The sequence below is a fragment of the Hakea prostrata genome, chromosome 9 (genome assembly GCF_041222555.1).
Source record: "Hakea prostrata isolate BN-2017 chromosome 9, UWA_Hpros_2, whole genome shotgun sequence".
Classification (NCBI taxonomy): Eukaryota; Viridiplantae; Streptophyta; class Magnoliopsida; order Proteales; family Proteaceae; genus Hakea; species Hakea prostrata.
In genome coordinates, this window is record NC_142608.1 from 53534422 (window position 1) to 53606510 (window position 72089).

The following is a 72089-nucleotide window of genomic DNA, read 5'->3' on the forward strand; positions in this document are numbered from 1 at the left end:
TTAATAGTAATGCGAGAGTGGAATGATTCAATTTTTGTTAACTAATTACTTAAACTAAACCAACGATCCTAATCCATACATCTAATGCAATCGAATTGAAACGAAAAAAATAAAGCAAACATAACTAATGCATAAATAAAAGACAGGAAAAAAAATGCAGATGCAACACCACCCGTCACCAGAAACAGAGGCACGACTGTAGGCTTGCTCCGGTTATGTGGTCCGAGATAATGAATGAACAGGCATAAAGTAAATAACATAAAGTAAATAACAAAGCAATAAAAGGAAAAGCAAGCCTTAACCAAAGAGAGGCACGACTGTAGGCATCTCTGATCAAGGATTCAAGGGAAGGGAGAACAGTAAGTAAATGCTGAAATTTAAATCCTAAGTTAAGAATATGGAGGGGTAGATAGAAGCGGGAATGGAGGGGGGAGAAAAGACTATTGAAGAATCTTACTTACTTGCATCTTCTAAACAAAACTTGAATAAATGATTCGAATCTCAACCAACCCTAACAACCAGATCTAGAATAAACTAGATCTGCAATTGCTAGACCCAGAGAGAAAGCAAATCCTCTTGAAACTTGAACTTGAACTTGAACTTGAAATTGCATTGATAAAACTAAAGGAATTACACTTGCATAAAAGAAAAATTACACAACTTCAATCTTCCTAAACATTCAATCTAAAAACTAGAACTAGAGCCCAAAAATTAATCAAAGAACTAGAGAAAACTAGAGCAAAGTAAAGAGAATAGAAAGTGCAAGACTAAAGTAAAACTAAAGAGAAAGTAAAGTGTAAAACTAAAGAGAAAATCAAGTGTGTTAGACCTAAGAGGGAGGTAATATTTATAGAAGAATGAGAATAATTTACAAACAAGGAAAAATAATGATAATAATAATAATAAGAGTAAAATAGAAAAAGAAAAAACAAATAAAGAAGGAGCAAAAAAAATTCGTTAGAAAGAAAGAGAGAAAGAAAGAGAGAGAGAGAGAGAATAAGTGGAGAAATAAAATAAAATAAAATAAAAATAAAAACTTGCTTTTGAAGTTCACGTGGAGACAAGGTGGTAGAAAGAAAGAAAAGTGGAAGAAGGAAAGAGAAAGAAAATAAAATAAAACAAAAAATATATATATTTTGTTAACAAAAATAAAGGTGGGTTGGTTACTAAGGAAATAAGAAAGTAAAGAAAATAGAAAGTGGGAAGAAAGAGAAAAAACTAATTAGAGAAATAAATAAAATATTCTAAAAAAATAGAAAATCCTAGTCTTTGACTACTTGTGGGCCCCCATACAATTCTCAATTACAATAAACAAAAAATAAAATAAAAATCCTAATCTAATTTTACAAGATATTCTGGAGTTGGCCCATAATTACATCTCTAGCCCATCATGCTCCAAATCAGGCCCACTTTCGCACTTGAGAATTTGAACGGACCTCTTGATGTGTAAAACCGCATGTTTAATACCCAAAACTCCAGATATTCGCTAAAGTCCTAGAAATTCATAAAATCTGCAAAAACAACATAAAACCCAAGGTAGCTCCACTCAAAGTGTAAAAAATGCATGATTTATGCCCTAAGATTTCACACATAAATGTGCTCATCAGATTCCCCCACACTTAAACTAAGCTTGTCCTCAAGCAAAAAGAAAAATACAAATGAAGGTAAAAAAAACTAATGCAACAAAATAAACCCTAACTCACTTTCGTAGGAATCACGGTTACACTTAGCATGTGTAACAAGCCTTTAAACCACTAGGTTACCCCTAGAGGACGAGTTTTGTCTCGTGGATGTTTGCAGAGAATATACATCCAAAATTCCAATTCAGCTCAAAATAAAATATTGCAAATTTCAACTCTAACAATTGGTAAGTACTTATACAGAATCAATAGCTATGACAACTTTCCTCACCATTGATTTAAGAACCCCCACACTTGAACTTTATTACCCCATATCGATTATTGAGACTAAGCATATATCTCAATCAAAGACTCACCTTATATCCTTCAAGTACACCTCTCCTTTAAGCAAAACCACTAATAGAGTAAGAGGACCAAGGACTAAGGTTTTGAAGTATTTTTGACCAAACATTTCTACCAAGGCATTGATGACAGTTGCACTTATTTCTCTTTTTTTTTTTTCTTCTTCTTTCTTTTGAGTAGTGAACTCTACTTTACTCCACTACGGTTGGCTTGAATGACATGGTGGAACAAACACCAGAAACCCAAGTTATTTTGTAGCTTTGCTTTGTATATGCCCACATAGACAGTGATACGAGAGTTCTTTTCAATAATATCATTCCTAAGAGTTTCGACCAAGTCACCTCGATTCCTGAGTCGGAGTGCCCTGTCTAGTTCTAAGAAATTCAACTTTTACTTTCTACTCTTTCTTTTCTTTTCTTTTCTTTTCACTTCTTTTTGAACTTTTGTCATGCCATACAAAAAAAATTGATCTCAACCTCTAGCCAAAGAAACAAGGACCCACAAAACCCATAGATGGTCCAACGCCTCAAGTTAAGGGTCTCTTATTTTTCTAAGGAAATTCTCATCTCAACATACATACAAGTTACCTACCTCTCAACAGGGTTTTTATGTGTTCACAATGGGTACCAAAATCACTCTCATTTCACACATCATAGCAATTGAAATAGTATGTACACTAACCAAAAGCCAAAGTTAAAATTTACAAAGAAGGTATTCCCCCACACTTAAGTAATGCAATGTCCTCAATGCATGCATGAAAGATAAACAAGGACAAGGCAAAGAGGGGTATACCTTTCAATCAAGATGTTCTTATCATTGGAAGCTTTAGCCTTATCTTCAATATCAATGTATGATGGGAAGACACTCCAAATAAGAAAAACCATGAATAGAAAAGTCATCCCTAAAGACTTTAAGAAAAACCTTCACAATGTCAGACAAAATATGCATACGGTGAGGTTTTCTAAAATGTTTGGCATCCTGCAGAAGATGAATATGAGATTGTATAATGGAAGAGCTTACACCTTTGATATTAGTCATAGACCAACCCAATGCTTCTCTATTATCATTCAACAGTATGATAAACTCTTCTGCTTTGTCAGAAGTTAAATCAGAGACAACAATGATAGGAAAAGAATTATCTTGTCCTAAGAAGCAAACTGCAAATTAGAAGCAACTCTTTCAATTCTAGCTTGGGAGGTTCAATTATTGAGGGTTTAGGAATGGAGATGGAGATGGATGGGGTTTAATAGGCTCCAAAGGTATGTGAAAACTTGAGACTTGAAAGAGGTTTCACTATCATCTTCCAACATATCCATACTTTTTTAAATTCCTGATCAAAATCAATCTCAAAGTTGGTAATCAAATCATTAGGAAAATCCAAAGACTCTTCAAGCATATTGATTTCTTCCTCAATTTGTGGTTGTTTTCCTATCCTGAACATATTAAACTCCACAGTTCTATTTCCAAAAGACAACCGTAGAGGCCATTTCGACAATTGATTAAAGCATTACTAGTAGCCAAAAACGGTCTTCCTAGAATTATTGGGATTTCATCTTGGATTGAAAAAGGTTTAGTATCTAACACAATGAAATCAACTGGGAAAATAAATTCTCCCACCTTTATAAAACATCTTCAACCATCCCTTTAGGAATCTTAATTGACCTATCCGCCAACTGAAGAGTAGTTTTAGTTGCTTTTAATTCTCCCAATCCATCAAGTAAAGCATGTTCAATGTGTGTTTTGCCTATGACACAAGCTATGGTGGGGCTCCTGGATCCTTATGCTTGGTGCTACGAGGTTGAGTAATTATGAACCGATGTTACCTGCAAGAACGCCTTTTTGGGAGGCTAGTGATTCTTTTATGAGTGCATAGATCTTTCAAAACTTTCGCATAAGCGGGGATCTGGGATATGGCATCTAAAAGAGGATATTCACTTCTACCTTTTTGAAGACATCAAAAATTTTCTCCATAGTTGCAGTTTTCTTCTTATTAACTAGACAGCTGGGAAAAGGAGCCTTAGGAACATAACTCTCAGTTGAAATTTGATCTTTTCTCATTGTTTCAGCTAATGGTTCAACAAACTTAGGTACTGCTATAGTAGTTGGCTCATCTTCAACTTCTATGGGTTTCTCAGACAAAACCTCTTTAGGAGGTACTTGAACATTCTCCTCATCACAATGGTCACTATTCTTGCTCTTTTCATTAATATGTGACTCACCTGTTAAATACCCTTTCCCACTTCGCAATGCGGGACGATTTATTGAAGCTAAAGAGAGGGGAGGATTCAACTTGGTTGACTTGATTTGGTAAATTTGATGGTCTTTGTTGAATCAATCCTAGGATTTAACTCGGGTTGGCTAGGCATTTTACCCTTTTCTCGCTCGGACAAAGTACTTGCAAGAGTGGAAATTTGTCTTTCCATATTGTGCATAGAGTCATGAAGGTGCTGGAAGTACTTCCATATTCTTCTCTAAGGAGAGAGACGAAAACTCGGATTATTACCTCTATTGAAACCAAGTGTTGATTGATTTTGTGCGGTGAGAGGCATATGAGGCACAACGGGTGGATTGACAGGCCTAGCTAGATTGACATTTTGAAAATTTGGGGCTTGAGGGAACTGGACATTTTGATTATGAAAAAATTGTGCACTTTGTTTTTGAGGAGCACCAAATTGATTTTGTGTGGAATAATTGCTTAATCCATTTTGGTTTTGCCCTTGAGACCATGAGAAGTTAAGATGACTCTTCCACCGGATTGTCGTGTTCTTTGTGGGTTTGGGAACATCGACCGACATTTTCACGTTGGCCTCCAAAATAGCTAGGGCATTCCTCAATTACATGTGTAGGAGACTGACACCATGCACATATAGCAACAGATTTGTCAACAAAAAGTGATTGATTTGGTTGTGGTGGTGCAGCTTTTACTACCAAAGTCTCTAGCTTTTTCAAAAGACTATCTATTTGTGCATCCTTATGAACTTCGCTATCAACAAAATATCCCCTACTAGTCCTTTCAGATTCTTGAGTTGACTCCCATTCTCTAGTTCTATCTGCTAGGTCTAAAAGAAATTCCCAAGCTTTGGAATCATCAGTGAACGATGTAAATCCTGTGGGGCACATAGATTCCAAAAGTTGCTTAGTTTGATAATCAATACTCTCATAAATTATTTGGCATAAATGCCACAATTCTAAACCATGGTGAGGGCATTCTTGGAGGAGGCTTTGGAACCTCTCCATTACCTTAGCAAAAGACTCATTGGGTTTTTGACGAAATTGAAGAATGTCATTTCTTATCTTATTCGTCTTGGAGAAAGGAAAGAATTTTTTCAAGAATAGGACAGTGAATTGTTCCCATGTGGTAATGCTATCCAAAGGTAGGCTATAAAGCCACTTTTTTGCTTGGTCCTTTAATGCAAAGGTAATAAACCGAAGTCTTACGGCATCATCTGTGAGTTGTTGTACCTTCATAAGGACACAAACCTCCTCAAACTCCCTAAGAAACATATATGCATCTTGATCAGGCAACCCCATGAAATTGGGGTAACATAGACAAATAATTAGGTTTAAGTTCAAAGTTGTTACCCCTTACGTCAGGTAAACGTATACAGGAGGGTTGTGCAGACCGAGTTGGGTAAAATCTATCCCTAAGACTCTTAGGTGGAGATATGTCGCCCATGGTCAAAGTAGATATTCGAACAAGTTGGTTGGTGGAATCACGAGTCCAAACAAGCATGCACTCGTTTTTATTTTTTATTTTTTATTTTATTTTTTATTTTTTTTAATAAAGAAACTAAAGAAGAAAAGAAAAGAAAATAAAACGGAAAACAAAAGGGAAAGTAATGGATTTCCCCACCACAAAGATTGAAACAATGATTCCAAAGCCGTAAGGTTGCCGTATAGCTGAGCGCTGTATAGGTTTGACAGCAAGGGAATCCGTATAGTCTTCGGAACCACTTACAATCGAATCCTGGGGATTCTGCAGTAGAGTGGTGACTACTATACGTTTTTGTTTCTACTCAAGTTAAGAGTAATATCTTTGATTTTTTTTTTTTTTTAACACTTCGATTTACCTAAGAATGAGAAAAATAAGATGAACAAATATCTCCTCGGCAATGGCGCCAAAAACTTGTTTGCAAAATAAAATAACCGCAAGCGCACAGTATCGTGTAGCTAACGGGTCGATCTCAGGGAGATATGCCACCTAGAATTCAACTTCTTAATAGTAATGCGAGAGTGGAATGATTCAATTTTTGTTAACTAATTACTTAAACTAAACCAACGATCCTAATCCATACATCTAATGCAATCGAATTGAAACGAAAAAAATAAAGCAAACATAACTAATGCATAAATAAAAGACAGAAAAAAATGCGGATGCAACACCACCCGTCACCGAAACGAGAGGCACGTCGTAGGCTTGCTCCGGTTATGTGGTCCGAGATAATGAATGAACAGGCATAAAGTAAATAACGAAAGTAAATAACAAAGCAATAAAAGGAAAAGGAAGCCTTAACCAAAGAGAGGCACGACTGTAGGCATCTCTGATCAAGGATTCAAGGGAAGGGAGACAGTAAGTAAATGCTGAAATTTAAATCCTAAATTAAGAATATGGAGGGGTAGATAGAAGCGGGAATGGAGGGGGGAGAGAAGACTATTGAAGAATCTTACTTACTTGCATCTTCTAAACAAAACTTGAATAAATGATTCGAATCTCAACCAACCCTAACAACAAGATCTAGAATAAACTAGATCTCGCAATTGCTAGACCCGGAGAAAGCAAACCTCTTGAAACTTGAACTTGAACTTGAACTTGAAATTGCATTGATAAAACTAAAGGAATTACACTTGCATAAAAGAAAAATTACACAACTTCAATCTTCCTAAACATTCAATCTAAAAACCAGAACTAGAGCCCAAAAATTAATCAAAGAACTAGAGAAAACTAGAGCAAAGTAAAGAGAATAGAAAGTGCAAGACTAAAGTAAAACTAAAGAGAAGTAAAGTGTAAAACTAAAGAGAAATCAAGTGTGTTAGACCTAAGAGGGAGGTAATATTTATAGAAGAATGAGAATAATTTACAAACAAGGAAAAATAATGATAATAATAATAATAAGAGTAAAATAGAAAAAGAAAAAACAAATAAAGAAGGAGCAAAAAAAATTCGTTAGAAAGAAAGAGAGAAAGAAAGAGAGAAGGAAAGAGAGAGAGAGAGAGAGAGAGAGAGAGAATAAGTGGAGAAATAAAATAAAATAAAAATAAAAACTTGCTTTTGAAGTTCACGTGGAGACAAGGTGGTAGAAAGAAAGAAAAGTGGAAGAAGGAAAGAGAAAGAAAATAAAATAAAACAAAAAATATATATATTTTGTTAACAAAAATAAAGGTGGGTTGGTTACTAAGGAAATAAGAAAGTAAAGAAAATAGAAAGTGAGACGAAAGAGAAAAAACTAATTAGAGAAATAAATAAAATATTCCAAAAAAATAGAAAATCCTAGTCTTTGACTACTTGTGAGCCCCCATACAATTCTCAATTACAATAAACAAAAAATAAAATAAAAATCCTAATCTAATTTTACAAGATATTCTGGAGTTGGCCCATAATTACATCTCTAGCCCATCATGCTCCAAATCAGGCCCACTTTCGCACTTGAGAATTTGAACGGACCTCTTGATGTGTAAAACCGCATGTTTAATACCCAAAACTCCAGATATTCGCTAAAGTCCTAGAAATTCATAAAATCTGCAAAAACAACATAAAACCCAAGGTAGCTCCACTCAAAGTGTTAAAAATGCATGATTTATGCCCTAAGATTTCACACATAAATGTGCTCATCACGAGGCTTACAGCTTACTTGGAACTCGCTGAGTTTGACCGACCAAGCTACCATTCTTCCAGACAAATCAGGTTTACGAAGAACTTTACAAAGGGGAAAAGTAGTAAATACCTCGATTGGATGAGCCTGAAAGTATGGCCGTAGTTTTCTAGCTGCTATCATAAGAGTTAAAGCCTGGCTTTTGATCTGAGAGTATCATGTCTCTGCGTCGAGTAATACTTGGCTGACATAATAGATTGGCCTCTGCTTTTTGTCTTTTTCCCGAACAAGTACTGCGCTAACTGCCGAAGGGGATGCTGCTAAATATAGCTGTAAAACTTCTCCCTTTTTGGGTCGGGACAATAGCGGTGGTCTTCCTAGGGTTTACTTCAAATCTTCGAAAGCCTTCTGACACTCCTCAGTCCATTTGGCCTCCGTATTGTCCCTTAAATCTTTGAGTGCTTTGAAAAAAGGTAGGCACTTTTCTCCCGACTGTGAGATAAAACGATTCAACACGGCTACTCTCTTCGTTAAGTATTGCACATCCTGAACAGTCTTGGGGGCTTCCATATCAATCAAAGCCTGTATTTTGGCCGGGTTAGCCTCAATACCTCTTTGTGATAGCATAAAGCCTAAGAACTTGCCCGACGACACTCCGAAGGCACATTTTTCCGGATTCAACTTCATTTGATATTTCCGCAGTACTGAAATACCTCTGCTAAATCTTCAATGTGTTTTGTTCTCGCAGTGCTTTTTATCAGCATATCATCAACATACGCTTCCACGTTCTTCCCGATCAGGTCTTTAGAAATTTTGTTGACAACCCTCTTATAAATAGCCCTTGCATTTTTCAGGCCAAACGGCATGACTTTGTAATAAAAACTCTCACGATCAGTCATGAAAGCCGTAAACTTTTCGTCCTCTTTGTTCATGAGGATCTGGTTGTATCCTAGATATGCATCCATGAAACTCAATGTTTCATATCCTGTCATTGCATCTATCAATCCTGGGCAACAGATAACAGTCTTTTGGGCAAACCTTGTTGAGATCTGTGTAATCTGTACACATCCTCCACTTTCCATTTGCCTTTTTGACCATTACCACGTTGGCCAACCAGATCGGGCATTCAATGGGTTCAATGAAACCAGAGTTCTTAAATTTTTCAACCTCGCCCCGAACGGCTTCATACTTTTCTATGGAGAACTTTCTCCTCTTTTGAATTACTGGTTTCACCTTCGGATCTATCCAAAGTTTGTGCTCTGCAACTTTCCGATCAATTCTTGGTATATCATCTACAGACCACGCGAACACATCGCTGTTTTGTTGAAGAAAAGACTTCAACTCCTTTTTGAATTCTTCCAGCTGCTCAGACCCGATATAAGTAATTCTTTTTTCATCATCGGGATACAATTGGATTTGTTCCAACCTTTCTACCGGCTAAGGCCTTTGCATTTCTGCCTCGTCCCGATCATCTCGTACTTCTATTGGTAACGCAGTTACCTTTCTTGGGCCCTCCTTATCCTTTAAATATGCTACATAACATTGTTGAGAGATTCTCTGGTCAGATGAGACTTGACCGATCCCCATTTTGTTGGGAATTTTACTTTCAGGGGTTTTGTTGAAACGATAGCACCTAACTTTGATAAGGATGGCCTTTCGAGGATGACATTATAAGTTGGAAGCTCTCGAACCACCAAGAAGTTTACCCGAACAATAACCTCTTTGGGGAAGCTTCCAATTGACAGATCTAACTGTACTGATCCATCCGCTATTGCGGACTATCCCGCAAAGCCATATAGATGCGTGGATGACAGCTCCATCAAGTCTTCATCCACTTTAAGCTTTTGATAAGCTGCATAAGATAAAAGGTCTGCAGCAAACCCGATGTCAACTAACACCCTATGCACTTCACGGCGCACAATTTCTACCTTGATGACTATGGCATCATCATGAGGTAAATAGATTCCTCTTTCATGTTCTTCGCCGAAGGTGATGGAACCCTCACCATTCGGCTTTTTACGCTTCTGCGTTTCTCCGGTCCCAACAAACTTGGATTTGGCTTTCAGCTTCCGGAGTGACTCAGGTTCGGGACCTCCAAATATTGTTAGTATGGGTGACCGAGTGGCATCGATCACTTCCTTACCTTTCTTAGATTTAGGAGCCTCCGTTGGTTGTTCTGGACTAACTGAACGGTCCCTTTTGCCACACCTATGTCTCGCGGTTCCGCTCGTCTTCCTCTAACGAAATTGGACAAGTGCCCTTGAGATATCAATCTCTCAATATCCGCCTTTAAATGTCTACAATCATTGGTATAGTGACTGTAATCCTTTTGGAAACGACAATAACTTTCTTGATCCTGCTCCCCAAGTTTGGTGGGAAGCTTTGGAGGCCACTTCAAGATATTTTGTTTCTTGATAATATTTAAAATATCAGCCCGAGGAGTATTTAATGGAGTATACTCACTTTTACTGGGAGATCTTTGTCGCCACCCCTGGTGAGGCTTTCTGACCCAATCATGAACACTCTATTTTGGCTTCTGCTTGTTCTCAGGGGCCTTCTGTTCTCTTGTAGAGGCTTTATTATCCCCCTGGCGTGCGTCTAGGATCTCTTGTCACCTCTGGCCGCTTGTGACATCTGCACTAGTTCAGCATAAGTGGTAGGCATATCTTGAAGTAATAACTCCAAAAGTCATCGGTTAGTGAGCCTAGTGAACAGAGTAGTTTTAGCCACTTGTTCATCTAGATTCTCTATCTCCCTTGTGACCCTATTGAATCTTTTCAGGTACTCTTGAATCAATTCACTTTTCCCTTGTCTGATAGTGAACAAGGTCTCCTTGGTCTTTTTTATCTGGATTCCGCTTTGGAATCGTCCTACGAATTTGCGCGCCAATTCTTCAAAATCCACGATCCTTCCCAACGGGAGATTTGAAAACCACTTATGAGTTGCTCCAGTCAAGGATGAACTGAAAACCCTGCAAAGGATTTCATCGAAATTACTCGCAACAGCCATAGTCTATTGATAATAACTAATGTGAGTGGTGGGATCTCTAGAACCATCGAACGAGGAAAAAGTCGGTAAACAAAAATTGTGAGGAAACTGATATCCGGCTATGGGTCCGGCAAACGGAGTTTTTCGAATAACCGAATAAATATCATTGGTTTTCTCCCTTTCGCCAATTGTCTGAGTTTTTGATTGATATTGGCCAATTCTTGACCAATATGTGCGGATCGATCTCCGACGACACAATCATTCTCTCGAGCAGCACGTCTGATGGTTGGTGGGTGAGTTCGTACTCTTGCACCCAACCTTGTATTTGAATCAAATGTACTCCCTTTCTTCTCCCGTTCTCCTAGGTTCGCCTTCTCGCCACCGGTCGCCTTCCTAGAAATTTTGACCGACATTCTGCTCATCGATCAGTCTTTGCTCCTGTTGTAATGTGCGCCTTCCCGCATTACGGTGATCAAGTGCTTGTGGTGCCACCACTTGTCTGGTCAGCGTATGAAGCGTCTGACTCACCTCCAACAACTGGATTTTCAATTGATCCAGTTGATACTAGAGTGGATCCGGAGGATTATTACCTCCTTGTCCGCCATCTTCCTATACCTCAAGAGATCGACTCCCCTCAGGGATATCTGGATTATTTGCTCCGGGAATTTGGATGCTAGCATCTCACTGGGCTTCAGCAGCCGCTGTTGTCGATGATCTAGTCACCACCATGGCTTACTAAAGCATTTCCCACAGACGACACCAAATGATGCATCCAAAATCTGCTCAGCCCTTAGATCTCCTGTGGATGACTTGAAACAAATGTTAGATGTGGCCCAACCGCTGGGGTCGGGAGTCCACCTCCGAAGGCTAAGTCAATTGATGAACTTAGTCACGAATGGCTCCGCTGGAGCACATAGCTAAAGAATGAATAATGAGAATATGATTCAGATTGTATCCGTTCTCTACCTTGTGAGTAGGTGATGTCTTATGTAGAGTGTACCTTCGAATCTCCTTCGTTGGATGTATTTGAGCCTTCTTCGGATAGTCGTCAGATCCTAACGGATAGATCCGTTGAGTGATAGATCCCTACTAGGTTAGACTAGTTGATGACTCCTTTGATGATACGATCGTTATATGGTAGTTATCCATATAATAGCGATAAGTAACAGCCGCCAAATGCTGCTATCTATCTCTTTGACGATTAGTCCATTCCAATAGTAGCGGATTAGGGCATGCTTGTGACTGAGTTAGTTTTCTTCCTCAGCAAGCTATCTCCTGGACCCGGCTCGCTTGGAAGCGAGTCGATTCATTTCGTCCCTACCGAGGTCAAGGATCGAAGCAAGGTTGAACCAGGTTCGGTCATATTTTCTCCATATCAAGTATTAAAGGTGTTTTGGTTTGGTTGGTTATAGGAATTTTGAGATCTTGGAGGGCCATTTGATGAATTTCGGAAGTCAGATCTAGGTGGGTTTCGGTTGTTGGGTGGATAGGATTTAATATTATTATTAGGCCGATTAAATTTAGGCTGATCTGTAACAAGTAAATGCAGTAGGGGAATGGGAATCAATTAAGATTGATTTGATGTTCCCATAGCCACGGCGTAACCATTGCTCATGAGTAAGTAGTTTGGCTCTTAGGTTGGTAAAGGTAACGGGTGGGGTAATATTTTCCACAGTGATGATGAAAGTGAGATAATCCGAACCAAAACCATCTAATGTATATGCTACCAAGTCAGAATCATTTACCTTGTCATTGATTGCTGCTAAGGAATTAGCAATGGACCAGATTAGATAATTTGCTCCATCAAGCTTGATAGAAACAAGGTTGGAGAGGTGGCTATTGAAAATATAGTGTTTTGGAAAGAAAAAAAAATCTCAAAACCTTAGCTCTAATACCATGAAAGAATGCAAACAAAAACTCTAATTTTGATAAGTAGTTTGCTTACCTTGATGGGTAAGTCTTATGTATTTATAAATAAACATGACTGTTGTACAAGATTCTTCAAATTTGAATTCAAAATTAAAAACTTGAATTCAAAACTTGAATCCAAAAACTGAATTCAAAAACTTGAATTCAAAATCAAATTCAAACCATAACAGATCCGTTATGGTCTTTCAAAGACCTTGGGCCCATGAAATATTTTCTTGGTCTTGAACTGGCTCGCTCACAAAAAAGTATTTCCTCAATCAACGAAAATACACTTTGGATATATTATCGGATGTCGGCCTCACCGGTGCTCACCCAACTTCATTTCCAATGGAACAAAATCTCAAGCTTACGGACTCCTATGGTGATATCGTTCCTGAACCTACATCTTATCGTTGTTTGATTAGACGGCTGATTTATCTCACCATCACTCGTCCTGATATTGTGCACAATGTCAACATTCTTAGCCAATTTATGCACCAACCTCGCAAACCACATATGGACGTTGCAACTCGCCTTCTCCGATACCTTCACAACTCACCTGGCTAGGGTATTTTACTTCCAGCTAATAGTACCTTATCACTTCGCACTTTTTGCGACTCTGATTGGGCCAGTTGTCCCATGACTCGCCGCTCCACCACTGGTTATTGTGTTTTTCTTGGTTCTAGCCCTATCTCATGGAAGACCAAGAAACAACATACAATTTCTCGATCCTCTACCGAGGCGGAATATCGAGCCATGGCAATGGCCACTTGAGAGCTAATTTGGTTAACTTCGTCCTTCAAGATTTTGGTGTTCATTTTAAGCAGCCAATCCCTCTTTTCTGTGACAATCAAGCGTCCATCCACATTGCCACCAATCCTGTGTTTCATGAGCGCACCAAACATATTGAAATTGATTGTCATGTCATCTGTGATAAGATACGCTCTGGCCTCATCCGCACCGTCCACACTTTTAGTTCTACCAAAATTGCTGACATCTTCACCAAATCCCTTGGCAAAGATTCTATTCTATTCCTTAAGGACAAGTTGGGAGTTCTTGATATTCACTCTCTAACTTGATGGGGAGTATTAGCCATAATATGACCATTGGAGATCTTTGGAGAATATGACCATTGGAGATCTTTGGAGGATATGACCATTGGAGATCTTGGATAATATGACCGTTGCAAATAATTTCTTTCCTCATGTACAACATGCCACATTTATTTTATTCTTTACTTGATTCTATTATATATACACATAAAGAGGTAATACAAAATCACTTCTACACAAAATCTTCTTTACACTTTAGCATCTCTAGGTCTTTGTAGCCATAAGTTGCAAAGTTCACTTCACCCACTAAAAATTGAAGAAACACTAATGTGTAAATCTTTGCGTTCATGAGCTGAAAGAGTTCTACTTTTCCTTAGAAAAACAACTCTTTTTGGCTTCCAGACATCCAAAGCCATCCGTTAGTGATAAGAAGAGGAAAACCCTATGGTCAAGTTTTAAAACTATCAAAACGTCTCAACTAGTTCGATCATAATGTATATATCATACAAGTGGATGAAAACTTGTTGATTGCCTAATGGGCACTTCACCAAACACTTTTGTGGGTCAACTCAATAGCATGGGACCATCACAAACACAATTTGTCAAACATATGGTGGGCTCTGGTCAGAGTCTTAGAATGCCCAAATCAAACTTTGATCTTACGTTATCGTCATTCCAACTCTAAGGCTGCGTTTGTTTGCTGGAATAAAGGTGGGGTGGGAAAATTCTTGAAAAAAATGTAGATTTCTTACTTTTCCTAAATCCCAAAATGATACATTGTTTGGTTGCTTGCAAGGAAACTTGTTTGCTGATGTGGCAGCCCAACTTTCCCACCCCATGCCATTTTAAAACCCCACATATTTGGTGGGACTTTGTGGAAATGTTGGAAAAAGTAAAAAGTGGGACCCACCCTATCACTTTTCCACAAAACCCTTTCCTTTCATTTTCTTCTCTCTCACCCCACTACACATGGGACCCACATGTTTTTTTTCCCCACCCCACCTTTGCAAACAAATGCAGCCTAAGAGAATTCACAAACTTGAGGAACACGTAGTAACGCCCAATGTGAACCGATGTTGCACGAAACCATTAGTAAACGCATGCTTTTGTCAACACTAAATCTTGGGGAAAGGGAAACCCATTGACCCGAGGGAATGTGTTGGTTTCCTTTCCATATCAGAGGTGTAAAAAAGACGGCGTAGATTAGCCAATAGAATAACCTTAGATTCTTAAAAATGTTTAAATATGTTTAGTGTTCGATATTGACGCTTGAACTAAGCTTTGTTTCCAAGTTCCAACACGCAATCACGTTAGGTTTTCTCTCTGTTGCAGCAAAATCCTGTCCGACAGCTCGATCAAATATACCTCAAGAACGTGCTTGATTTGATTGGTCGAATAATACCTTTGACGTCCAAGATAGTTGAATATCAGACCTTTGGATAAAGAGCAGGTTGTCACAAGAAAAATAGCTAATTGGAGTGATTCTTCTGAAAAAGTACTTGATTACTGGCAAGAGTATGAGTATTTATAGTTGAAGTTACCTTGGTAATGTAGTGGTTGAGTTCGACCAAACTCTACGATTGGATTTTATCTGTTGAAAGGGTGTTTTACTTATAGAATGATAGTTGAGTCCAATCCGAACTGTAAGATTAATCTAATCTCCCAATTTGGTTTCGATACTTACTCCTAACTTCAAAGTCGGATCACAGGCATTATTGGTTGCTTCTTAATTAATTTGTGGTCTGATTATAACATGGTTGGACCATCTTGGACCTCGTCGGTCTTTATCATTCGGTCAATTGGCATTTGCCCATATCACAAGCCCCTTAGTCTCTTGGTCGGAGCATATTGACGCTCGGGCTTAGGGACTTAATTCTTTTGACCTAGATTAGGCCAAAAAAGGACTTGATATAACATTTTCAAAATCTGATGTTCGAGCTGACACATTTGGAACATTTATCGTGAGTGTCCGTTGTGCAGGAGAAAAAGGCTGAGCACATTCTTCGATCCGTTCATTTTCTGCCACGTGGTGGCATCTCTAGAGATGACATGAGACGGTTTAAACTTTGGAACACTTTAATCTCCTTCATTCAAATGGAGCGTTTTCAAGCCTTTGGATCTAGAATCCAATGGGAAGTAAACTCCACCCCTGATTATTGAGCCATCAGATTGATGCATTATCATTTTTACCAGACGATAATGTTTTTGAAGGTTATTTTTTTCTTTTCTTTTTTTTTTCTTCCCCGGTATAAAGGCGCTTTTATATATATGGAAATTGGGGATGGAGATATTACATTTTCTGTCGGCAAGGATTAAACCCACGCCCCCTCCACTGAGAAGTCAGGTTTCTAACCATCCTACTATCCCAATTATCATGTAGATCGCTTGTCGAAGCCTTTAGATTAGGATCTTTGTAGAAGTCACAAAGTCACTTTGTTTGACTCATTGGATCAAATTAATTTTTAACCCTTAGATGGGGATTTGTAGGGGGCGTATATAAAAGCTCATTTCTTCTACGCAAACAGTATCATCTTCCTCACAAAGCTTTTTGCCCTTCATGTCTGCTAGACCTCTCTTCTTCTTTACAAAGGATGGTCTTCTCTCTGCAACATCTGTTGCTTATTTGGGATAAGTGAGTCCTTCTACTTCAAGCATTATTTTGAAAGGATTAAAGCTTCTGTTTCTCTGCGAAACAAGTGAGTTCTTCTCTTCTTTCCTTCTTCCTTCGATGAGTCTTTACTTTAAGTGGTATATTTTTAATTTCTAGTGATTTTGCTTTTTGTTTTGTTCGTATCTGTTGTGGTGCTCTGTTGCAAACTCTCTCTTTCTTTCACCTGGGTGTTTTTTGATTTTAGGGTCCATTAGCTTTCAATAGTTCATCCTTGTTCATCTTCTGGTTGGAAGGAAAACCGTAGCTAGGAAGCCCCGTTGATCCTTAGTTGAAATGCCTGAGTCTTCCTCTACCGATTCTGATAGAGTAGGGCAATCTGAACAAGCTCTTAGTAGCCAATCTCATCCCCCTTCTGCTTCAAAGTTCGTTCGGAGTTATCCGAAAATGATGGTGACGATTCCGAGCATGACTCTCAACCATCTGTTATTCCTTGTAGTGGTCGAGGAAAGTCGATCCTCAGTTACTCGAGCTAAGTTCAAAGCTCAAAGACGAGAATGGATTGACAGTCTGACACCCAAGCAATATAAGTTTGAGCATAATAAGGACCCTTACCTGACCATATAGAGTTCTACCCTAATAAGTCTAGTCCAGAGTTTAGGGTATCTGAAATTTCTAGTGAGAAGCTAGAGGTCATCCGAGCCAAATACGATATTCCTTCGAAATACATCCTTCGAGCACCTGAGAAAACCGATTGGGCTGATAAGTGTTGGCCAGGGGAGTTTCTTTTGTACAAGAATTCCCTTAAGAGTGGTTTAGGCTTCCCGTCCACCAAATATTCGCTAACATCCTTTGTCATTTGGAGATGTGTTCGGGGATGTTAGCTCCAAACAGTTTGAGGTACTTAATATGCTTTAGGGGTTTCTGTCAACAAAAAGATGTCAACGTCCGACCTTCCCTTGCTCTCTTTTTGCATTTCTTCATGGCAAAGAAGATAGAGCAATCCGGGTGGTTCTACCTATCTAAGAGATCGTTTAGTAAGTCGGGCTGGGATGACAACTTCGTGGGGAACAGGACCTTCCCTTTGAACACCAAGGGTTGGCGTCCCAAATTTTTCTATGTCCAACCCCCTTGAACACCACACTTCTTGACCTAATGGAGTCGGGCCCTCCTAAGAAGTCCAATGATCTTCCAATTCTCTAGCCTCTGAGGAATGGGTGAAAGAGTAGATCCTCAAGATTCCAACCAAGGACAAAAACTTTCGAGCAGTGAATAGCTATTGCCCTAATCACCAGAGATCTTAAGTTTCTGGGGGGTTTTCCCGATAAGTTAGTGTTTGTACTCATGAATTTTTTAATGAAGAACTTCTGTAGTTGGTCAGAATCTAACCTTTGATTTTCTTTCTGTGCAACATTGTTGAGTCCGGCTGCTTGTGCCATGGCAGGGCGTCAAAATAAAAGAGGTCGAGGATAAGCATCAGACAAAGGCGGAAAAGATCAAGAGTTCGAGGTCAAAGTCTGGGGTACCCTTTGGTCCTCCTCCTTGAGCACCAAAAAGGTCCAGCTCATCCAAGCTAGTGGTTGAGCCTCCCACCCATCCAGAGAAGCGTCCTAGGGTAGAAGAATTAGTGCCTGAAAATCCTCGAACACAACAGAGTGTTCCTGCTCGGGTAGTTCCCAGCAGTTTGAAGCCTGCTGGCTCTTCCGTCACTTCACCACCTCTACTTCTTCCAAATTGGTCGTTGATGGCTGAGTCAAGCATCCTTTGCAACAATCAAGGGGGGACTCTTGTGGCAAAGGAATGGCTCTTGAACATTCTGCTTCCCATGGACCAAAAGTTCTTGGAAAGTACCAAGTAAGTGTCATTTCAAGCCTTAATACTTTAACTCTTTTCCTCTTTTTCTATTTGGTCTTACTTTGATGATTTGTTTCTTTAGGATGCTTTGCAACCTTACCCAAGCTCTGGGTTTGTGATTGGAGATAGCTCGACATGACCATTTGTCTATACACAACTTCCAAGACAATTTGAAGAAAAAGGAGGTCGAAGTGTCAAGTCTCAAGTCACAAGTCATGGATAGTGAGCTTGGTCGAGAAGGAAGCTTCTTTCTCACAAGAGTGGCAGAGCTAGAAGGATCCAAACAAGCATCTGTCGAGCGCGTCAAGTCATTGGAGCAGCAATTGAGAGAGAAGGACAAGTTTCTATTGGAGAGATCGAGCCAGCTCAAAGTTGTTACAAAGGATCGAGCATCTATTCGAGAAGAGGTAGAAGAAATCTAGTCTTTGCTTGCTCGATCCTCCCTAGCTACTTTTGATGATTTAACTAACAAAGTTCGGCATGTGGTAATCTGTCACTGGGTCCGAACCAAGAAGTGTCGAGATTTTATGGCAGAAATTGTTGGACATGGTTTCAACTATGGTCGGAGATATGCATATAAAGATGTCTTGACTCAATATCAGACCATTGATGTTTCTGGGTTCAAGGACTTCATTGACTAAGGCCTTTTTGAGCAGCTGAAGATCTCTCGACCTTCATGGGCGATCAGCAAGGATCCTTTTCTAGGGGGTGTTCCAGTCGAAGTAAATGATTTTTTAGATTCAAATTGGGAACTAGCCCCAGAGGAAAAAAAAGTTGGTGCTGACCAAGGATGAACAAAGTGGTTCGGGAAGCAATGAAGAGGACTCGGAAGAAAATGAGGAGCACACTACTAAAGATGCTTGATTTTTTTTATGTTTTTTTGGGTATCTTATCCTTCTCGGACTTTTGATGTTTATTCGACTTTTTGTAACCCTTTCGTATTTTATAACTTGGTTGTGATGAAAATACACTTTTTGTATGGAACATGTGAATTGATTGTTGTTTCAATTTTTGCCATGTTTATTCTCTATTGCTCAATCTTAATTCTTGTTATGTTTTTATTTTGTGTGATTAGACGATGTTTGCCTCTTTCCCCCGAGCATGAAAGTTTTGACACGAGCATGGGGAGTTTTCTTTCTTGAGATATATTTTCTTATTGTACTCAAGCATGGGAAATTCTCTTTTCAAACTACCATGCTCTATGTGGTCGAGAAATATTTGTTGTTTTTTGTGAGCATAGTAAGTTTGCTATGTATTCTCATTCCCAAGCATTTATGGATAAAGTTGCTTAATGAAGCGAAAGTATATATTGCTTTAATAAAGAGAAAGTGTTGCTCAAGAAATACTTAAGGAAGATAGCTTTTAATACATCTTACTGATAATATTTTCTGAGATTGCTCGAATTCCATGATCAAGGAATCTGTTGTCCAGTCTCTTGATCTCGTAGGTGATATGCTCCGGAAGCGACTTGTTAGATCACTATGGATGGGACCTTCCTAGTTTAGAGCTAATTTTTACTTAGTTGGTTGGGTCTTATGCTGCTTTTCAGTGAAGGACTTAATCCCTAGGGATTATTGCCTCATTCTTACCTTGGCGTTGTAGTAAGTTGCAATTCGTCTTTGATATTCTTTTAGGTGATATTGTGCTTTATCTCTTACTTCATCAATAAGATCAATATTGGCCTTCAAACCTTCAATGTTTGCTTCTTCTTTGAATTCTTCTTCTTTGAGGGTTCCAACCTGTACCTCAACTGGTACTTGTGCTTCAAGCCCGTAAGCAAGTCTAAACGGTGTTTCTTTTGTGGTCGAGCTTGGGGTTGTTCGGTATGACTATAGGACACTAGGGAGTTTGTCGACCCACCTTCCTTTGAGTTGGTCGAGCCTCTTTTTTAACCCATCGAGCACAGTTCGATTATTGACGTCGACCTGGTCATTGCTCTAAGGATATGCTACCAAGGATAAATGATGCTCAATCCCTTGATCTTTGCAAAATCTTTCGAATTATGGGTTCTTGAACTACTTCTTGTTGTCGGACACTATTATCCACGAAACTCCATATCTGTAAATGATGTTGTGAAAGATGAACTTCTTCATCTGGTCGGTATTGATCGAAGCAAGGGGTTCTGCTTCTATCCATTTCATAAAGTAGTCGACTACAACCACCATATATTCTCGGCCTCCTGAGGCTTTTGGTAGCTTTCCTACCAAGTCTTTCCCCCATCTTGCGAAGGGAGTGTGTGATAAGACTGATGTTAGTGGTACAACAGGGGTGTGAGGTACATTAGCATGAGCCTGACATTTGTTGCACCTCCGAACATAATTTTTTGCGTCTTCCTGTATATCGAGCCAAAAATACCCTTGCCTTAATACTTTATCTGCAAGCACTCGAGCACTTATGTGTGCTACAAAAATTCCTTCATGTATCTCCCTCAGAACTTTAATAGCTTCTGGTGATCCTAAGCATCGCAATAATGGTCGAGTTATATATTTTTTGTATGGTAGGCCTTCTCTGATAGTATATCGAACAACTCTTAGTTGAATTGCTCGAGTTTCTTTTTGATCTTCTGGAAGCTGATCATGTTTTAGATAGCAAATAATCCAATCCATCTAGCCTTTTTTAGCGTGTATCTGCATATGGTAGACTCATAGATGCTCAGACTTAGTAGTTCTTCTAAATAAATCACTAGCTTTGTAACATCCAGATTTTCTGTGGCTAAGCAAGAGAGTACATCCACCTGGTCATTCTCATCTCTAGGTTCTTGCTTGACTAGCAAGTCTATGAATGTTGCCTATATTGGCCAACCAGGCTCAGATACTTTCTCATCCTATTTTCTTTTGCTTCATACACCCCGTTTACTTGACTTACGATCAGTTGTGAATCACTTTTGACTTCCAAGTTCTGGACCCCTAGAGTTGTTGCTAGCTTGAGATCGGCTAGTAATGCCTTGTACTCTACTTCATTATTAGAAGCTCTGAATTTGAAGTGGAGTGCATACTTTATTTCAAAACCTCCGGCGTTTCGTCGAAGTAACGATCCATCAACAGATAAAATCCATATTTTGACTTGCTCGGTGAAATATTTTGTGCTCTTCTTGTTCTTTCAGAGAAGATTGGGCTTCAAAAAAAAAGTTTGCCATCATCCGTGGATAGAACTCAATTTGGTGGTCGCTAAATTCAACCGTCCAAGCAACAAGACAACTTGCCAAATCAAGTCGGTGCAATATCTTCTTCAAAGGGAAGTTAGTCAACACAACGATAGGGTGTGACAATATGGTCAGAGTTTTTGAGTAGCAGTCACCAAAGCCAACGCTTGTTCTTCCACTTGGGATACCTAGTTTCAACATCAATCAACATGTGCCTAATGTAATAAATTGGATTTTGAATGTTACCTTCCTCTTGAACGAGCTCAACACTGACTACATTTCAAGATGTGGCTAAATATAGAAGTAATTCTTTCTTAGGTGTCGGACAAGCGAGCAAAGGTGGATGTGATAGTTTCTCTTTGATCGTGTCGCTAACCAATCAAAAATAAAATCCTATACTAATCTAGCAAACAGAAAGTACGGGGTCGAACTATGGGGAACTAAAAGGCTAAGTTACTAAGATTGAATTTAACAAAACTAAATTTAAACTAAATCTATTAATTAATGCAAAAACTTAAACTATGAATATGTGAAGATCTTTGGGATTTCGAATCCCCAATGCTTTTCCCTAACCGATTGAACTCTACACTTCAAAGTAAATTAAGGATGGTCTTCCTAGGTATGCCCTATCTTCGTAAGACTATCGTCCTTCGCGGAAGCTTGGCACGCTTAGTTCCCTGAGCTATAGAACATCTTTGGCCAAACTCAAACACAATCAATTAGAAGAGATAGAACAATCAAATTAATGAAATAAGCATGGTTCATCTACATCCCAAGGAAAAGAACTAGCTACTCATTATCACAAAGTTCATAAGAAAAATAAAGATGAAACATAGGGAGGGAGAGAGAGAGAGAGATGTGGTCTTCTTCTTCAGCAATGAGAGAGATGAGAGCCGCATTCGCCGTCGTGCTTCTCTGTGGTTTGCTTCTCTTTTATGTCTCCCGCACACAATGAATCCCCCCTCTTTACTCGTCGATTTGACCTTTATTCTTTCGGATTTTGGAAAAAGTCAAAACTGGAAAGTTGTAGATATTTTCAATATCGTTCCATATCATCTTGAATCACCGAAATCCAAGCTCATACGAGAGAGATATGCCCAAAATACTGAAGGTAGGTCTGTTTACCCGATTTTCAGATTTATTACCAATTTTGTTCCTTAGACCTCCACCTATTTCCAATTTGGCTAAAATCTCATTTTTCATGATTTCTTGAGCAGAATGATTGAATGCCATGATTTAAAATCCACCAATATCTAATATATTTGCCAACTTTACTTCATATTATCTCTAATATCCAAAATCACCTTATTCCTGAAAAATACACAAAAATACTCAATTAGCTCTCTTTAATTAAATAAGTATGAGGAATTAAATCAAATAAATAATGGTAAATGCATGCTTATCACTCTTTCAGTTCATTGAAAGTTTTTTGACATTCTTTTGTTCAAGATTTCCCTTTCTACGTTGGGCACATTCTTTAGAGCTTTGAAGAATGGCAGACACTTTTCTGATGCCCGAGCAATGAACCTATTCAGTGCAGCTACCCGACTAGTGAGACATTGTACTTCTCTAATATTCCTTGGTGGCTTCATATCCAAAATTACTTTGATCTTCTCTGGAATAGATTCAATTCCCCTTTGAGACATCATAAAGCCTAAGAATTTTTCAGATGATACCCCAAAGGCACACTTTTCATGGTTGAGCTTCATTCTACATGTTCAGAGTTTGTTGAACACTAATGCTAGGTTGATTATGTGGTTGACCTTTGAGCTGTTTTTAACTAGCATATCATCTACATATACCTCCATGTCTTTGCCTATCTATTTGACAAAGATCTTGTTTACTGCTCTCTAGTATGTTGCTCCAGCATTCTTTAGACCGAATGGCATCACCTTATAGTAGTAACTATCCCTATTAGTCATGAAAGTTGTATGCTTTTCATCATCTGGATGCATTAGGATCTGATTATACCAGGAATAGGCATCCATGAAACTAAGCATTTCATTTCCAGTAGTTGCATTTATGAGGAGATCAATTCTTGGGAGTAGGTAACAAGCTTGGGACATGCTTTGTGGAGGTCGGTGTAGTCTGTGCACATTTTCCATTTGCCATTGGATTTCTTGACCCTTACTACATTAGCCAACCACGGATGGTCAATCTATCTTATGAAACTTGACTACTTTAATTTTTGAACCTCCTTTCGGATTGCCTCATGTTTCTCAATAGAGAAGTTCCTTCTTTTTTGGACAACCAGAATCACTTAAGGAGCAATACATAATCCATGTTCGGCTACTCACCTATATATGCTAAGCACGTCATCTGCCGACTAGGCAAAGACATCTAAGTTTCTTTTAGAAACTGAGTCGATCTAGCTTTGAAATATGTTTACTTTTCCTCACCAATCATTGTTCCCTGATTTGGTTCCTTGGGATTGAGGCAGATTCTTTCTAGCTTCTTGACTGGTTCGACTCTATGTGTTGCTTCTTCATCTCAATCATCTCTGATTTCAGCAGACATGGTCGAACTATTTTTTGCTCTTTCTTCATTTATTTGACATAACTCTATTGACTTGACTTCTAGTTGGCATTGCATGCTTCAATACCATTCTTGGTTGGGAATTTCATTTTCATGTATCGTGTAGACACTACTGCTTCCAGAGCATAAAGGGTTGGTTGTCTTGGATGACATTGTAGGCCGACATGTTACAAACAACCATACAATTGGATTGGACGACCTTGTCACATGGAAGCTCACCTACTCGAAGATCTAACCTGATGGTTCCCTTTGCTTGGGTGGAGGATCCTATGAATCTGTATAGCTGAGCTCTGCATGTGACGAGCATGTTTTCACTTAATTTCAGTTTTCTAAAAGCTTCCATAGATAATATGTCTGCCAAAGAACCAATATCTACTAGGACCCTATGGACTTCAGTTCCGGCTAAAATGACTTTAATCACCAGAGCATCGTCATACGGAGTCTTTACACCTTGCATATCCTTAGAAGAAAAGGTAATTGGTTTTGATACTACCTTCACATCTGATCTTTCAAGTTCGACATTCCCTATGTATTGAGCTTTCCTCTTAGCCTACCGGGTTGAGTCTTCTATTGGGCCACCAAACACTGTATAAAGCAGGAGATTGCTTTCTATTGTTGTCTCCATTCCTTGGTCGATTTCTACTAGGGCTTCGATGGCTTTCTCTACTGGTCGACCTAGCTTTCTTCCTATCTCCGGTTGGTGGTTGAAGAGCTCTTTTCTTTGCTCGAACATACTTCTTCAATTTCCCCTGAGAGATTAATTTCTCACTCTTTGCTTTTAGTTGCTTGCATTCGTCAGTCCAATGACCGTGATCTTTATGGAATTCACAATATTTTTTCTATCACAATCCTCTGATGGGATTGAAGCTTGTTCAGCCATTTAATTAGCCCTTGGCCTTTCACTTGCATCAGGATATCTGACCTTCTAGTATTCAACAGAGTATGTGCTTCTTTTAGATTGCTTTGTTGGATTTAACAGACCAACATTGCTCAGATTTGTGGTTGGATTCCTACTCAGTTGGAATTTTTCTTTATTTGCTTTTGTTTCTATGGTCGGTTCTTTCATCTGGAATTCAATGGTTTCTAATATCTTGGCCCACTTATGGCATCATTTGAGTAGATCTGCATATGTCTCGGGCATATCCAACAAGAGGCGTTTGAGAAGTCCTTTATGGTTAAGCCCTTGATAAGGTGCATGAAAGGTTATCTTCTCATCTAAATTCTAGATCTGGATGGTTATGTTGTTAAACCTCTGAGGATAGCTTTTGGTTGACTCTATGCGACATTGTTTAGTGGAGAACAAGGTGTCCTCTCTTTTCTTTGTACTTACCCTACTTTGGAAGCATGACAAGAATACACGACCAAGATGGTCGAAATTCTCAATTGAGCCATTCTGAGTCCCAAAAACCATTCCAGATGCGACTTCAATCAATGAAGTAGGAAAGAACATGGCTTCTTCATTATGTCTATTGAGGACATAACAGACTTATAGTGCATGATGTGATGTCTTAGGCATCTCGTGCCATCGAACATTGTGAAGGTCAAGCACTTGAAATTCTTCGGCATCTTAGCTTTTGAAATTGCTTGGAAAAAATGATCTTCTTTAATAATGGAATACAAAGCATCTGTGCCCGAAAATTTTAGCTCTTTCTACTTCTCATCAAGTTCTTCGAACCACTTGTTTACATAATCAATGTGTTTAACTGGAACTCCATTGTCATTGCTTCCTTGTAGATCGCTGGTTGGATGAGAACTACTTCCAAGTCGGTTGTTTGCCCTCTTTTCAACTCTAAACCTCTAAGGTTGTTTCTAACTTTAAACCATCTTGTTATTTGGACTCTTTGACAAGCTTGAACTCATTCTTTGACCTATCTTACAAAGGTTGCGAATCGATAGTAAGGTGAGGGCATTCTTGTTTCTAATGGGACTTGAATGTATATTTTGATGTTGTTGTTTTAGGGTTTATGAATGATTAATATGATTCTATAATTTTAGAATATAATTGATCAATGATGTCATGCAAATTTGTTAAATATGTGATTGTTTGGATTTGGAATGAATTGTGACATGATAATGTGATTGAAATCATATTAAAATGCAATGTAGGTTGTGAGAATACCATCCGGGTGTTTCTATCTTGGGATATCAGTGGAGGTGTTATGGGACACAATCCTATGATGCCCCTCGACGCTTTCATGATTACTGCATGTCATAACTTGGAAGTCTAGTTGTGTTTGGTTAGAAACCCCGTTATATCACACCCTATCAGCATGGGTATTGATGTTGAGTGACCCATGGCAACATTGTGGGTTGTGGGCACTCGAGACCAGTAACCAACCCGTGAGAGGACAAAACCACATTGTGGGAGCCATTCATTAGTAATGTCGCATTATAATAGACTTGGGCTCATGGGCCCTCAGGACTAGTAGCCAACCCGTGAGAGGTCATGAGAGCTTCCTGTCCATTATATGTGGATGACCAATAGGGTTAAAAGTCAGTGTAGTTCAAGTTGGTTGGTGCCATAGGATACAATTACTCTAGTAGGAAAGGATACTGAAATAATTGTGAGAGGCATGAGGGGAAGTATCTAAACCTAGGTTGATGTGACTTAGTAAATGACTTGCACTAGGCTAAGAAAAACACTGACATGCGCCAGTACTCATGCCAATGGTGGTGAGAGAGCGGTGACCTAAACCCCAACCATGGTGATAGTCCAAGAGGGATGCCTTGACCCCTTACCCGGGTTCTCAAGACCGATAACCAACCCATGAGAGATCAAAGTGACGATACCTTCGTAGAGGAGGCCGGTGTTCCATCTTAATGCGTGTCTGCCATTAGCGTCTAGCATTTGTTAGAGTATAGTTATATTCTTGCATATTGTCTCATATTATATTTGATCTTGTTGTGTTTTTATTTGGATTGTAATTGGTTATTTGTTTCTGAATTATTTGGTGAGTTCTTTTGAGCTCACCCTTCAGGGACAATATTGTTTTAGACTTTGCTGCAGATACAAATGTTACCGAGATCTAGGAATAAGAGACACCGGTGAGCGATCCTTATGGTGTACAAGATGTTGGCAACTATGACATTCATGGTTAAAAATGTTCGTGCCTCGACTGCACGTACTAGAATTAACTTGACTCATGAGTTGGTCTACCCCATCCTCAATACAAAGCTTTTTGAGTTTAGAAACTACATTTTGCTTAAAGATTCATACCTAATGTTACATTATGAATAGTTTTCATCGCTTCCTTTATTCTTTTCTGTTGTACACATTAGATTTGAAATCCCACCTAACCCTAACCTAGACTCCCTATTTGTTTTGGATGAAGAAGTGATTTGGTTGATGTTTGACCTTGAAGTTGGACCTTGAGTACAATGTTGATATCCTTGGAAGGTCCTAGGAAGTCAGATTAGACCTCTCCCTTAGTATAGATCCAAAGACCCAAAGTGAAGGAAGAAGACAGTATAGTCAATCCAATTTTGAACCCATTATGTCTGAACTAGAACCCATGGAGATTGATGATGGAGTTCCCTATTTGGAAAACTTACCTGTTTTGGAGATAAAACTGCATCTTAGTGATGAAGAACTTAAATGATGGACTTGAGCCTTAGCTTGACATATTTTGGAAGGTCCCTAAATGCTAGGTAAGTCACTTGATTGAGTTGGGAGAAGCCCCTTTGGAATTTTGAGGTTTGGAGCTTGAAAACCCTGTTTTTGGGCTTGCTGTCAGTGTTGGTTGATCTCCTTGGTCGATTAGCCTAACAGACCAAGCTGAGCAACCAATAGAGTCCGGGGCTATTTTGTAAATCTCTGATATTTAGGGTTTTGATGCTCTTTATATTAGAACTTCGTGGTAATCAGCCCCATTATGTTCCTAAGCCTCTGGAGAACATGGGGAACCTCTCTCAAGTACTCACATTGGAATTTTGGAAGATCCTCTTCAAATCCTCAAAGCTTTTCGGCAAATCTTCTTCCTTTAGGTTGGTATTCACTCCGACTCTCACTTAATCTACTCTCCTAATTAATTTTTCTATTCTCTGTGATTAGGAGGATGATATTATGTCATTCCCATGACTGATCCTCTAATCCCTGTTGTTCTAGAGTGGATCTCCATACACTCTATAACTTTGTGAATCTCCACATGATGGTTTCGAAGGGAAATCAAGGGTGATATTCATGATTGATTAACCATTATAGGTTTTTGACTTCTAAAGCATGCTAGATTCATTCGCATGATTATTCTTGACTATGATCTACTATTCTTTTCTTTCTAGAGTGAATTCTCGTTCTCTCTAGCCTTTCCGTAGAATTCACGGATTGATTTCTGTAATGCCTAGTTTTTGATTAAATTAGAATTCTACTCTCATGATCATTGTTGATGCCTAATCTATGCTAAATAATCTTAGTTTACTATTCTAGAGTTTCCCGTAAAATTTTGGAGTGTTTCGAATCTCAGAAGTTGAGTTTCGGATAAAAAATTAGGGATTCTGTCCGTACAAAACTTGGTTGGTCGATCACCTTGGTCGATCAGCCTGAGCGACCAAGCGAATGACGAACAGAGTTAGTAACAGCAAATTTTCCTTGTTTTGACTCCAATCTCTTGGATTTGTTTCCTATGACCTATACATGTTTGTTTAAGCTTGTTTAGTTGATTTTGGTTTTGTTCTTTGATCTCTCACTTGAAGTTTACAAATCGAATTCGTGGTGAGTACGTTCACTCACAATTTGTATATTTACATGCTTTGTTGTGTTATGACTTGAATGCTTGAATTAGCTATTGTTGTTTTACTTTCTTCACGTTATAGTACTTCTGTAATTACAGTACCATATTCATATTATGACTTACTGAAATTGATCATGAATGGTGAAATTGACTTGATTGTGTGATGTATGGAATCATGATATGATGTGAATGCCTAGGTTGTAGTTGAGGAATGGGGAATGCCTTTTTGGCATTTCTGTCTTTGGACACCAGTGGAGGTGGTATGTGATGCTTTCCTATTGGTGCCCCTTGGCGCTTTCCCTAACTATTGGTTGACATACCTAGGATTGGTCGAGAACTGTTTGGCTAGGGAAACCCCTGTCATATCTGAGCCTATCGAAAGGGGAATTGAGATCGAGTGACCCATGGCAACAATGGGGATTTGTGGGCACCCAAGACCGGTAACCAATGCGTGAGAGGACATGAATTACATTGTGGGGGCCATTCATTGGTAGGGTTGCAGTAGTAGACTTGGGCTTATGGGCGCTCAAGACCGGTAACCAACCTGTGAGAAGATATAAGAGCTTCCCATTTACTATTTGTGGATGACCTATAGGGTTAAAAGTCTACGTAGCTGGGAAGGAGACGGTGACTCTAGGGGGAAGGATACTAGAAAGGATTGCCAGAAGCAAGGAATGGACGTATCTAACCCTAAGTAGATGTGACTCAGTAGATGACTTGCATTGGGATAAGTTTAACCCTAAACACATGCCAATACTTAGACCAATGGTAATGTGAGAAAGTGGTGACCTAAACCCCAGCCATGGAATGTCCGAGAATGATGCAGGACCCAATTACTAACGGAGAACCAAGATACTGGGAAGGTTGAGGGAGAGTGATTTGAGACCTACCCAGAGGAGTATGGTGCTATGACTTAAAACATGTCTGCCAATAGAGACCACCATATATAGAGTTAGAAGCATACTTACATTCATTGTCTCATAACATTGCATTTATGTTTGCTTTGAATTGTGTGTAAATGTTTATTGTGGTTGGACTACTTGCTAAGTTCTTTTGAGCTTACCTTGGGGGGATATGTTTTTAGATGCTTTTGTAGGATCGGAAGAGAACCCGTGCTTCGGTACGGAGGATCCTTCCCTACATGGTGCAACTTCGGAAATCCTTGGAGAAGGTCATGAGCAGTGGTGTGACCAGCACACAAGTTTGGACTAAACTAACAGCTCTTATTGACGGTAGCTAGCGTCATCTTATTTGCCAATGGGATCATGAGCTGGAAGCTAACCTGAAGTTACAAGAGCACAATCCTAAGGTGAAGAAGATGAAAACTGAAGAAGAAGAAGAAAGAGCCAACGGAAGATGTTGATTAGTTTACTCTTGTTCTTCTAGATTTTATTTTGAATTGTAATAGCTTTTGATTTGTTTTAGATTTTCGATCTACCTTCCGCGTTTGTTGTGGGGTATATTTCCGCTATACTCTACAGTTGTCTTTTATTAGGTATCTTGTTTCTCCGCACTTTGATATTCTTTTGTGATCCTTTTGTGATCCTTTCTTGATTATTTATTAAGTTACTTTAATACAATGATTTGTTCTTGCTTTTGATTATGTTATTGTGCTATGTGGATATGATCGCCCTAAACTTGATCTTCGAAGCTATGGATCATACACTCGGGTATTCCATATATGGTATCGACTAGGTGGATGTGACAGAATGGTATCAGAGTCCAAAGTTTTCAGACAATCATAACCACAGAACACAGTAATGAAGCATCCTTGAGTCATAGATCCAAAAGTGACTCAAACTTTCTTAGAAGTGAATAATAGAAAATCTTGAATTAATGAAGCATAATACACCAAGTTTGAATAATGCACAATAATTATAATTTCTAACATGTGCTTGAGTTGTAGTTGTGGGTTATAGTTGAGTTGAGTTATGAGTCATGGTTATAAATTATAAGTTATAGATTATGTGTTGAAGCGTGAGTTATGAGTTAAGAGTTGTCCTTATGGGTTACAATTATGAGTTGAGTCATGAGTTAAGAGTTGTCGTATAATTCTCAGTCGGGAGTTGTCGTTGTGAGTCATAGTCATGGGTGGTCGTGATGAGTCATGAGTTATGAGTCATAAGCCAAACGTTGAACAATTACTAATACAATAAAAGAAATGCATAATGTACAATAACACAAGTGAAACATCTAAATATCATTAATTGATTAGGAAAAGTTTACAGGATGAAACTAAATATGTACATTAAAGTCAACATAAAAGGAATTCCTAGAACTATCTATCTAGGTAATCGTTTATAAGAATCGAGTTGATCTCTCATAGCTCGAGACTCCTCCTATAGTCGTGTCTATCGATCTTCTATATTGTATGTGTGTGTCTGCATCCTCTCCTGTCGAGCCTCTATCCTCTTGAGTGTGGAAAGTTATCGCCGACAACTGAGAAACCACACCCGGTGCCTCAGAAGTTGAATGTGAAGGACCTCCAACCTCAAAACTGTCGAGGTGGAATAGTTTCCTCCTCATCTTCTTGAACCTGCTGATCCTCCTCATCATCATTCTCACCCTAAGCCTGAACCTCATCTGGAGTTCGGACTGTTGCCTCCTCATCCTCGTATAATCTCTGCTTGTGGCATAGGAATAGTACTCTGACCTCCACCCCTACCTGTCCTCGCTCCTAGACATCTTCCTCGTGGTGGTTTGATGGAAATCTGAAAAGACAGTGCAATATTTGGTGAAGAACGGCATTTTGGTAAATTTTGAAATTTTTTTATTTCAGCGGAAACTGCAATTTCGACATGTTAGCATGTGTATAAGAGTTGGTTTAGCATGCTAAGAAGGTTTGTTTGGAGAAGATCCATTGAAACCCTTGTATTTTGGGGAAAATTCAGCAAGAAGGAAAATTGTGAAAAGTCCTCTTTTGGGTGAAGTTTTGAGATTTTTGAATTTTTGGAATTTGGTTGAACGAAGTATGTGTACACCTTAGTCATATTAAATCAGGTGTGTGGGTACTTGTTTGACCTTAAAATTCCATTTGGTTTGAAAATGGGACAAAATTTTCAAAGTGTGGCTTATTGTGGGATGAATAGTGAAAATGAGATTGAGTGTGATAGAAGTTAATGATGGAGCGTGGCATGGAGTTTATAATTCTTGGGATGTAAAGAAAGAAACTCCTGGACATGTTTCTGACCTTGACAGCCATCTATCTCTTGGATGTGAAAGAGGTTAACCAAAGGAGGGTCGAATTTTCAATTTTGGCCATTTTGAGTAAAATCTGATTTTTTTTTGCTAGCATTTGGATTTTAATGGCCTATACTGTTGAGTTAAGTGTGTTTGGCATATTGGGAATATGAGTTTGACTTTGGATTAAATCTTTTTGGATTTTGATTTTTTGTTGGACTAACAGAATGGTTGGAAGAAGGAACCGTGGTGCCTCCTCTAGTCAGAATGGAGGTAGGGTTGTCCCTGATGTTGGTGTATTTGCTAATGGTGTTGATGACCAGATTCCCTTGAATGTTCAAGCTGTTGGTAACCCACCCGGTGCTCCTCCAATGGTCAGTATCCATTATATCGAAAATCTCATGGGGAACATTATACAACAGCAGAGTGCACAGTTTAATTAGATGTTGACTGGGATCATGGCTATGCACAAGGAGACCCGTGCTACTACCGCGCAAACCCTAACCTTGTTGTTGTGCCTGATGCTGGGAGATTAGTAGGAACTCCCTATACCTGACTAATGGAGAGTTTTCTGAAACTGCAAGTCCCGAGTTTTACTGGAGTGGTGAAGGATACTCCGTTCCCTAATAACTGGCTAAGGGAATTAGAGAAAGCTTTTAGAAACTTGCAATGCTTTTAAGCGTAGAAGATCCTATTCGTCGAGCAAAAGCTCCAATATGAAGCAAATGCATGGTGGAACTCTACTTGTCCTATCCTTGAAGCTCTGCATGCTGATGCTATCTCTTGGGAAATATTTAAGGAAGCTTTTTGCAAGAACTATTTCCCGAGTCTTGTGAAGGATGCAAAAGAGTTGGAGTTCATGGCTCTTATGCAAGCTCCCCTTTCTGTACTTGAGTATCAACAGAAATTTGAGGAATTGTTTTTCTTTGCTCTAGAATCCTTTAAGGTAGATAAAGCTAAATCAAAGATGTTCTGCAAAGGACTGAGACCCTCGATCAAAACATATCTCACCATCTTGTCGATTGAGAGCTATGCTCAAATAGTGCAAAATTCAAAGAAGGTTGAAGAATCTGAGAGAGAGAATTTTCATCACTTGAAATCCTTGCCGAGTAGAAGTTCCGGTTATGTTAAAAGGACCGAGAAGAAGTTCACTAGACCTGCACCATATCCCACCGCGACATTTCAGCCCCGGACTATGGGACAAGGTGTAGGGAATGCAAAGCCCGGGCCAATCTATGCAAACCCCAGGCTAGTGACTCAAAGACCTCCAGCACCAATACAACCTATAAGACAGAGGGAGCTTGTCTGTTATTTTTGCCAATAGATAGGACATCCTACCCATCTCTGCCCTCATAAATCAGGCTGCCAAGATGCTGTAGTTGCGAAGCCAGTTCAAGCCCTTCCTGCTGGTAAAGTGTATAGCATAGTTGGAAGCGAGATAGAGCCAAGTCAGAATGTCGTGACCGGTACGTTACTCTTAGCTTTAACTCTTGCTATTAATCTACTCTTTACCTGTGCATTCCATACATACCATATGCATTGTTTTGATTTATTCTCTATCGTTTGTGTCATCCTAGCTCCTTTGAGGAGTAGTCATGGGACAGAAGTATACCCCCGACGTGTTAATTGCACCATAGCTCTTTTAGATCCTTCTATCTAAGAAAATCACTTCGTGATGTTGCACCGTACATACTGCATCAACAGATTCCCTTGAAGGATCTCATGCATAGAGGTTACATCCAATTCAGCACTAATTTTATTCATTTGATACTTTATCCTTCTTAGTCCTACATCCCACTTCGATCTTATAGGGACTACTCCAAACTTAACCATAATCTATCTCAACGTCTGCATTTCACTTCAATGAGTATATGTACATATCGTTTCTTAATTGCCCAACATTCCACACCATCCATTACAACAATGAGAACAACAAAAACTGAGTCAGTCGCATGAATCTTCGCTCTCTAGTCAGCTTTATTTGAAGTCATACATGGTACATAATGAAGTTCAAGAGCCTGATATGAAGCAAATACATAACATAGCCATGCTTGTTATGAACCAAATGGAGGAAATAGAGGAAGAAAGATGGATGGAAAGTTGTGGACGTATTTCACTTGACCATTTCGGCCCCAGGATAATAAACTAAAGTTGTATATAATAATGCATTCTAGAACAAACTCAGGAGTTTCAAAGAGGGCAAGTTCAAAAAAGAATATTGTACAGATACTAATGGACATAGACCTATACCACTTGATGACATTGTTTAAACTCTTAACCTCTTACTTATGAGACTAATCATATATATCAAGCTGCCCCCTAAGACTACTCGAGTGCGTGTAAGCTGCCCAGGACACCTCAGCTCCAAATAAAAGAACATGAAAATAAAAGGGGAAAATTAGACATGCTGCCCAGTCTTATGTGAAATGTGGACATAAATATTTTGGGTAAAAGTGGTTTACCAAACTTTTCCTTTATTTATTATCAGATGAGTAATAAAAACTGAATTTTCCAAGATGGAGCTTGTACCTGGGGGGGGGGAGACTGAATTTCTGCTTTTGTTTCAGTGATCATTATAATTATCTCATAATTTCGCCTGTTTGCTCAACTGGAGCTTTATTTCAAAATCATTCCCCACAAGCAGTGATAGCCCTGAAATGTCTGCAGTGCCAAACTCTCCTTTTTTGTCTAGACTCACTCTTACTGTTCCATTCATATTCAATTGCTTCCCCTTGATATCCAGCTGGTACCTGTTAGATCCATCAATGAGTTTCAAACCCAGGAAATTCACCTTTGTGACAACCCACTTCTCACTCAATGCATATACCCCCTTCACCACTTTTGACTTTACAGTTACCTCACTTCCAGTAACCTCACCATAGAACTTAATAAAACTCCAGTTCCCTTCCTCTCCTCCCATCTCTATCACTTCTCCATCATCTAGGAAAAGTTCTCCAGTGGTATTGCCACCACTACTATCAATGGCCACTAAGAGCTGGAACCCTGTCTTCCGTGCTGCATGCGTCGTCATGGCTTCCTCCTGGATTGCCAAAATATTGCCTTCACGGACATGCACATTTATATGTTCTGCTGGGGCTTTGAGTGTGATGACCTTCCCAGATGTCACGGGCACTGTCTTGGAGTAGTTGTAGAGATCAAACCAATTGCCTGCAGGAAAGTAAGCACTGACTGAAACTGTTTGTGGTGTCAGTACAGGTGAAACCATAACACCTTTGCCAATTAGAAATTGTGTATCAATTTCATAGGTTTTGACATCTTCAGGAAATGAGAAGAACAGGGGTCTTGCTATGGGGGTTCCCTTAGTGTGTGCTTCATACATCAATGTGTAGAAGTAGGGGAGTAGACGATATCGGAGTCCAAGTGCCTTCTTTGCTGCTATGGTAACTGATTTCCACTGATAGAGCTCTTGACGGTGTTTGTTAATGTCAAAATGGTCTCTTGCGAATGGATAGAATGCTCCTAGCTGCATAACAAAATCTGTCACTGAAAATGTCCAGAGGAAACATTTCATGTATATTTGTAAAGCTGTGAGCATTAGATTTTTGCAAATCCTCATGCTTTTACCTGAATCCAACGACGGCAAAGCTCCTCATTGATTTGCCGTGTAAACCCACAAATATCAGCTCCAACCATTGGAATTCCAAAAAGTCCAAAGCTCAAAATAGTAGGTATTGTGTATGCTAGGTCATTCCATGTTGATTCAATGTCACCAGTCCAATGTGCTGCATATTTACCTGATCCCACAAAAGTTGATCGACAAAGTATGAATGGTCTTTTACCCCTTGCTTTGATTAAGGCAGCATTCGTTGCTCTGGATTGTAAGAAACCATACAAGTTGTGGACATTGTACTCAGTAATATTGTTGAAGTGGAGAGCTGATGCAGGGACAGTTTTTACATTTAATGGTTTTCGGGAACTGTTATTGTTTATCTTGTAAGGAGGATCATCGAGAGTGGAATTGGTGTATTGAGCAGAATTTATGTGTATGTTGCAAATTTCATTCATGTCAAGCCAAAGGCCATCAAAAGGAAGTATTTGGTGGAACGCTACAACTTCTCTTGCCCAGAATGTTGTTGTTGCTGGATTCAGGAAGTCTGGGAAATTGACATTACCTGGCCACACATTCCCAACGTACTGGGTGCCATTTTGCATTATGAAGATGTTTGCTTGCATACCCCGTATGTAAGTTTCATACGTGTTATTCACAGCAATACCTACAAGGAATTGGCAAAATACTTTTTATGGCGTGATAAAATTACACAATCATGTCAGAAATATGTGACTCAACTAATCATCAAAGGGTTTAGTTTGTCTGCTTTAGCTCTGCACCAACGGTATTGACTTTGGAGATCCCTTTTATTTCTCACCTGGTTCCACTATGATCATATATTTCTGCCCATTTTGGTGAAGGTGATCAACAAATTCTTTCAGCTGTTGTGGTGGGAAGTTTGTAGGATCAAGAGTGAAATCTTTATAGCCATCCATGTAGTTGATATCTGTCCACATGCCTTCTAAGGGAATTCCTGCTTTTGCATACCCAGCAACTACATCCTTAAGATCAGAAACATTCTTGTACCCATATCGACCTTGGTGAAATCCTATACACAAATGAATACACAAAAAAGAAACAAAAAGATTACTCCTTCCAGTTAAATTCAGCAGAATATATTGTGTATATGTGACATACACAAACATGTTTGAAAAAAAGGATCTTGAGTGGTTACCAAATGACCAGTATGGCATTGGTGCTGGCCGGCCAATGAATTCTGTGTATTGTTGAATTACATATTCTGGAGTTGGCCCAGCAAAGAAGTAGAAATCAAGAACACCTCCAATGATCTTATATGTTATGCGAGAGCCATCATAGATGACATCCATTCCATTACTATTAAGTAACAAAACACCATGAGTACTCCCTGCTGGAACTTTGCCATCTGATGAAGGCGACCTGACATCAAGGTAAAATGGTTGGGAGCCGTAGAGATTCATATCCATATATAAACTTAAGTTGTCAGCATTCCACAATGTCAGTGTTTGGTTGGGAGTTAGACGGAATGTCTTCTTAGAATGCTCTCCTAAGCCATAGATGGATGCTCTGTCTTCTGGCAGTGAAGATGAAATTTGTAGGTATTGATCCTTGAAGACAAGCCTGGTGCCAGGATCTAACTCCTTTGGCAAAGTGCTAAAAAGGACATCGCCGGTGGAATGTCGGGCAACAGAAAATCCAAAGGATGGCTTGGAATGGATGGTGAGGATGAGGTCAGAATCTGGGACAGAAAGAATGTGGTTTTCTGTAAGTAGCAATTGGTTGTCTACCGACCAGTAAGAGTAGTTTGTTGTAAAGGATTGGAAGGGGATAAGGGGTTGGCGGGGGATGATCTCTTGTGGGATTTCCCATCTCTGTTGGCTTGAGTCAGTGATATGAACTCTCAAACGGTCTTTAGTCTCAAAGCTGCAAAACAGTAAGACAATTGCAAAGTTTCAGTACATAATAAGTACATAGAAATGTTTTCTGTAGATTCTAGTGTCTAGTTTTTCTTCTTTTCCAAATGATCCAAGAGCAAAAATATGGGATCTTCATGATGGAATAAACGGAGTCTTTAAATTGGATAACCCAAGGTGGATTAAATTCTTCAACTCCTCAATAATAATGTATGTCAAGAAACATAGTGGAAGAGACAAAGAAAGATTGAACAAAGAAAATGATCTTCTTTGTTACCTGGCAAACAGACGAAGATTTTGAATATCAGGACCAAAAAGAGAAGAGTTTTTGATCAATCTGAGATCAGCAGTCAATGAATTCCTGGTGGGACTGAAGTAGATCGAATGAAGTGAATAGCCATACCCAACTGATTCTTCAGCTCCATATTCATGTGTTGGGGAGAGGAAGGAAGAAAGTAAGAACACACAGAGAAGGAAGGGAAGGCAACGAGAGTACTGCTTCATTGCATTAATCTCCACAAATTCAACAAAGGTGAGGGTGTCGATAAAAAAGCCAGGGGAAAGGCAAATACAGATCACACATTCCTTTCAGAGATCTCAATCTTTATAGGAAGTCATTGTCACTTGTTCAATCAATTTATTTATTCTCTTGGTAGAAATCCCAATCACTTGTACTTACTTGGATATGGTACTTTAAGCAATTGTTATTATTTTATAAGTCTGAAGAACTACAACCATTGTATACATTAGGGGTGGAGATATTACATATATCACTAGGGAGAGTCGAATCCTGATCTCTTCATTAAGAGAAATTTGGTCATTGTCAACTAATAAGTTCGGTGGTAATTGACTAGTTAGGAGAACACGAAATCAAATTCATTAAGAGTCAAATCTTGATCTCTTCACTGAAATTACCATCCTTTGGTTAGGGGAATATCAAGTTGGGACAACCATTGTTTGGAAGTATCTTGATCCAATGTTACTTTTGTAAACGGGTAATAAAAGTTGTTTTTTATTTAATAAATTTATTATGGTATTAAATGAAATGATGTTTTAACCGTCAATTTTTTTTTTTTTATCATCCAATTGTATTCACGTAATATATGATTTTTTTTTTTTTTTTTTTTTTGATAGCTGTAATATATGATCAATGTGACATGTAACAGACTGAGGTTGACAGTGCCTTAATTTTATGTTTGGTTCTCCATCCTGAGATATAGTAAATACCATGTGTTCTGTTTTTGATTTCTATTGACCACAAAGTTTCTTGAATTAGATTTGGAAATGACCACTGATAAGTCTCCTGAAATTTACCAGAAAGGAATTCTAATGAAACCAAAGCAACATATGCTGTTGTTTGTTATTTGATTTCCCAGTGACTACAAAGTTTTCTTGGATTAGATTTCATAATGACCACTGAGAAATCTCTCGAATTTTCCTAGAAAGGGATTGTATTGAAACCAAAACAACATATGTAGTTGTTCAATATTTGAATTCCTAGAAACCATTGAGCAGGGTTTAAAAGTATCCCACGATGGATCGGATATTATTTGATACAGTCAATACAGTACACATCAATATGTCTTTCATTGGACTGCACTAAAATGTATTAGCTAATACAATACAATATTCGATATGAGACAATACATCTCTTAAAATCACATAATTGATACAATCAGTGGCGGAGCCACGTGGGGACGGAGGGGGCCATGCCCCCCGGATTTTTTGAAAATTTAAGTATACATCCCTATTATTTTTCCTTATTTCTCTCATTTTACATGTGAAATACCACTACTTGGCCCCCTCCAAAAATTAAAAATAAAAATTTAATATAAAGATGATGGGTACAAATGTCATTCTTAATCATTGTCTAATGTTTATCATTAAATCCCTAATTTTAAGAAATAAAATGTTAAATTCTAATTAAAAATTAATTCACGATCCATGAATTGCCTTCCATGGTTTCAGCGACCCGTGTTGGGCTTGGATTGCATTTAAAGATGAATGCATTTCTAGCAAGTCATATATGCCAACATAGGAAGAAACAAGAACTGTAAAATCATCTCCTTTCTAGCTTTGATTTGTGAGGGATGGAGGCCAGATGTTGTAGCCATTCTTGTAAACACAGTGGTGGATGGTTTGGAGGGATGTAGTTGAGTGGACTGGCAAACCATACTGTCTGATCAAAGCTGCATCCAAGTAGAACATGACCAATATCTTCGAACCCATTAACTCAATGTTGGCATGTAGGGTCAATTGGCACTTTCCTTCTGAAAAATGCCTCACCTGTGGGTACACCATCAACACATGCTCTCCATAGAAATTTCTTTATCTTTGGTAGAGTTTGGCATCTCTAGATGGATCTCCATACCTTCTTACTAACTGACTTCCAACTTGGCTGATGGAAACAGAAACATTTGGCCTGTTGTGCCCTTTCCTTTGCAATCACTTGAGCATTATAAATCGACTTGACTGAAAATTCACCATCTTTGGATGCTCCTCAGACCTCTTTATCTTCTTGTGGGAATAAACTTAATTTTATACACCGTATGGCCACAGTATCAGATGGGTGAAAGAAAGAGACAAGTAGATCCTCCCTCCAGGTCCTATTTAGAGGATTAATAATGTCACCAACCCACACTAAGAAACACCATCTTTGTATTTAGATGGTGCTCTATTTCTCACTCTAATACCTTTAATAAGACCAAGGTGTTCAGCTTCCTGTATGATTAATTGAGCTGAGACCCTATGCACACAAGATAAAGAGAGCAGGGGAGAGAGGGTCTCCCTATTGAATACCTCGAGAATGTTGTATCTCTTGGAGACATTACCATTGATCAACAATTTAAAGAATATGGATGAGATATAATTGATAACCAAATCAGCCCAAGACCTACAAAAACTGAGCTTCAAAAGAATAGCTTCAATATATTTCCATTACAAGTCATATGTCTTCTTCATGTCCAGTTTAAGCCCAAGTAGTTGTTTCTTTCCTTTCTTCCTCTTCATGATATAATGAAATAGTTTGTGCGCCATAAACACATTGTTTGAGTTCAAACAGGAAGGGATGATTGCTGATTTTGTGAGAGACAATTTAATGAAGCATGGACTATAGCCGATTAGCAATCACTTAAGATTTTACATGCCACATTCCCCAAACTAATGGGTGCAAAACTGATTTGCGGATTTACGGTTATGGGTTTTTGGTATCAAACATATATACGAGCAATTCAAGTCCTCATTCATATAACTTGACACAAAAAACTCATAAACAAAAGCAATTAGATTAAACTTGATTCGTTCCCAAAGATTTTGAAAAAATAGGCGGGGGATCCATTCAGACCCAGTGACTTTAGTGGGCCAAGAGGAAAAAGAGTATCCCTTATCTCCTCCACATATGGGTGTTGGGTTAACATGTGGTTCATCTCACGGGCAACTATGGGCTAAACAATGGCAAGCAATTGGTCAAGGGAGAGTTCATCAATAGGGTTGGAGGTGAAGGCCTCTTCAAAGTGATTGGTAAGGATATTAGGAATTCATTAGGTTCAGTTTTCCTTTGTCCTCTGGAGTTCTTGAGTTTGAGAATCTTGTTGGTTTGTCTCCTTTGAAGAGAAACAGCATGAAAAAAAGTTGTATTAGAATCACCTTCATTTAACCATAAGATTCTTGATTTTTGCAACCATAAAGCTTCCTCCTTGGATTATTCCTCAGCCAAAAGGTTAGATAAGAAATTAACCTTCTCCTGATTGTAGCCCACTTCCTTATTCTGTATTTGATCAAGCTCCTTGTACAGTTTTTTCTATGTTCTTTTGTATTCGACCAAAGGTATGTTTATTCCAATCATGAAGCTTATCTTTGCTCTCTGTTAACTTATCCACCAATCTTTGTGATGTTGAACCTTCCACAATATAGTTCCAAGTTTTTGTAGCTACTTCTTTGTATTCCTGATGTTCAGTTCACACTTTCAAAGAGAAAGGGACAACAACCTCTTGTAATTTCACCTTCATAATCAAATACCAGGTGCTCATGATTAGGACCGATTGTTGCATTAGCTTCAGAGTAGATAACTCTCCAATCCATATTGCATAATCCTTTGTCCAACCAAATCCTTATCAAACTTTCAGCCTTCTGTTTATTTGACCATGTGAATGAAGAGCCTTTAAAACCAAGATCCATCAATTCACAATTGTTTAAGCATGTTCTAAAACTGAGACAATCTTGTGATAAATGCATGTGGCCACCAATCTTTTCCTTCCATTTAAGATGGGAATTAAAGTCTCCTATTCACATCCAGGGTCCCTTTCTAGATCAACTAATATTCTCCATTTGGTCCCATATTTGAGATAAGACTTTTATCTAGGTCTCCATAAATAAAAGAGATAAAGATAGGAGGATTTGAAACAATAGAGACCTAACTATCAATGATTCGATCATTAACTGAGATGATTTTGATAGATTTTGATATGCACCTAATCATGCCAAAATAATGATAGACCCCCCCACAGTGTCAGTCAGTTCCACATGAAAGCATTCATGCATCTTGAGCATTTTTCCTATTTTTTGCATCTTCTCCTTTTTATTACGCGTTTCCATAAGAAAACGATCAAAGGTTTTTTCTAGTGAATTCAACCTCTTAACCCTTTTAGTGAGGGTGTGTCCATCCCGCTAGTACTCCAACTCAAGAGTCGAAGTGTAGCCCGTGGGGAATCTCTAGGCTTGTCTCCATGATGCCATCAATTAAAAAAGGGATAATTACTATTGCCCCTTGTACTTTGGTTTTATTACTAATCAAACCTTTTTCTTTATAAAATTATTGTTGCACCCCTCACTTCTAATGGTGTTAAGTGGCTGTTAACATCAAATATGTAATGTCTATTTTGCCTTTCATTAAAATTAAGAAGTTAAAAATATGAAATTACCCTCATTTATAGAAACTATATTGAATGTTAATTATATCCTTAAAATCTTATATTTTAGAATCAATTTTGGCTTTGGTGTGACCACACACTTATGGTTGTTGAAATTCTCAAGTTCTACTTAAATTTTTCACAATCACAATTATGGAAGTTTTACAAACAAATTAGCATATAAGATGCTAATTGATTGGAGATTTTGTAACATGTATAATGGTCAGCATATATTCGGTGATTTTCAATTTCTAACTTTGAATTACATTTGATATTTCCTAATATTTTAGTTTCTATTTTAAGTTTTATTTAATCACATATTTCCTTTATTCGGTGATTTCTTTTTAGAGAAGAAAAATCAAATCTTTCCTTTATTTGGTGGTTTCTTTTTTGAAAAGAAAAGTTAATTTAAAATTAAATTTTCCCCATAGTTAATTAAGGGTAGTATTATAACTTGACAAAAGAGTAAATAAGTAAAGAGATAACTACAGGGTTATTTTTGGGATTTTGAAGAAATATAGATGCCACATCATCAATAAACTAATGGAGCTTAACGGTAGGGGGCATTAGTAATTTTAAACAAAGCTACTAGAGAAGATATTCCAAAGAGAATGCCCGAGGACTCTGCTGCTATACTTCAAGACTGAACATTTCTCAAGAATATTGTTTTTCTAAAATTTTCCTTTTTTTAATTTTATTTATTGATTTTTTTTTTATTATTATTATGATGATTGCTTTGTATATCTTGGAACTTCAACTTCAATCGATACAGATCTTTCTTTTTCAAGTAGACTTTCAAATGGCAATGCCAGGATGTTCATGAACGAAAAAATGCCATGACTTACACGATAAGCTGGCTTTGTTCGACATACTGATAATACTGATGTTTGACCCCCAGCCCCCTAGGGCATGGTATTGTGGAGTAGAAAGTTTTGACTTATGCTTAGCCGAAAAGAAAGTTGTAGCAAAAGTTGCTAAGCATACTGATGAGCACATTTATGTGTGAACTCTTAGGGCATAAAGCATGCATTTTACACACTTAGAGTGGAGCTACCTTGGGTTGTATGTTGTTTTTGCAGATTTTAGGACTTTTCAATATTTAAGCAAATATTTGGAGTTTTGGGTATGAATCATGCAATTTTACATGTCAAGAGGTCCATTGAAATTCTCAAAAAATGCGAAAATGTGCCTGATCTAGAGCATGATGGGCTAGAGATGTGATTATGGGCCAACTCCAAAATATTTAAGAGATAAAGAAGGCAAATTTGATCTACGGCTGAGATTATAAATTATCAATCAAATCTACAGAGATATTATTGAGAGAATCCAAATGGAGAAAAGAATCATAGAATACTTCAATATCTTATTTCCTATTTGGGATTTGATTAAAGAAAGAAAAAGAGGAAAAAGAATTATATTTAGAGAAGGAAGAGGCACAAATCCCATTTTTTGAATGTCTCTGTCCAGTTTCGATCATGCCCTTCATTGAACGGTCATCCGATGTCGGATCGAGTTGTTTTTTGGAGGAGAGCTTCATGACTTCTTAAACCTCAAATCCAATAGAGGAATTATGCATCTGATCTCTTCAAAACGGTCCTATTAGTACTTCAAAAACCCTAATTGGTTGAGTCAGATAGGAACCCTGAGTTTGATTCAAATTCTATCAAGATTCATATCTCATGTAAACTCTATAAAAGGAGAGCATATTCCATCAAAGGAACATGTTTTTAGAGCTTAGTAGAAGCACTCTTTCTTCTCTCTTCAGTTTATTTAGGCTTTCTCTAGTTTTCTTTGCTTGCATTTGTGAGATTTAAATTTCTAGATTGAATATTTAGGTTTAAGTTTTCTATGTAATGCAAGTCAAGTTCAAGTTTCAAGTTTTAAGATTCGTTTTTCTCTGGGTCTAGCAATTGCATATCAGATCATTCTAGATCTAGATCTGGTTGTTAGGGTTGGTTGAGATTCGAATCATTTGTTCAATTCGCAAGTAAGTAACCTTTTTCATAATCTTCTCTCCTCCCTCCATTCCTGCTTCTATCTACCCCTCCATATTCTTAATTTATGATTTACTTTCAGCATTTATTTATTGTTATCCCTTCCCCTGGGTCTTTGATCAGAGATGCTTACAGTCATGCCTCTCTTTGGTTAAGGTTTCCCTTTCCTTTTATTACTCTGTTATTTACTTTCTGCAATTTACTTTCAACATTTATTTATTGTTCTCCCTTTCCTTGGGTCCTTGATCAGAGATGCCTACAGTCGTGCCTCTCTTTGGTTAAGGTTTCTCTTTCCTTTTATTGCTTTAATTATTTCTTTTCTACAATTTCTTTTTCTCTAATATCCTTTCCCCCGATCGGTGGACTGTAAGCTACGGCAAAGGGTCCACAGTCAAAGTCATTATAATTATACTCCCCTTCCCTAGATCCAGAGCTGACACTCGGATCACTTCCCTTTTATTTTTATTTATTTATTATTCGCATTTTTTTCTGCCTTTATTAATTATGCATTGATTATGTTTGCTTTAACTTTCGTTTCAATTCGATCGCTAAGTTTAATTAAGTAATTAACAAATTTAAATCATTGCACTCTCGCATTATCATTAAGAAGTTAATTCTAAAGTGGCATATCTCCTTGAGATCGACCCGTTAGCTACACGATATCGTGCGCTTGCGGTTATTTTTAATTTCACAAACACATGCATGTTTGATAACATTTGAGCAGTCACTCTTTGAAAAAGAAGTGCATGGATGATTTCCAACAAGTTTTTTCCGACGAACGTCTTATAGATAGAACTTCTTCAAGTGCATGGAATTCCATGCGTGAGGAAGTCCTATGTCTGTCTCCACATCCATAAGCTTATAAGTCCTTGGTTGAAGTGTATGACAATGAAGTAGGGACTTTCCCACCTTGGAAGTGGATAGCAGTCTTTTGGATATGCCTCATTAAGATCCATATAATCTATGCACATCCAACACTTCCCGTTGGCTTTCTTTATCATAACCACGTTGGCTAACCAAGTAGGACACTCAATGGGTTCGATGAAACTAAATTCTCCAATTTCTCAACCTCTGCTTGAATAGCCTGGTGCTTCTCAATTAAGAAATTCCTTCTTTTTCAGATAATGAACTGGGCGCCCTTGTAGATCCAAAGGCTGTGTTCGGCAACTCGTCGATCAATTCCGGGCATGTCCTCCGCCGACCACTCAAAAACATTAGAGTTATTTTTAAGGAATGCCGCAAGCCTGTGCTTGAATTCTTCACTTTGTTCGAAATTGATCAAGGTTCTTTGAGAGGCATTGTCTTGACTTAGGGGACTCGTTGCAATTCCTCAACAGGTTCTCCTCATTGCACCTGATCCTCATATAAATCAACTTGGACTTCTATAGTCAATGTCAGCCCTCCGAAGCGAGTGGATGGCTACTTTTTGATAAAGTTGAGATAGCAAATTTGAGACTGCCTTTGATTAGTTTTACAAATTCCATCTCTTTATCGGTCAAGAATTGCATCATCATGTGCTAGGTTGATACTATGGCCCCCAATGCACTCAAAGTTGGTCTCCCCAAAAATAACATTATAGGCTGAAATATTTCGAACAACCATGAACATGGCAGGCAATGTTACTTGAGATAAGTGCCACTATAAGATCAAGCTGACTTGTTATCTTCAACGGTGGTGGAGCTCCCAACAAATCCATAGAAGAGGGGTTCCATTGGGGGTCAAGGCCTCTGAATCAATTTTGAGGCATCTAATGAGCCTGTATCCACTAGCACCCGGTAGACCATATAATTTTCCAGGTTGACTATAGCATCATAATGAGGAGTGTGTTTGTCCACAAGCTCCTAGTCTTTGTGATAAAGATGAAACTTTGACATGTCAGCCCTACTTTCTGGTCGGGCATGTAACTTTCCAGGTTTCTTAAGAAAACTAGTGACTCAGATCTGCATAAGGATGCTATATCGTGACCTCTTGAACAAACCATGTCTTGGATTTGCATGAGAATGCTAGATCGTGTCCTTTTGAACTATCCATGTCCCATATCTACATGAGAATGCCAGATCGTGTCCTTTTCAACAAACCATGTCTCAGTTTTGCATGAGAATGCCAGATCGTAACCTCTTAAGCAAACCATGTCTTGGATCTGCATGAGAATGTGAGATTGTGACCTCTTGAACAAACCATGTCTCGTATATGCATGAGAATGTGAGATTGTGACCTCTTGAACAAGCCATGTCTCGGATCTGCATGAGAATGCTAGATCATGACCTTTTGAACAAACCATGTCTTGGATCTACATGAGAATACCAGATCGTGACATCTTGAACAGATTTAGATGACTACGACATCATAATGAGGAGTGTGTTTGGCCACAAGCTCATTTTCAAAAAAAGTTATTGGCCCACAAAGGGTGAACTAGGAGTGTGTTTGGCCACAAGCTCCTTTTCAAAAAAAGATATGGGCTCACAAAGGGTGTGCTCGGAACTTTTCGAGGGCTCGACAACGCCTATGAATCTAATGTTCCTCTTAGCTTGCCAGAGCACTTCGGGTGTGGGAGTCCCTGTCCCTAGAAGTTGCTGGAGCTTTTCTTCGAACATTATCATGTTCCCTCATCGTAGTTCTGCTTCGCCTCCGATTGGGTGATCTATCTTCGGTGCCCCTAGACTTGACAAACTTGTCCAAGTGGCCTCCGAAAACTAACTTCTCGATCAAGATCCTTTATCAAGATAGATATATCAAAAAACGGGCTATGAAGTCTTGAATGGACTCAGAGCAGCCTTATCATCAATGCTACTTTTGAACTGTAAGAGAGGCTGGAAAGCATTTGTACTTGATGGGTATTTCCTCCATTCTTCTTCTTTGATCCTCGAAGAGTCAATGAGGAGCAAAACTACTCCAACTCCTTGGGTCCAATCTTGTTGATTGACAAGGGAGGTTACCACTGCCTCCAGAAGAGCAATAGTAGGGCCTCTGGGAGGCATGAGTTGAGTTCACTGGGTCATCATCGCTTGTAAGAAGGTCATCATCTCCATCATCTTATTTTCCAAAAGCAAGACCTAAACAAAGTCATAAGCGGGGTTGAGGTCTTTCCCTGCAATGGAAGTCCTCCATTCAAAACAGTTGCTTGCTCTAGGACTTGGACTTCACATGGTGGTGACAAGGGAGGAGCCTCCTTAGAAGTACCCTCTTTTAGAGTATTGTTTCCTTTTTCCACCAGCTAAACCATTTTTGCTTGAATTTTCCCCTACCATCGTTACTCAGGGATAAAAGCACGGGAAAGAATCAAAGATGTTTCTTTCCCACAGGCAGCATCAAATATTACTCCAAAATTTGTTAGCTGGTTCAACTGTGGAGAGTCTCGAACCTGGGATCAGTAGATCAAAGAAAACTCATGAGAGTCAGCCACCTTTGTGGATGGGAAACGGCCTCCGATGGTAAAAACAGATTTTGTATAACACAATTCCTCGTTAAGAGGATTAAATGCCCGAAGAGATGAAATACTCATGGGTGGGTGTTGGAGTTAATGCTAGATTAACATGGCTTTTCCCTTGTCTCAGGATAGCTCAGTTTTTTACTTAACTTCACTAACCAGAAGAAGGTTAAAATGATTGGATTAACATGGCTTTTCCCTTGTCTCAGTATAGCTCATTTTTTTGCTTAACTTCACTTACCAGAAGAAGGTAAAAATGACCGTTCTAGCTATACCGGAAGAGGATTCCATGGAGAAGATGGATGACAACCGTTGGATGGCTTGATCTGATTCCCAAGGGGAAAACCAAGGCGAACGTTTGGCTTGCTTGTGCTTGAAGAGACTGGATTTAGGCACTCCTTAAGGATCTTGAAAATATCTCTGTTAGAGACTAACTTTAGATGCGACTCGTTTGGCTATGATCCTTGACAAAATGGCTAGAAGCAATTCCAAGAGGAATTTTGGCATGCTGGCCTATCCCTCGATAAGCGCATATCATTAAATGCGTAGGTATAGAGCATTAAATGCTGAATATAATGCCATAAGTGATCTCGCCGAAGAGTAATGGCTGGGAGATGTGTCAAGTGATGTGTCTGGAAAATAACTGCCACCGAGTGGCTGGGCTAGTGACGCTTTTTTGAGGAGTGCCAAGAAATTAGTTTGGAGCCAAGAGGCTAGTCCGAAATCTGAATTCTGAGGAGAGCCCTGCAGCTAGACAGAGGACTAAGTCGAACCCTGTTGACCCTAGTTCATACGATCTGCACCGGTTCGGATATCTCAAAAATGGTTTGATATAACTTCTATGATCTCAGTGCCATTAGTACTCCAGTTGAATATCTTGGTGGTGACTCTGTCCATATAGGCGATGGTTTCAGGTTTGTATATCAAAAACACTGGTAACTCAGCCTTCTCTATTAATGGTTCATCATTAAAGCTTAGAATATTTTACATGTTTCATCCGATACGCATAATTTGCTCTTCGTTCAGAAATTTTCTTTTGATAATGATGTCTTATTTGAGTTTGATGCTTCTGATTGCCAAATTAAGGATCATTGCTAGGCCGTGTTCTCCTCACAGGCCTCAGTGTTCTCCACACAGGCCTCATTGGACACGGGATCTTTAGCCTCCTAGTGGTGAAGAATTCTGATTCTCTGCTTGCATTATCTGTTCATGCGTTCCCTGATGTGTGGAATCTTTGGTTTGTCTGTGTGAACTATCCAACTGTGAGTAGGCTCATAAGTCAGTTTCATTTTCCCTCTGTAGGTCATAAATCTGTCTCTGTATGTGCTTTTTTTCTGCTTAGGAAATCTCATAAACTCCCATTTCATATTTGTGTTCCTCTTACCGCTGCTCCTCTTCAGTTGCTCTACTCTGATTTATGGGGATCCTCCACTGTTTTGTCAAATGAGGGTCATTGGTTTTAAGTTTCTTTTGTGGATCCTTTCACTCGTTTTACCTGGTTACATACAGTAGCTCATAAATCATTGCCCTTCAAGCTCTTCAGATTTTCAAATCCCTTGTTGAGAATCAATTCTCCTCTTCTATTAAAAGTTTTTAATCTGATTGTAGGGGCGAATATAGAAGTTTTTCTACATTTTTGCAAACCTGTGGCATCCGCTGTCGCCTCTCTTGTCCACACACATCTGAGCAAAATGGATGTGTAGCAGAAACAGAAACAAATAGTTGAAATGGGGCTTACCATGTTATCTCACTCTGGTTCGCCGTTAAACTCTTGGCTGAAGCATATTCTACTGCTGTTTTTGTTACTAACTGGCTTCCTTCTGCTGCCTTAAACTTTGATTCCCCTTTTCATAAGCTTACCAATCGCTTCCTTGACTACACCTTTCTTAAAGTTTTTGGTTGCTGCTGTTATCCCTTGTTGAGACCCTTTAATAAGCACAAGATGGACTATCAGTCTGTTGCCTTTGTTTTTGTTGGGTATAGTCGATCTTAAACACCATGGTTACTGCTGCTTAAATGTCTATTGGGAAGGTTATTGTCTTTGATGAGTCAGTTTTTCCATGTCGTTCCACTATTCCACCAGTCATGCCTTCTCCTTCCTCTGCTCCGATAGTCATCAATAAACCCAGTGGTGCTTCCTCTGGTATTGGTAATTCTACTCGGCAGTTATACATCACAGGGACAGTTTGTTCCCAGTTCATTAATGGTGTGAATCACCCTGGTCAACATCTTTCCTCTGATAGGCTGATTGGTGTTAGAAATGGTAGTTCGAATAGGCCTCATGGTGGACAGCAGGTTTCTTCATCTCGTGTTCTTTTTGATACACTGTTTACTGGGCTGCAGGGTGGATCACAAGGTGGTTGGTACCGTTGAGCTCACTAATGGATCCAATAGGTTGGATAATGGGAATCATATTTCTACTATTAATTCTGGGCTTTGTAATTTTGTTGGGCTTCCACAAGTGTTGGGCTTCATAATTCTGTTGGATTTAATTCAGCCTTGCTAAGTACTGTATCTAACGGCAAGGTATAAAGTATCGGTATCGAGTATCGTATCGGTCAGGTGATTTTAAGAGAAGTATCGTCCTGCATCGAGTATTGTATCGCTCTGGCTAATGTATTTTAGTGTAATTCAATAAAGGGACGTATCGAGATGTATCGTATCGGTTGGATCAAATATTGATACGTATCGGCTAGTATCGTATAGTATCGTGGGATACTAAGCCTTGCTGAACGGGACTATTGATGGACATTTTGATTTTTCTAATTCTATTGATGGGAGTGTTGCAAATATTAATTCTTGTAGGCCTACTGATCTGCCTTTGATTGCTGCCTCTAAGGACGTTTGTTTCCCTGCAAATGGTCCTACTCATCATGATACGGTTGGTATTGCCACCACTTCACGTAATGTCCACTGGGTTGATTTACATTCCATGTTACTCGGTCCCAAGATGGGACTCGCAAATCCAAGATACCCAAGAGCTACTATGCAAGTCGTACCCTATTCCACTTGCCCTTTTGGCTAATAGGCCTAGTGATATTGAGCCTACATGTTATAGTCAAGCTTCTAAATATTCATTTTGAAGGTAAGCCAGGGACGCTGAGTTTAATGCACTCCTTGACAACCACACCTCAGTTCTTACTCCTCCTCTAGATCATTGAGTTATTGGGTGTAAATGGTTGTTTCGTATCAAGCAAAAGTCTGCTGGCACCATCGAACGTCATAAGAGTTGCCAAGGGCTATACCCAATATTATGGGTTAGATTATAATGAGACTTTTAGCCTTGTGGTTAAGCCAACCACTATACACATCATTATTGCCTTGGCTATATCTCATCACTAGAACATTCACCAGCTTGATGTCAACAATGCACTTCTTTACGGCACTTTGACTGAAGATTACGTTTGCAAATTGCAACGGTCACTCTATGGCCTTAAACAAGCATAGAGAGCATTGTTTTAACGTCTTAGCACCTTCCTTATGAGTCTTGGTTTTGAGGGCTCTAAAGCTGATTCTTCACTCTTTATTCGGCATCATGACACTCTTTGTGTCTTAGTGTATGTTGATGATGAAAAGGGTCATCCTGAGAACCATTGGATAAGAGTAAGTTGTGCCTGAAAAAGTTACATTACAATTTGTCTACGGGTGATAATGTAGTAGTAGCATCGATAACCCTTCTAGGAGCAAGAGTATCTACGTAAACTCATTTGGTTGACCAAGGAGAAAGTTTTAGTGACCAAATGATTATAAACAAAGCACACACACCCAAACACCCTTAGAAATGGTACTAAGGTGGGAAAAGCAATAGAAAATGGTGATTCATTGGAAAGGACACCAGAGCGCATTAAGGTGTGAGATGACAAGCAATTAGGACCCATCTCATATTGTTGAGGAACATGCATATGAAACATTCAGGCACGGGTTACCTCAACAAGGTTGTTGTCTTTTCTTTCACAAAATTTTCTTCAACAAGCAATTAGAATATATATATATATAAATATATATATATATATATATATATATATATATATATATATATATATATATATATATATATATATATATATATATATATATATATATATATATATATATATATATATATATATATATATATATATATATATATACTAGTAAAGTAAGACACGTGCAAATGCACACATGGCCATATGAGAGAGAAAATATATTGAGTCAAAAAAACAGAAAGAAAAATTTTATATTAAGAAATAAGACAATTGAAATAAGCAATCAAGTTTTGGGGTGAGGGAATAATCAGTGAAACTTTTGAGAGTGAGAGTAAGTACATGGAAAATAAGTACAGGAAATAGTATTCAAAAACTTAAAAACAAAAAGATAAGATAAAGAGGATTATTATTAAAACAAATATATCTGAATTTTGCACATAAATAGGAATCCAATTATTGTTTTTATTAGTTTTATGTTTTTTCTTTCCCCTAAACTATGTTATGCAGTGAATGTCAATTTCTTTTGATTTAGAATACCTTTAGCATCAAGGTTTTATACACAAATATTCATTTCCTGCAATTTTTAATTTAGTTTGCTTATTTATGTCCTTATCAACTTTTATTATTTTATTTTTGGGTCATCATCAACCAATTATAGTGACTAGGGCCCCATAGGTTCTCTGGGGAAGGGAAAGATGTGGTAGGGGCAGAAGTTTGAACTCAATTATAAGTTTAATATTATTTTTTTTTGAATTTTATAGCATAAAGACAAACTTCTTTTATGTTATTGTTCACTAATGTTTGAGAATGACAAAATCAGGGTATTTGGATTGGGATGATTTGTGTAACTACAATGCAAATATTGGTATTGGCTATCATCACCATTTGTTGTGATTGGGATAATGAGGTAAGATCAAAATTAACCAATTTTTTCATAATTTAATTTCTTAAGGAAATTACTGAACTTCTCTGTCCTTATTTTTTGGTTTGCCTTTTTTTCTTCTCATAAATAGGCTAGGAAAGCAACCCAACAAGTAGAAAAAATGGTGATACCAGGAGGTGCTGCAAATGGTGAAAACCAAATCACAGAAAAAATGAGAGTTGATCGAAAGGAAAATCCAGAACTTAAAAGCTTGATTATCTGGGAAACATCAGCCATTGATCGAAGTTGGAAGAAATGCCCTGTGTGGTTTCCCATCACTGATGATTCAGATTGATCCATTGATGTAGCACTTGAAGAAGTGTGCCAAGTACTTATATCTGTCTACATTAGGAGACCCAGAAAAGACCAGAGGTCTTATTTGAGGGTTTAATTCTAATGCTAGCTCCTTACTATGGTTCTCCTGGAGGTTGGTAAAGCCTTAATCGGTTTGGCTTACCAAGATAAAGCATGATTCATAAAAAATGGAAGCTTCATTATTTGTTAATTGAATAATGTTATATTTACACTAATGGGTTTTTTCTTTTAAAAAAAAAAAACAAAGAGAAATGACATTATTGGTTTTTGTTTACCAGGGTTTTAATTTCAATTTTCAAGTATGTTGCCTTGTTCTCTTTCTTTAACTTTACTATTTACTGGTAATATTCAATTGTGCAATAGTCAATTGTGTATATTTTTTTAGGGTGTGTGCAGCAGATAGCTCAGTTGTTGGCTCCTGAGAGACAAGCTAGGTCACCTCTTCAATTCCCACCTAACTACAATTTTTTTAATGAAAGTTGCCTTCGTGCTATTCGTTTTATCTCCAAAGATGTACAATACGATCTTTAAATATACACTACTTAATTTTCGGTATTTGATAGCTTGATAACTGGCACTAATTCTGCTGTCAAATGTTTATTTAATTGTTCCTGAGCGATGCCAATCTTTGCAGAAAATGAGAGCAGCTTCTCCAAAGCTAGTACAACCACCACTTTCCTAAAATCAAACTACTCTCCCTCTCTTCCTGCATCACCACACCTATCACGAAAAAATCAAAACAAAGTAAAAAAATAAAAAATCAGTTGAATAATCCTAAAATATGTCAGATTTAAACTTTATTACCTAAAAAAAAATCCACACCAAGATCTAAACTTAACCATACTCACTGTTAAGCCAATCCTTCAATGTTGGTTAACGCATTAGTCTGTGACAAGAAACTAATATGTCAGAGTTTATTATATTAGCTGGTTCTATGGAAGAACTCCAACAATCTAGCTAGACTCAATAGTCATACAATGAGATAGCAACTAAAGATATTATATTGGAAGAACACAATAGTTAAGTCCGGCTGTCCATAGCCCATATCACCATGCTCATGAACGGTACCAAGTGACCAGTATTTCAGGTATTGTTCGTATGAATGGCAGATGTACTAAATTCAAAGTTGGTCTTTTTCTTCCTCATGCAGTGATCCACATCACAAAGTTATTTCAACTACACATTATGAAATATACACTTAACTGCTAAGTCAAATGAAGTGACAAAAATATTTTAGTTTTGGCCATGACAAAGTCTCTAGGACTGAAATCAAATTTATTTGTTAATGAGAGGTTGAATATGGGAACCTACTTAAGGAAACCTTTGATCATTTTTCTTATATATATTATCTATAATAATATTCCCTTCTATTGCTGGTTTTGATTTTATATCAAAATCTGTTGACGCTTCACTACTTTCAACTGTTTTAAAAATGATTCTTACAAAACCACATACGATATTATTGATAAGCAGCGGCAGCCAACATTCAGGTGACATCAAGACTATTACTTCATTCATAAAAGCAACTCAAAGACCAGCTGAATCAACTTCTCAAGCACCCTTGCTGCACTAAAGGTAATCAACCCCTTTGACTTGGGAGGGGATCTTTCCAGTCCCATACCACAGGATCTCATCTCTCTTCATCTTTTTCAATTTTACTTTATTATGCTTCCATTTTGTTCGCTGCAATTTTTCTTAACAATGTCCATAACCATTTATACTATTTCAGTTCAGCAATAACTCTTCATAAACCCACCATCAATTAATTCAAATACAGAATTAAAATTAAGTCTAGGATTGACTACGGGTAACAGAAAAAAAAGGAACAAGCTAAAGCTTTTCTCTGAATTAGGGTTTACTCAAGAAGCTCTTACCTTCTATTCAGGGGATCGTGTTACCATGTGCGGGGACCGGCCACATGTGCCGCCTCCATTTCCTCTCTTCACCTTCCCGCCCATGCATAGCCTAGATATGGAACATGCAAAGTCACATGACAATGATTTGATATATAAAGAAAATCATTGTCAAACTTTGATCATCGTAGTATATGAAATACCTGTGAGGCAATGAAAATAGAATATATCCGAAAATAATGATCATGAGAAGTTAATACATATAGAACTAGAAAGGAAGACTTATAGCACCTCCAACAAAGAGTTTTGAAGATGACATGCATCATATGGCTTGGAAAATAGAAGGATTTGAAGCCGATAAGTCAGAACTAACAGAACTAACACGTCCGCTGACAGTCAGGTAGAGTATATTCCCCATTTTACTGATGAAAGCTGTTATTCCCAGATTGACACTGAGAGGGGGGGGGTGAATCAGTGTCTTCAAAAATTCACCACAATGTGGCTGGTTCTACCAAATAGTGTACCACCACTCTGCAATCAAGGCACTCCAATATGTGCAACAAAGAAAAATAAACAAAAAACGCAATGCACTAGAGTTTACGTGGTTCGGCCAAATTGCCTACATCCACGGAATAATACCCTACCTAGGGTTTCGTATATTACTCAATACACTCTTAGATATTTTGACTGCTACAATAGTCCAGGAACACCAATACCTGTTATAGTCTAAAATGCAATTCAGACAAGGGCACCAACCCCAACCCCCTAGACAAGCTCCAACTTGCTAGGTCACATTATTTTGACTGCTACAACAGTCCAGGAACACCAATCCCTGCTATAGTCTAAAATAAAATTTAGACAAGGGCACCAACCCCAACCCCCTAGACAAGCTCCAACTTGCTAGGTCACAATGTAAACCAATAATTCAAGTTCCCCAAATTACATATGATCTAGGTTCTTCATCATTAAACATAACCTAGAAAATAATAACTTGTGAATACGGGTTACCTCAACTTGTGTAAGATGCATGGTAACAATGCTTGTTTCTCTTTTTCTCCAACTCCTTTTTTTTTTCTCTTTTCAATCTTTTTCAGTTTTCTCTCTTTAAAAAAGCCATACAACCATGTTCCCTTCTTTTCTTCTGCTGCTTCTTTTTTTCTTCTCTTTCACTTTCTTTCTTGTTCAGCAAAACAAAAGACTTCTTATTCCCAAGCTTCAGATCTCCATAGCCAACCAACGTCTTCTGGTTCGACCTCCACGCTATTCCCAAGCTCCTCAAAACGTCCTACTCTTCTGCTGGAGTTTGCTCTCCTTTTATAGATTAATTAAACTAAGAGTTTGAATCAAACTCAGAGTTCCTATCTGACTTAAACAAGGAGTGTTTTAACGTACAAATCGGACTGACTTCGAGATCTCCAATGAACAATCCCACCGTTGGATTTGAAGATCAAAAAGTCGTGAAGCTCTCCTCCAAAAATCGGCTCAATCGGACACTAGATGACCATCTGATGAAGAGGTTGATCAAAACTGGACACAGAGTTTGAATCAAACTCAGAGTTCCTATCTGACTTAAACAAGGAGTGTTTTGACGTACAAATCGGACTAACTTAGAGATCTCCAATGAACAATCCCACCGTTGGATTTGAAGATCAAGAAGTCTTGAAGCTCTCCTCCAAAAATCGGCTCAATCGGACACTGGATGACCATCTGATGAAGAGGTTGATCAAAACTGGACAGAGACCCTCAAAAACGGGATTCTTGAGTTTTCTTTATTTGAATTGGATTCTTTCTCTCGGAACCTTTTTGTGTGTTGCTGTACCATATCAAAACCCACTTAAGTTGCCAACAATGACAACACCTTCATTTTAGGCCAATGGAACAACAAAAGCCATTGTCAGAATCTAGCCAAGAGCACAAGAGCACCGAAGCAAATTGTTATTCTTTTTTCACAAATAAAATCGCCAAAGGAGACGATGAAAAGTCAATAGTGTTGTCTTACTTTGAAACCACGTAATGGATACTTCAATGCAATAATAGATATAGAAAGACGAATGCACAAATATGGCACTACTATTCACCACCAAAATTATCTAGAGACTAAAAATTATTCCACTCAGAACCGGATGAACACAATCACAATGAAACCATGGTTTCGCACAAAAATCTTCGCATAGAAAACCAACCTTTTTTCTCCTCTTAATTACTGAACCACACGAACGAACAGTATTTGAAACAGAAAAATTACGAAAGTCAAGGAAACCGTAGCAACTCTTATTAATCATGGGTGATAGAAAGGCAGCTACATCTCTTGGAACGCTTCTTGTTATAAATCAAAAGTGACTATTAAATTATAGGAAGTGTGGGAGTAAAATTGCTTTCCCATTCGACCAGCCACCGAGTGAATAGAATAGATCCATTCACGCATACAGATGAATTCTGCGATGGATAATCAACAAGGAAAGGAAAAGAATGAGGGATCTGTCTCCACCTATGAGAACCATCACCAACTGTATGTATCATGACTGATGTTCCGCCCTTGAGACCGTAACTAATCATCACCACTTTATGTTCCTTGGTTATGGGATTAACGCCCATCCCATAAACTGGAGAACGATTGAACAGGTATTGCTTGGGACCTTGTGGAAGTAGAAGGGATTCTCTGGTAGCTGGATTGTATAATCGTATGCTGACATCATCACCTCTTCCCGGTGTATAAGTCTCTAAGCATACGCAAACCAAGCCATTGCATGAAGCTTGGAAATCAATTTGAGCCCGTGGGATTTTCCATCCCTTATCGTGTAACTGGAATTGTTCTCCTTTTTCTCCTTGTCCTTTCATCTGTGTAGTTGTGCTGTTGGATTCAATCTTTGAGGAGTAAATACAACCGCAATGTACTTCCAAGGATGTGAGTTGGGGTTGGGTTTTTCTCAGTTAATCGATCCATGTGTTTAATAATGAAACCAGGATCCGTAAATAAATTTTGCCAATGTCTGGATACACACCTGAATCGCATCAGGGACTTCACCGGTAGTCTCGAAAGGATTTCTTCTATTATATCAGTTGACAGTTCTGACGGGTCTCTTCCATCATAACGGTTGACTGTTCTTTCTTCCTCCTCATGTGGCTCCTCTAGTTTCTAAACTTCCGTCTGGTTATCGATGATTCTTTCCTTCCTTATAAACAGAAAGAAGTAGGTTTTGGGAAGACCCCCCACGCCCAAACTCTTGATTGCGAGTCGTTTGTTTGTGAGTTGGTGATAGAGTTTGAAATGGATTAGACTACCTGAATGATAGGGGTTGTTACAGGTTTTGAATTCCCTGACGGATTGAAAACGTGTATACATATCACGAAATTCATATATATATATATACTATTATTTATTATTAAAAATTAAAATTAAAATATCATAAATATCCCTACAAAAATAACTAAAGAAAAAAAAAACAGTAAAAAACTAACGGAATTTTAAAAAAAGAAAAGGACATAAAAAGATTTGCGGAAAAAAAAAAGAGTACATGCTTTTATAATAGTAGTATGATAGTATGATAGTATGATAGTATGATATAGTATGATTTGCAAAAACCCGAGCTCATTATATGAGAAAAAGAGGAAAAATAACAAAGATAAATAAATAGAAGAGATTGGTTTCCGCCTACCTCTTGTAGATACCAGCTGGAATCCCTCAGAAATCGATCATTCTGATCTTCTGAGATCGATAACAACCCTTGTCATCGTCATCAAACACCGCCTGAAAAGAGATCACTGAAATATATCAATAATCGTCGAAAGAAGCCGAAGAGTGAAAAGAAACCCTAAGTAACAGTTGAGCATTAGAACAACTCGTGAGGAGAAACGATTGAGAAAATTAAAATTTGCTGGAAATATTGAAGATTTACTTTGCAACCCTAGATCTCACACATTCGAACTCTATAAGTTTCTAACAAAGATAAATAAATAGCAGAGATTGATTCAGAGCGAGTTCGAAAGGGATATAGGGATATATTTCTGCAATGAGAGAACAAATACATAGATTTAGAGAGATCGAGAGGGATTCAAAGCGAGTTCGAGAGGGAGAGGATATAGAGAGCGAGAGACTGAGATTGAGAGGGGTCGTGAGAGATAGTGGTGATTTAGAGAGAGATTCAAAGAGAGTTTGAGCGGGAGAGGGATAGAGCGACAGACTTTGAGATAGATTGAAAGAGGTCAAGAGAGAAATCCGGATTAAAATTAAGGATAAATTCATAATAATTCATGACTACAATGTCCAAATTATCCTTGCAAAAATAACTAAAGAAATAACAGATAGTACAACACTATTGGTATTTAGAAAAATTCTAAGGACAGAAAAAGATTTGCGAAAAAGATAGAGTACATGCTTTTATTATAGTAGTAGAAATAGATAGAGTACATATATATATATATATATAGTATATATATATATATATATATATATATATATATATATATATATATATATATATATATATATATATATATATATATATATATATATATATATATATATATATATATATATATATTTTTTTTGTTAGTGCTTTGATTTACCTATATTTTGTCAAAAAATATCATTATCAATAATTTACCTTTTTTTTTTAAATATGCACTACAAAATATATGTGGCTCCATTCTTTAATATAATAAAATAATGGTAATTTTCATTTGGACCCCTGAGGTTTGGTCTATATCATTTTTAGTCCAAAAAAACTAAGACTTAGCATCTGCCTCCCCTATACTATTAAAAAAATCAATTTAAGGACAAATTATCACTTCTATGATGAATTTGCCCTTTTTTTAATTTAAATTTTTTATTTTTACATTTTAAGGAGTTAAAGTTTATTAAATCTACAAAATAAAACCGTCCTTCATTACCCGATTCCCAAATCCCTAGTTCTACCAATTCTAAATCCTTATTTGCTACTCACATTTAAATTCATTTTACCCCCTTATTTTACCAATAATTTTCTGATTTTCCATCGCTTTTGTCATAGGAGCCAAACTTAGAGAGAGAGAGAGAGAGAGAGAGAGAGAGAGAGAGAGAGAGAGAGAGAGAGAGAGAGAGAGAGAGAGAGAGAGAGAGAGAGAGAAGAGAGAGAGAGAACGGGCCAGCGAGAGAAGAGTGGGCTAGTGAGAGAAGGGGCTTGGGAGTAAAGAAAAAAAAACAGGTACACATGAAACAGATTCCACTTCTTCTCCTCCACAATCTTATTTCTCTCGTGTTTTTGGTTTTTAGATACTTGTAAAACCCTAGATTTTGGTTTTGGATTTCTTTGTTCGTAGTGTTCTTTTAATATGTGAAGCCCTAGCAGGGATTTGTTGTTGTTTGTAGCCGGGAGAGACTCTTAATGGTCCTCCAGTTGATGTCCATGAACACCTCCTTCTCGACCCATTAATTTCCATTTCCTAATCTTCAACTAGGATTTGGAAAATAAGGATTTAGAATTGGTAGAACCAGGAATTTGGGAATCGGGTAACGGAGGGTCTCATTTTGTAAATAAATATACTTTAACCCTTTAAAATGTAAAAATAAAAAAGGGCAAATTTGTCATAAATGTGATAATTTGTCCTTAAATTGACTAATTTTATAGTACAGGGGAGGTAGATGCAAATTAGTCTCAATTTTTTTGGACTAAAAATGACATAGGCCAAACCTCGGGGGTCCAGATGAAAATTACCCATAAAATAATTCATAGGTGGGACCCCAATGGATCTTATAAGGGCCCACAATATGTGTGGCGAAAAAACATTAGCGCTTCCCAAACAGGAAGGTTATTTGGACTTTTATTCTTCACCCCCTCCCCCAATGTTGAATCCTGGTTCCGCCCCTATCGGCAGTACCATTTTCATGTGGGGTATAAGAAGAACTAGTTTAATGAATATTCTCATTATGCTCAAAGAAAACAGAAATCTCACGTTGAACATACTCAAACACTACTAAAAATGAAAAGAAAATTATAGGCAAGGAAAACTATTTTCAATTTCACTGACATGAAGAAAAAATTCAGTTATATCTTTTAACAAGTATAACCATGTGGTGCCAATGATGGTTTAGTCAAGTGGTTAAAGACCCACCCTCCCACGGGGAAATCCTAGGTTTGCACCCACTCGGCGGCTTATATTAGTAATTTAGTTCCCACCCCATAGTAACAAGCTAGGTTTTGGGATTTCGAGTCCTTAATGCTTTTTACTAATCAATTTAACTTACACTTCAAAACAAAAGATGGTCTCTCCTAGATATGCTTTATCTTCGCAAGACTATCATCATTCACCAAAACTTGGCACGCTTAGTTTGTTTAGCTATAAAACATCACTGGTCAGACTCATAATTAATAGCATTAACCAAAAGGCATATTACTATCACATTAATAAAATAAGCAATGGTTCATCTACATCCCAAAGAAAAATGAACTAGCTACTCATTACAAAAAAAAACTTCATAACCAAATAATAAGGGAGTTCAAAACTCTTGCAAGGACTGGTACTAATCGCAGACGGCACTCCGACAAAAGTTTTAGTTTCAAACAAAAAAAGTTGTTGAACTTCATGACAAAGTGGTTCGTGGTCTTCTTCTTGTGTGTGTGTGTGTGTGTGTGTGTGTGTGTGTGTGTGAGAGAGAGAGAGAGAGAGAGAGAGAGAGAGAGAGAGAGAGATGAAAGCTAGGATCCCAGTTCGCCTTCTCCTCTATCCATGGTAACAAGCTACCTTTCCAAGATTGAATTGATCAAAACCTAATTTAAAGTAAATTTGAATTTTTTTTTATTTTATTTTAGTTTAAGAAACACAAAAAAATTAAACTAAAAATTAATGCAAAAACTTTTAACTATGAATAAGTGAGGGTTTTGGGATTTCGAGTCCCTAATGCTTTTACTAACCAATTTAACTTACACTTCAAAACAAAAGATGGTCTCGCCTAGACATGCTTTATCTTCGCAAGACTATAATCATTCACCAAAACTTGGCACGCTTAGTTTGTTTAGCTATAGAACATCACTGGTTAGACTCATAATTAAAAGCATTAACCAAAAGGCATATCACCTCCTCCTTTTTATCTTCCCTACACTCTATGAATTTTTCTTCTTTACCCATTAAATTGACCCTTATATGTTCCGATTCTAGAAAAACTCAAAACTAAAAAGTTGTAGATTTTTCGTTATCTTTCCAAAACATCTTGAATCACTTCAATCTGAGTTCATACGAGAGAGTTATGCCCAAAATACCAAAGGTGGCTGTGTTTGCAAGATTTTTTTTATCTTGTTACCAATTTTGCACCTTGTGCCTCCATCTATTTCCAATCTGGCTGAGATCGTGCTCACTTTGCATTAATTAAATTGAATCTCATTAATCATGATTTTTGGGCATAAAGATTGAATCCCATGATTTCAATTTTATTAAAATCCACCAATATCTAATATATTTGTCAACTTTGCTCCATATTATGTATAATAACCAAAATCACCTTATTCCTGAAAAAAACACAAAGATACTCAATTAGCTCTCTTCTAATTAATTATGGGAAATCAAATCAAATAAATAATGATAAATGCATGATTTACAAATCACATAGGCATGGTTGAAAGAACTGATGAGCAAACGATGTTGCCCGCACATGCATGGTTGAATCTCAAAGGGCATTTAGCATAGAGATGTCCTACGATTTTACAAAGCTAACAAACCCTTGGTTGATTCATGAACGAAGGAGAAGCACTGTAATCCCATTAATAGAACAAGAATCATATGAATCAGAAGCACTAGAATATCCATTATTTCTGACCTGAGAGGAATTGTAGGGCTGATTTTGAGAGAGAGCCGAAAATTCCTAGAATTATTGTTAGATCGAGCTCCTAAATTATTCCTTGAGCCATAATATCTTCAATTCCTGGTCCTTTGAACTGAATCTTGGAAAACCAACCCTACCACCATTACCAGAGAGAGCACTGCTATTGGGAGCATTACCAACCATAACATTTGTAGAAAAGATAGGTGTTCAAATTAACGAAACAACCAACGAAGCAAAATCAAATAAAGACGGGATTTAACGTGGTTCAATATTTAGTGTGAAAATCTACGTCCACGGTGAAATTCCCCAATCAACATACCACTGGGGAGAGCCTTCATTATCTTTTTATGGAAATGGTGTCGTACAGAATGAGGAGTTTTACAAGGGATGGAGTTTTACAATGAGTGAGAACTATACAATGAACAGATCACTGCTAGTCTTTGTATCATACCGAAAGACTTTCACTCAATAACACTTTCCCTCAAGTTGGACCAAAGATTACATCTAAGGTCAAGTTGGCTGCTACTTTTTTAAATGCTCCCCTGGATAGGGCTTTTGCAAAAAAATTTGCAAGCTGTCTACCTCAATGTGTTTGGTCCTTTCATGGAAGACTGGGTTGGAAGCAATGTGAGTAGCTGCTTGGTTATCACAAAAGAGCTTAATAGGTTGACTGAAACTATCAAATCCTAATTCTAGAAGAAGGGATATAACCCATACCAAGTCACTAGTTGCAGAAGCCATTGCCTTGTATTCAGCTTTAGCACTATAACGTACAACCATGCTTTGTTTCTTACTTTTCCAAGTGACCAATTTTCCTCCAATAAATACACGGAAACCGGTAGTTGACTTTCGATCAATAGCTTACCAGCTCAGTCAGCATCATCATATCCTTCAATTAGTGTTTCCATTCTTTTTCATCCATACACCTCTTCCTGGAGATGACTTTAAGTAGCACAAAATACGTTCTACTAGCTCCATGTGTCCTTTGGTAGGTGCATGCATAAATTAGCTGACATAACTCACTGCATATGCAATATCAGACCTGGTAATAATAAGATAAGTTAGTCATTCGACTAGTCGTTAAAATCGACCAATATCTTGCAAAGGAGTAGTATCACTAACAACCTTAGTATTGTAATCCATGGGAGAGTTAGCTGGTTTCCACCCATTTTTTTAGTTTCTTTTTGCAAATCAAGAACATACTTTCTTTGGCAAATGAACAATCATTTACTTGAGCTTGCAACTTCAATTCCAAGAAAATATTGAAGTTCTCCTAGATCCTTGATGTGAAAGGTTTTATTCAAATATTGCTTGAGAGTGGTAATTTCCTAATGTTTATTACCAGTGATAACTATGTCGTCGACATAAACTAAGACCACAACTATACCGCCAACAGTCCTCTTGACGAACATTGAGGAATCTAATCCACCTCTTTTGAATCCAAAATTTATGAGGGCAGTACTTAACTTCTCATACCAAGGTCTTGGTGAATGCTTAAGGCCATATATTGCCTTCTTTAATTCACATGCAATTCCATCTTGATCTTCTAATGGATGTCCTGGAGGAACTTCCGTGTATACTTCTTCTATCAAGAATCCATGTAGGAACGCATTTTTAATATCCATTTGAAAGAAAGGCCACTCACAATTGATGGCTATTGACACTTAACACTCTTATAGTATTCATTTTCACTATAGGTGCAAAAGTTTCCTTATAATCGACTCCATACGTTTGGGTATATCCTTTGGCAACAAGCCTAGCTTTGTATCTCTCAATAGTGCTATCACTATTGTATTTTGTCTTATAGACCCAACGACACCCAACTGGATGTATGCCTTTTGGGAGTGGAACTATATCCCAAGTGTGATTTTTATCAAAGGCCTATAGTTCATCTTCCATGGCCTTCATCCACATAGATGAATTCTTGGCCTTAAGAAAATTAGTTGGTTCCTTATGATCCTCAATAGCAGTAAAAAAGCAAAGAATTGAGGGGAGATACGATCATAATAGATATGAGATTCAATGGGATATCTTGCTACATGGTATGTTGAGAAATCTCACTATCTAATAGAAGGCTGAGAGACTCAAGTCGACCTTCGAACCTGCATAGGTGCACTTTGCTCAATCTGTGACTCGACTGGAATCAATGCATTGGTTTGTCTTGAGCAATAGGATTGTCTTGTTGCTCATTATGTGAAGTTTCTATCACATTTGGTAAGGGGCCAAGAGCAGATTCCTGCACAACAAGATCATTGTAATTGTAGTCAACAGTATCACCCATATTATTCTCCCTCTGAATTTGATTCCTACCAGAGAAAAACATGTGAGTTTCATCAAAGGAAATATCACGAAAAATAAAAAGATTTTTGGTTAAGGATTATAGCATCTATAGCCTTTCTAAGACATCGAGTATCCCAAAAACACACACTTCAAAGACCGCAGGTCGAGTTTGCTACCATGTTGTGAGTGAACATAAGCTTAAAGGGGGATTGTAGAGAGCTTCCAGAGGGATTTTGAATTTTAACACAGAACTTAGAAGACGATCAATCAAATGGCAACTTGCGAGAATGGCATCAAACCAATAAATCTTGGAAGATTCCCATGGAAGAATAGAGAATGAGTCACCTCGAGTAAACGTTTGTTTTTGCATTCGGCTACTCCATTTTGTTGCGATGTGCCAGCGCATGAGGTCTGATGCAAAATTCCCATACTTCTAAGATAAGATTGAAAAGGTTTATTTTTATACTCTATGCCATTATCTGTTCACAAGATTTGATGCGAGTCTAAAATTGATTATGAATCATATTATAGAAGTCTTGAAATGTTTGTAGAACTTCATTCTTGGATTCAATAAATATAACGAGGTAGCTCATGATTTGTCATCAATAAAGTTAACAAATAATTTAAAACCATCTCTAGAGTCCACTAGTGAGTGCCAAACATTAGAATGCACAATTTCGAAAGAACTACTTGAAACATGAGTACTATTAGGAAAAGGCAATCTATGTTGCTTAGAAAAATGGGACATATCACAACTACTAGAATCAAAGGATCGATAGAGAAGAGTCCAAAAAATGAAGGACCCTATCAAATGGGTGACCCTTATGCCAATGCCAGAGTTGGGATTTCTTAGATTTTCTCACAAAAATCAAAGCACTATTTGTAGAGTCCAATACGTAGAGACCATGTTGCAGGTGTCCACCAATCGTTGATCCTATTATTTGGTCATGAAAGATTACTTTGTCCTTTGAAAAAGCCACATTGCAATTCAAACTCTTAGTATGCTTGCTAACGAATAATAAATTCATAGATAATGCAGGCATAAGCAATGCATCAATTTTGGTTGAAAATAAGTTAAATTTCCCATGCCCTTCAATAGGAACCATAGTTCCATTAGCAACAGAAATAGTAGGGTAAGAATTCACCTTATTAGTACTCAAGTCAAACAAATAATATGAAGATCGAATCATATTGTCAGTTGCACTTGAATCCACTATAAAATAATTCTGAAATAAGGTTGAAAGTGCAAAAGTAGTACTAGTGTGATGAACTATGTTGCTTGATTCAGATGTAGGTTGAGTAGAACCATTTGACTGAATGAGTTGTAGCTGAGATACAAGTTGTTGAATTGAACCTTGAAAATTTGAAGAACCTACTTGTGCAACAACTTTTGTACCCAAAGTCTTAGTAGTAGTCTGATTTCTGGAAGGACGTAAGTGGGGATGCAATTGCCAACATCTTACTTTGAAATATCCATTCTGATACAGTGGTCACAACGGTAAGCAAGTCGAGTCCCACGACCTTTCCCGTGGCCACTATAAACAACTCGATTCCCATAATTTGATTGGGAAGCAACATTGCTAGTTGTGTTATGGGCTGAATTTTTAGGTTGATTCTCCCATGTTTTAGATGGCGATGACATAATACAATGTCTAGTTTCTTTTCTCTGTATAATGGCACAAATACTAGTGAAAGAAGAAAGCTCAGGATTCATGAGAATCTATTTTTTTAAGTCTTTCACACTTGGGGCAAATACTGGCAAGTAATTGAATACCCTATCATGTTCCTCTCTTTTAATATAAACATCAACAATTGGAGCGAGTGGGCAATACTGACATAGTTCATCCCACCATTTTTTAAGATTCCCAAGGTGATCAAAAAAGGATTGAGTTGGGCCCTGCCCTATATGAGTGAGTTGCTATTGTGATTCATAAACTCTAGACGAATAATCAACCTGACCATCCAAAGGGCTTTGGCCATTTCTGAATAGGCAAAAATTTTGTAAACTTGAGGTTCCGTTGAATTAAAAAGCCAAGATGTTACTTGATTGTCATTAGCGATCCATTCTGCATACTTCAAATCAGCTAGACTAGGGGCTGCCGTTTGACCAGTAATATGACCAACCTTTGATCACCCACCATGACCATGTTAAAAAATTCCTCTCATTCAATAAAATTGGAGTCTATTACTAGATTCATATGATAGTTTAGTTTCAGAGCCCATGATGAAAAAGGGAAGACTATTGAATATTGATTACTTGCACGTTGCAGCTCCAAGTGCCAACAATAAAAGCCAACTTCAATAAAGGCCTTGGATGAACAAGGGGAGAATATATATATATTTATATATTGATAAGAAAAAGAGCTTCATTAAAACTAAAAACACTTACAGCCATAAGTTTGAGTTGCATTACATGTTCCCAGTAGTTCGGAATTAGATATAGCTAACTTTTCAAACAAAAATTGGAGCATTGGAGATGGGAAATTGTCAAATATTACATGTGTGGTTGTCTTAGCAACCTTCATTAACATAGCTATATGGTGTAAAGGCCAAGTTCCAAAATTTGGTTTTGGTAACAGATTTGGTAACTCTTGAGAGTTGCTCCATATCTCCTATATCCCAAACCCTGTGTTGCTGCCTTCTCAATCCCTTGTTGTATTCCAAAAAGGATTGCTTCTAGAGTGTCCGGCATCTGCACGGTTTCAAAATCGATGGACCATATTGTCCATTCCTATACATCCCAATGCTCCATCCTGCCTTCCCTAGGTGCTGGTTAAGTACTCCTACACATATCAAGACAATATTATTAGTTCTCAGGATGATATTGCACATATTTCTTTCTTGAGAGAATAAATTATTATCTGCATTTGGTGTTGGAGAGTTGTGAATTGTAATTTAAGTTTCATGTAGTTTAAGATTTGCAATCCAGTGGTTAAGGCTTTTTAACACCTTTAGAGGGTTAGGTTTTTTTTGTTGAAAAGCATTCAAATTTGTTTCCTACCAAATAAAATAACAAGAGATAATAAAACAGAAAGAAACCATTTGAATTTGGATTATCCAAAAGGGATCTTAGAGTTTGACACCAATTCAGAATTGACAAGTCTCTCCAATTTAGTTCGTAAGCCCAATGGTCCAGCAGCATGTATTCTTTTGGCCCAGTCACATGATGTAAAAACATGCCAACTGGTTTCACTCGCAGCTTCACAAAGAGCACACTCGAATGAGCAGTTAGACCTTTGGGCTAGTTTTGATCTCATTGGTAGACCGTCATTCAATAGCCGCCAGAAAAAGAAAAAAAAACCCTTAAATTTTGGGTATATAGGTAATTCCCAGTAGAATTTCCACCACTCAGAAGAAAGGTTCCTAGTAGAATTACCTGCACATTGCAGCTCCAAGTAGTGCCAACAATAAAGCCAACTTCAATGTGGAGAATAATTTATTACTCCACTTCTCAAAAAAACACCTATCAAGTGAGTGAATCTCAATTTGAATGAACTAGATGCCAAGGTGTGAGTGGATCCAAATCTGAACGAGGATCGCACACCAACGATGAAAAACAGAAACCGCTCTGAAGAATGAAAAAAAAAATCGCATGCAACACAGAAAGACTATAGGTCACCAACGAAGAATAAAAATTTGAACAAGCACAAATAATATGAAGATCAAACAACCGTAAATAGCATCAACATTAATCCCTAACAATGCTTGCCGGTGAGATCCCACAAACGGCAAAGACGAGAATAAACACCACTAAATTAATTATTGTGATTCCTAGGTTGTATACGCTCTGATACCATGTTCAAATTAATGAAACAACCAATGAAGCAAAATCAAATAAAGATGAGATTTAACGTGGTTCGATCTTCAGTGTAAAAATCTACATCCATAGTGAAATTCCCCAATCAACATACCACTGGAGAGAGCCTTCATTATCTTTATATAGAGATCGTGTTCTACAGGATGAGGAGTTTTACAAGGGAAAGAGTTTTACAATAAGTAAAAATTATACAATGAATAGATCACTATTAGTCTTCATATCATACCGAAAGACTATCACTCAATAACAATAGGACTTACTGAAGCAGAAGCAGAAGATCTCATGTGAATTTCTTGTGTTAAAAGTAATCCTTGAAAAACATAAAAAATAACGGAATCTCCATGAACAAGAATTGATGTGGTAAAATCTTTGTATTCATCCCTAAGCCCTCTCAATGTTGCTAAAACCAAATCTCCATCAGAGATGGGCAAATTTGCTATTGCAAGTTGATCTACAATGAAAAGGACTTCAAGAAGGTAATCGAAAATCATCAACAAACCCTTCTGAAGTTGAAATAATTTGTTCTTGAGTTCCAAGATTCGAGATCTTGATCCAGAAGCAAGGATCTTATTGAGTTTATTCCAAGCTTCAAAGGATGTTCTTGCAGCAACAATCTGGGGAAGCACTCGCTCAAAGACAGAGGTGACAAGCCAACTCAGAATGAGTTGATCTTGCTGGTCCCATACCACAACAAGAGAGGGCTCAGATAAAAATCCAGAAGATGAAGGGGAAAGATCAGAACCTTCAACAGAAGAACCAAGATCTGAGGAAGGCCGAGGGAAAGATCCATCCAAATATCCCCACAAAAGTTAGAGGAGTTTAGTTTGATCGGTAGAGCTGCAACAACATTGATGGAAACAAGCGAAGGAGACAATGGCACTGCTGATGGCACTAGCGTTGACAGAGACGGGGTGGAAGCCATTCGAGGTCGAAGAGGGTAGAGTAAGGGTGTCAATTCGGTACAGTACCGGTAATTCGGTGCGATATGGTACGGTATCGAATTTGAAAACCTCATACCGAAACCGTACTATACCAAATTTATACATTACGGTATTGAAAACGGTATTTTAAAAAGCGGTGCGGTATGATTTCGGTATAAAATCGGTATGAAAAAACAACACGGTTTGGTATTTGGTACGGTATAAATTCGGTATGAGAAAGTCTATTTTTCTAATCATAATGTTGGGTTTTACCCCCACAAACCCCACATATATAGATTACCTTGAACTTGCTTTTGTTTCATCATAAAATACTACAGGAAATCGGTTGAAATTAGTATAAAATAAATTGATTGTTTTATTGCAATGCAATACAAAAGTATCGGTATCTTCAACATTCTTATGCCTAGATTCTACACCTATATCGATTTTGCATTTTTAAGGTTGCGACAAAACTGGGTTGGGCTAGCTGGGCTTTTTCCTTAACCTAGAATCAACTTTGTCAAGTGAGGCTTTGCCCAGAAGTGTAAAATCCATGAAACTAACTATCTGAGAAAGCTTTGACCAGCAACCATTAATAGAGAATTAGAGATACAAAAGTACAAGTGTACCACCAAGCTTATGACAATTGGAGCCCAATAAACAAAATGAAGCTCTAAATTGCATGGAACTAAAGGCTAAAGCTAAATGTTAGGGTTATAAGTTGAAAGAGAAAATTACACAAATAACCCAAATACGGTATGAAATTCGATTCAAAATTTGGTTTTGATATTCGGTTTTGCGGTACGATATGTGGTACATACCGACGGTATGGATCCTCATACCAAAACCGTACCATACCGAATTCAGAAAATGATTTTCGGTACATACCGTACCAAATATGAAACGGTGCGGTACAGTATGGTTTTAAACGGCGCGGTTCAGTACGGTTACATGGTTTCGGTACCGAATTGACACCCTTAGGGCAGAGGCCCGATTAAGTAATGGATACCATGTAGAAGTAGTTGATTTAAATATTATGAATGAAGTACAAGAGTGTTTATACATCAATACAAGTCATATCAAGTAATATGGTGCAGCAGTGTCTCCTAGTCCCTATCACCTTACTCATAAGCACAACCCTTAATCTTGTAGGAGAGAATGAACATTCAAGATTAATAAGCTCATGTCGGTGAATCCTGAAATGATCTATTTCACCAGATGATTTACACCCATTAATACCCAATCTATCAAGGAAAGTTTCAGTTGGTGGGAAATGGATTATGGCACCAGACAAGATGTTCATGAGAAGAACACAGTTGTGTACATTGCAATCCAACTGATAGAGGAACCAACTTACAATCTCTTGAATACAGATAGCCTATAGACTCATGTCTTGGAAGAAGGATATTATGAACAAATGAAAACAACTAACTCCAGGGGGTTGGCTTGGTCGGACCAACCCCGCATAAGTAAAGAGTCAAGAGTTTACATCACCGAGGAGTCAATGATTTTGATCCTCTATTGTATATAAGCTTCCCCCACCCTTATATATCAAGCTACCCCTTAAGACTAGTCATGTATAAGCTGCCCTGGACACCTTAGTTCCCACAAAAAAACATGAAAATAACATAAGCAAGTTGGACATGCTGCTGAGTCTTAGGAGAGATGCAGAAATATTTTTGGGAAAAAGTGCTTTACCAAACTTTTGTGTTATTCATTATGACACGTGGGCAACATAAACTGAATTTCAGAAGATGCTCCTTGTAGGGAAAAAACTGAGTTTTCTCCTTGTGTTTCAATGTTCATTATAATTATCTCATAATTCAGCTTGTTTCTTCCACTGCAGCTTTATTTCAAAATCCTTTCCCACAAGCAATGCTAGCCCTGTAATGTCTACAGTGCCAAACTCCCCTTTTTTGTTTAGACTCACTCTTCTTGTTTTATTCTTATTCAATTGCTTCCCCTTGATATGCAATTTGTACCTGTTGGATCCATTAATCTGTTTCAAACCCACAAAACTCACCCTTGTTACAACCCACTTTTCACTTAATGCATATTCCCCCTTCACCACTTTTGATCTTACCATTACTTCATTCCCTGCAACCTCACTATAGAACTTAACAAAACTCCAATTCTCTCCTTGTCCTCCCATTTCTATCTCCTCTCCATCATCCAGGAAAAGTTCTCCAGTGGTATTGCCACCACTGCTGTCGATGGCCACTAAGAGCTGGAACCCTGTCTTCCGGGCTGCTTGTGTTGTCATGGCTTCCTCCTGCATGGCCAAAATATTGCCTTCATGGACATGAACGTTGATATGTTCTGCTGGGGCTTTGAGTTTGATGATCTTCCCAAATGTTACTGACACTGACTTTGAGTAGTTGTAGAGGTCAAACCAATTGCCCGTTGGAAAGTAGGCATTGACTGAAACTGTTTGTGGTGTTAATACAGGTGAAACCATAACACCTTTGCCAATTAGAAACTGTGAATCAATTTCATAGGTTTTGACATCTTCAGGGAATGAGAAGAACAAGGGTCTTGCTATGGGGGTTCCCTTAGTGTGTGCTTCATACATTAATGTATAGAAGTAGGGGAGTAGACGATATCGGAGTCCAAGTGCCTTCTTTGCTGCTATGGTAACTGATTTC

The 72089-nt window shown here is 38.0% G+C and overlaps 2 protein-coding genes across 3 annotated transcripts in view; both read right to left on the bottom strand.

The window, feature by feature from the left end:
• Nucleotides 1-34367: 34367 nt before the first annotated feature.
• Nucleotides 34368-37753, bottom strand: LOC149005559 (alpha-glucosidase-like). The gene is made up of 5 exons (XM_089135938.1): nucleotides 37527-37753; nucleotides 36532-37259; nucleotides 36175-36405; nucleotides 35372-36021; nucleotides 34368-35270 (listed from the first exon to the last, which is right to left on the bottom strand). Exons 1-5 carry the CDS (start codon nucleotides 37751-37753, stop codon nucleotides 34371-34373), a joined length of 2736 nt encoding a protein of 911 aa, XP_088992064.1. The 3' UTR covers nucleotides 34368-34370.
• Nucleotides 37754-70354: 32601 nt separating this feature from the next.
• Nucleotides 70355-72089, bottom strand: part of LOC149005560 (alpha-glucosidase-like) — a 5080-nt gene continuing 3345 nt past the window's right edge. For both annotated transcript variants that reach the window (XM_089169531.1, XM_089169530.1), the window contains one exon: nucleotides 70355-72089. This exon is cut by the window's right edge and continues 71 nt beyond it. In XM_089169531.1, the coding sequence (XP_089025657.1) occupies nucleotides 71261-72089 (829 nt within the window). In that variant the 3' untranslated portion in view covers nucleotides 70355-71260.

What these genes read in the sequence shown, in the direction of transcription:
- LOC149005559 (XM_089135938.1), bottom strand. Translation starts at nt 37,753, where the DNA reads ATGAAGCAGTACTCTCGTTGCCTTCCCTTCCTTCTCTGTGTGTTCTTA. An exon ending in AATCTTCGTCTGTTTGCCAG is followed by an intron (nt 37,260 to 37,526) that starts GTAACAAAGAAG and finishes ACTGTTTTGCAG; the next exon opens with CTTTGAGACTAAAGACCGTT. An exon ending in AATGCCATACTGGTCATTTG is followed by an intron (nt 36,406 to 36,531) that starts GTAACCACTCAA and finishes ATTTGTGTATAG; the next exon opens with GATTTCACCAAGGTCGATAT.